The 66646-nt window shown below is 50.4% G+C and overlaps 18 protein-coding genes across 18 annotated transcripts; 9 read left to right on the forward strand and 9 right to left on the reverse strand.

The window, feature by feature from the left end:
- Window positions 1-219: 219 nt before the first annotated feature.
- LOC147597219 (uncharacterized) lies at window positions 220-945 on the forward strand. Its single transcript, XM_086768144.1, has one exon. The coding sequence runs from the start codon at window positions 220-222 to the stop codon at window positions 943-945; it is 726 nt and encodes a 241-aa protein (XP_086624270.1).
- A 2237-nt stretch (window positions 946-3182) lies between these two features.
- LOC147597220 (feather keratin 3-like) lies at window positions 3183-3548 on the reverse strand. Its single transcript, XM_086768156.1, has one exon. The coding sequence runs from the start codon at window positions 3546-3548 to the stop codon at window positions 3183-3185; it is 366 nt and encodes a 121-aa protein (XP_086624282.1).
- A 4128-nt stretch (window positions 3549-7676) lies between these two features.
- On the reverse strand, window positions 7677-8042 carry LOC104483276 (feather keratin 4). The gene has a single exon (XM_010125000.2). It carries the CDS (start codon window positions 8040-8042, stop codon window positions 7677-7679), a length of 366 nt encoding a protein of 121 aa, XP_010123302.1.
- Window positions 8043-9648: 1606 nt separating this feature from the next.
- On the forward strand, window positions 9649-10014 carry LOC147597221 (feather keratin 3-like). The gene has a single exon (XM_086768157.1). The coding sequence runs from the start codon at window positions 9649-9651 to the stop codon at window positions 10012-10014; it is 366 nt and encodes a 121-aa protein (XP_086624283.1).
- Window positions 10015-12401: 2387 nt separating this feature from the next.
- Window positions 12402-12767, reverse strand: LOC147597222 (feather keratin 3-like). Its single transcript, XM_086768160.1, has one exon. The coding sequence runs from the start codon at window positions 12765-12767 to the stop codon at window positions 12402-12404; it is 366 nt and encodes a 121-aa protein (XP_086624286.1).
- Window positions 12768-14373: 1606 nt separating this feature from the next.
- On the forward strand, window positions 14374-14739 carry LOC147597223 (feather keratin 3-like). The gene has a single exon (XM_086768161.1). It carries the CDS (start codon window positions 14374-14376, stop codon window positions 14737-14739), a length of 366 nt encoding a protein of 121 aa, XP_086624287.1.
- Window positions 14740-17125: 2386 nt separating this feature from the next.
- On the reverse strand, window positions 17126-17491 carry LOC147597224 (feather keratin 3-like). The gene has a single exon (XM_086768163.1). The coding sequence runs from the start codon at window positions 17489-17491 to the stop codon at window positions 17126-17128; it is 366 nt and encodes a 121-aa protein (XP_086624289.1).
- Window positions 17492-19097: 1606 nt separating this feature from the next.
- Window positions 19098-19463, forward strand: LOC147597225 (feather keratin 3-like). Its single transcript, XM_086768158.1, has one exon. The coding sequence runs from the start codon at window positions 19098-19100 to the stop codon at window positions 19461-19463; it is 366 nt and encodes a 121-aa protein (XP_086624284.1).
- Window positions 19464-21850: 2387 nt separating this feature from the next.
- Window positions 21851-22216, reverse strand: LOC147597226 (feather keratin 3-like). Its single transcript, XM_086768164.1, has one exon. The coding sequence runs from the start codon at window positions 22214-22216 to the stop codon at window positions 21851-21853; it is 366 nt and encodes a 121-aa protein (XP_086624290.1).
- Window positions 22217-23822: 1606 nt separating this feature from the next.
- LOC147597227 (feather keratin 3-like) lies at window positions 23823-24188 on the forward strand. Its single transcript, XM_086768159.1, has one exon. The coding sequence runs from the start codon at window positions 23823-23825 to the stop codon at window positions 24186-24188; it is 366 nt and encodes a 121-aa protein (XP_086624285.1).
- A 2387-nt stretch (window positions 24189-26575) lies between these two features.
- On the reverse strand, window positions 26576-26941 carry LOC147597228 (feather keratin 3-like). Its single transcript, XM_086768165.1, has one exon. The coding sequence runs from the start codon at window positions 26939-26941 to the stop codon at window positions 26576-26578; it is 366 nt and encodes a 121-aa protein (XP_086624291.1).
- A 1606-nt stretch (window positions 26942-28547) lies between these two features.
- LOC147597229 (feather keratin 3-like) lies at window positions 28548-28913 on the forward strand. The gene has a single exon (XM_086768166.1). It carries the CDS (start codon window positions 28548-28550, stop codon window positions 28911-28913), a length of 366 nt encoding a protein of 121 aa, XP_086624292.1.
- A 3384-nt stretch (window positions 28914-32297) lies between these two features.
- LOC104482339 (scale keratin) lies at window positions 32298-32756 on the reverse strand. Its single transcript, XM_086768149.1, has one exon. It carries the CDS (start codon window positions 32754-32756, stop codon window positions 32298-32300), a length of 459 nt encoding a protein of 152 aa, XP_086624275.1.
- Window positions 32757-36811: 4055 nt separating this feature from the next.
- On the forward strand, window positions 36812-37252 carry LOC104482336 (scale keratin). The gene has a single exon (XM_010123800.2). It carries the CDS (start codon window positions 36812-36814, stop codon window positions 37250-37252), a length of 441 nt encoding a protein of 146 aa, XP_010122102.2.
- Window positions 37253-39300: 2048 nt separating this feature from the next.
- On the reverse strand, window positions 39301-39702 carry LOC104482335 (scale keratin). The gene has a single exon (XM_010123799.1). The coding sequence runs from the start codon at window positions 39700-39702 to the stop codon at window positions 39301-39303; it is 402 nt and encodes a 133-aa protein (XP_010122101.1).
- Window positions 39703-44923: 5221 nt separating this feature from the next.
- On the forward strand, window positions 44924-45376 carry LOC104482334 (scale keratin-like). Its single transcript, XM_010123798.2, has one exon. The coding sequence runs from the start codon at window positions 44924-44926 to the stop codon at window positions 45374-45376; it is 453 nt and encodes a 150-aa protein (XP_010122100.2).
- A 6147-nt stretch (window positions 45377-51523) lies between these two features.
- Window positions 51524-51919, forward strand: LOC104482333 (uncharacterized). Its single transcript, XM_010123797.2, has one exon. It carries the CDS (start codon window positions 51524-51526, stop codon window positions 51917-51919), a length of 396 nt encoding a protein of 131 aa, XP_010122099.2.
- A 5058-nt stretch (window positions 51920-56977) lies between these two features.
- On the reverse strand, window positions 56978-57334 carry LOC104482332 (feather keratin 4-like). Its single transcript, XM_010123796.1, has one exon. It carries the CDS (start codon window positions 57332-57334, stop codon window positions 56978-56980), a length of 357 nt encoding a protein of 118 aa, XP_010122098.1.
- Between the last annotated feature and the right edge of the window lie 9312 nt (window positions 57335-66646).

Here is a 66646-nt window from a genome sequence, read left to right on the forward strand (position 1 = left end):
ATAAAAGAAAGGATAAATGTTGAGTTGATACAATAATGAGATTTACATTTTAGTATGTATAAATTTACCTTTTTCCCTGCTGACTTCTGATATTTCAGACACACAGTCATTACTTAAAAATCCTGGTTCATCTCCTCCCAGCCCAGCTCTGGTATTTGTTCCTTTACCTTAAACCTGCCTACTGCTGTGCATTGCAGACTCACAGCCAGCACAAGAAAGATGTCTTGCTACAGCGAGTCCTTCAGACCCTGCGGGGTGACCTGCCCTCAGCCGATTGCCGAGAGCTACAATGAGCCGTGTGTGCAGCAATGCCCCGACTCCAGAGCAGTGATCTTTCCCCCACCGGCTGTGGTGACACTCCCGGGCCCCGTGCTCAGCTCCTTTCCTCAGGAGAGCGTTGTGGGATCATCAGGCCCAGGCTGGGTGGGGAGTTCCTTCAGTTCCCGAAGCTCCTTGGGCTCTGGGGGTACCCGGGGCTACGGGAGTTCCTTTGGTTTTGGGGGCTCTGGGGGTTCCTGGGGCTATGGGAGCTCCTTTGGTCTGGGGGGCTATGGGGGCTCTTTGGGCTCTGGGGGTTCCCGGGGGTATGGGAGCTCCTTTGGTTTGGGGGGCTATGGGGGCTCCTTGGGCTCTGGGAGTTCCCAGGGCTATGGGAGCTCTTTTGGTCTGGGGGGCTCCTTGGGCTATGGGGGTTCCCAGGGCTACAGGAGCTCCTTTGGCTTGGGAGGCTACGGGGGCTCCCTGGGGTATGGCCGTTCCCTAGGTTATGGAAATGACATAGGCTACGGGGGCTCCTTGGGCTATGGGGGCCAATATGGGTCCAGCAGCTTTGGCAATTGTGGGAGATCCTACGGCTCTGGCTTCTCCTCCTGTGGCACTGGGTATTACCTCCCTGGAGCCCAGAGGTGGGGCAGGTCCCGCCGTGGGAGCTGTGGGGCTTTCTAAAGTCCCCAAGATGGTGCCCAGAACCACCAACAGCCCTGAAGCAAGGACCACAGCAGCAGGATGTGGAGCAGGAGCCATGGGGAGCAGCAGCGTGCATCAGCTGCCCTGACACCTGGGGACAGGAGGAGGCTGTGTGTGCCCAGCATCCCACTACCCTGTGCCACAGCATGACCTGGCTGCGTGGCTGTGCCTCAGTATCCCCTGCATCCCTCCATCACCTCAGCCGTTCCCTGGGTCCCGAGCAGGGCACTGGTACCAGAATACCTGCATCACGCATTTCCTCTTGTATTGCCTTGATTTTCTGTAGTTGGCTGCTCTGCTTCTTTTTCCCATTAAAACCCTTTGGTGCTGCACAAGAGCCTCTCTGGTTTTCTTTTGCCCTTTAGCCTCCTCTTGGAGCAACATTCACTCTTGTGAAGGGAGGAAGTGCCTGGAGTTCCTCAGCAGTCGAGTGTCATGACAAGAATTGAGGTTTATTTTTGCCCTTTGTACAGTTCTTAAGTGTGTCCGTTTAATTTTTTTCCTTTCTGCAGGGCTTTATTCTGTAAGTCGTCTGCAGAAGTTTTCTGTCAGTGCAAAGTGATCTAAAAATGGCTTGAACAGATTTTTCTGAACTTGTGCTGTTATGTTGAAACACATTGCTTGTACAGATGGCTTTCAGTTTAATTCTACAACTAAATTAAAAAATCAAAATACCTTATTATTGGAAAACAAAAGTTGTCCAGTGATGAGGAGAAATTTTTTTACTGAGAAGAGATACTTTGTGGTATTTGAAATTCATTCCTAGTTCTCAATGGCATGTTTTGTACATTTTCCTTTGAAGGACTTATTTCCTGAGCCATCATTCATAAATGCCATGATGGGATGTGAATTGAGCTTTTCTGCTCTTCTTGGCAGAAAGCTTGATTAAAAGATGAAGAAAACGTGGATTTTTCCTTAGCTTTAAATTGTTCTTGTCACAGTAAAACAACAGTAGCTAAGGGAACAAGGAGAAAACCCCAGGAAAGGTAGGAGTGGGATTTCTGCAGGGTTTATTAACTCCTTTTGTAAGCCGGGGATGTGAGCCTGATACCAAAAGCTGAACTTCACAACCTGTAAGACTGTTAACAAAGCCATGTTTGAGCAGGGTAGGGGGCGGGAAGCAGAAATCTGATTGTGTTACGCAGCAGAACCTTAATAAGAATGAAAGTTAGAGGAAAAGAGCACAAACCCCTCCTTCATTTACAGAGTTCAAAATTCCAACATTTCTTAAACTAGTCCGTGACAAACATCCTCAACCAACATAAAATGAGAACCATGATAGGAAGAATGTAAATGCAAAGAAAAAGATTAACATTTTTAGGAGATTAACCACAGCTGTTCCTGTTACCTATAGCATGGCCCACAGCTGCTGCAGAGGAACTGGCTGTACGGGTGTGAGGAGTATGGGCTGCAGTACGTGCTGCTGAGTGTGGAGAAGGTTGAAATCTCATAGCCAAGAGGGGCCCTGGAGTCATAAGGGTAGCTGAAGGGGCTTCCCAATCCAAGGTGTTGCCCTGAAGCAAAAGAGCAGGGGACATGGTGGAGCTGGTGCGGCTGCTGGGCTGAGAAGGCAAAGGAGCACTGCTAGCACCTGCCATATTCTTTGGCCTCTGCCCTTTCCCCAGCTCCTGCAAGACCCACCCAAAGGCGCTTTCTCCCCTGCTTGCTGCCTACATCCTCCCTCTCCCAGCACCACCCACCCTCACCTCACCTGCCCATCTCAGCACCAGCATCTGACCTCCCACAGCTGATGGGCACCCACACCCGGGCTCTTCCCGGCTTGGCACAAGGAGGGAGGGAGACAGCACTTGGATGCAGGAAACCTTTATTGTGCCCAGAGGGGCAGGAGACGTTGGCAGAGAGACGCTGGGCAAGAGCCAGGCAGGCTGGTGGCCACGTGTTGGAGGAGGCAGAAGGATCTTGAACAGAGCATGGCTTCTGGCTCAGGGTGCCTCCTTGGTGTAGCGTTCCAGATGCCCAAGACTTGGTCCAGGAGCCCCGCAGAGCCTTTTGGGTCCATCTCCTGTCCCGTCTCTGAGCTGGGAGGAGAGGGAAAGTGGGGAGAGCAGAGGGCAGGGAAGGGCCAAGGGTGTGTGGCAGTGGCAGCTGCCCAGGAGTTGGCTGGGGAGGCTCAGCACTCCTCAGGGCCTGGTGCGCGTCAGCTCAGCCGTGCAAGGGTGGTGGTGTTGGCATGGGGGCGGGGGGCTGGGCTGGGTCTAGCAGGGCCCGCAGGTGTCCCACAGCTTCCTGGTGTAGCGGGGCAAGATGCAGGGGCTGCAGGCAGGAGAAGCGTAGGGTCTGCCAAAGGTGCAGAGGCCCCCCGAGCCCTGCGTGGCCCCGGCTCCGTACAGGCCCCCCAGCCCCAGGGAGCCCCCAAAGGCGGGTGCTCCGGAGGAGCCCACCACGGCTTGCTGGGGGAAGGAGCTGAGGATGGGGCCGGGGAAGGTGACGACGACGGGTGGCGGCTGGATGAAGGCCGAGGAGTCGGGGCACTGGCGGGCGCACAGCTCGTTGCAGCTCTCGGCGATGGGCTGGGGCACGGCCACACTGGTTTTCGGTGGGCACAGGTCGTAGCAAGACATCTTACAGTGGTTAAGATCCGTTTGCGACAGATAGAGATGGAAAAGACTGAAAAAAAAAAGAAGGTTTATGAGGTGAATTTCAGAATGCTGATGTGAGTGAAATTACTATGTTGTGCTTTCCTGTGCTAGAGCGTATGCTTCATATGTGGCCTTGATCAACTTGATTTACACTCGCTAACCATCTGGATCCAAAGTTTCTGACTGTATAAAGTCCACCCTAGGAATGACCAGACCCTACAGATGCCTCTTTCTTTTAGCCTTTCATGGATGTGGCTTATACTTTCTGCAAACCCATATCCTGAAGAACAGTGTAAGAACCCCAGTCTCATCTTCCGGAGTTCTACCAACTGGGGAAACAGACCCAGGTTAGATGTGGCTTTGTTTGAAACAGGAGGGTTTAGTTATGTCTCCCAGAATGCCACTAAACACAGCTGAAAAGGCTGTGTTACACATTTGTCTTACATTTTACAAAACACTAAAATAATTATCTGAAATAACAGTATTTTCATGTGATTTCTAAGCTGCTGATTGGCTTAAAACACGCAAGGCAATTTCTCAGAGTTTCTGCACTGATATCCAGTCTCCCAAATTCCACATTTACCACTGCTTTAGCTAAGAGTTGTTACAGACAGAAACAACCTAGTGCTGCTCAAAATTAAGCTTAGCTAAAGGAATCTTCTACATCTACTCTGATATAGGTTCTGATTAAGTAAATAGAAAGAAATAAAAAAAATTATACTCACTAAACTCAGCCGGGCGAATGAGCCAGAAGTGTCTGGACGAGCTCAGGGGCTGGAGCTTATATAGAGCTTCTCAGCATTCCTGTGGGCTTTGAAACTTGCACGGTGCGGGGGGTTGTGTTTGGCTGCCTAACAGAAATTGTTTAACAAACAGCTTTGAGTGATGAAAGTTTTGCGTTTATCATGGTTATGATTTTATTCAAATGCTCACACGGTGTGATGTCCGTGTTCCACCATCATGATTTCTTTAATCGTGGGTCTTAATTGGCTGCTGTAATTCCTGATATCATTACAGTGACGTCACTGGAATTACCACGTGCTTTAAGCTGACTCCACACGTTGCTTCTTCCTTTGTAAAGTTGTCATAAGCTTGTCTGCTCAAAGATTTTGTAAGACTTGTCTTCAGCTGACTAGCACATTTTTCCTTAACAGCCTTTAGAATTTATCTGGTAAATTAATTGCAGACAGAGTGCAGCTTATCCTAGGAATACCCGGGAAATTGTCTTTTCCGTCCCTAACTTCATTGACCTGAGATGGATTTCAAGTGGTCATGAATATCAGCTGAGATCATACAATACACATGACAACTCACCACCAGCTTTCCATTGAGAGGAATAGTCTTTTGATTGGCAACTGAACCCTACATAAAAATCATTTTGTTTCACTAAAAAACTTTAGGTGGGAATTGAAATTCAGCTTTAAAGGGGCCCATGGTTCTGCTGACAGCGATTCAAGCTAGGAAGTCAAAGAAATCACCATCCAGAATGGTATGAAGTCCCACTCCTGCCTAGGATCCACCAAAGCAGGTACAATTTTAAGGAAAAATCAAAGCAACAGATAAAAGTTTTTGTTACATGTTGTGGGTGTTAACTCTTACCAAGTATGTTCTGGGGCTTCTGGAGAAAAAAGTACTTAGTAATGATTTCACAAACATTCATTAGTTGGTGTTCAACCCAGCTGATGTTTGATGTTGAGTTAATGTATGAAAATGTTTGAGTGATTTAGCCGCTTCAGTGTTACACAATCACTTTGCTTTAATGTACCGGAAACAAGGTGGTGCACGCCATTACTTTAATTACATCAAGAGTTGTGCCATTGGAAGTCATGGGTCAACATTAACGTAGCTCTTCTTTTCGTTCATTAAAAATAATCCTTTCAACATTCTTAATCAAATCCTTTGTTAGTATAAGATGTCACATTTGCTGTATACCCCGTGAAAATATGTTATTTCAAAATACACCTTCCAGAAAAAAAATTCTACATACAGTTGTAATTATTTACCATTTTTCTGTGCTTTTTCAGAGGACGGTCAGTATATTTTATTCTGACTTTTAGGTTTTTACCCTTGTCCAAAACATTTTACAGACGCTTCTCATTGTCATCCCTGAGAAGACCACCCAGAGCTGAAATATCTGGTCTTAATGCTACGCTGAATATTTCTTATTGTGATACAGCTTCACCCTGATATTTTCCTTTTCTCTTCAGGTGATAAAGGAATTGTGCTTAGATTTATGGATTTGTTTTTTTCTGACATGTATCGTTGCAGGCTGGGAGGAGTTGTGGCTGGGAAGGTAAGTGGAAACAACATCTGGCTAGTGTGACTGCCTCCTCAACAGAAACTGCCCCGCATTTATTGCAGGGGAAGACAAAAAACACTCTCCAGGCATAGAAAGTGAGTTACCGCAATCCACATCTCCCAGCTTGGGGGTGACTTCCTTGCCTAGATTTACATTTTACCACAAAGTCTGCAAGTCAGAGCAAGTTCTGCCTCATTACTCTGACTCAGGGCAACAAACCCTCTGCACATCAAAGTCCTTGATTTCCTCTCTCCGCTCGGTAGCATTACTTTGCATTTAATAACATTGTGATTTAAATGCTTTTCAAATTACAAAATGTCTTTTTGGGGGTTCCCATGGGAAAAAAAAAGTGCTTTTTGAAGATTTTCTCAAGCAACTCAGGAAAAAAAGATATCAAAGCACTTCAGAAACACTGACTAATGACTTATGCATGTTGTTTGGTTGTTACAATGTGACTTGTGTGTCCCAATGGCAAGTGATAGCATCAGTCTAAACAAGGAGACACTGCCAGTCATGTCAATCCCCTAATCAGATGGTGGTTCACAGTTGCGGGGGCTGGCCAGTTCTGTCCCTGCCCTACTTTCCCTTTTATGTCATCCAGGGTAGACTGCTCCTCTTGCAGACGTCTGCAACGTTCTTCAGCAGGAGCCTGGTGGCCTGGGAATAAAAACTTCCTGTTCTTTCCAGTGCCTCTCTAGAGGTTAGAACAACCAGAAAGGCTGAAGTTGAAAAGCTGGATGTTAAAGACAGGAGCTTAAGAGATTTGAAAAGTGATGTTTCCGAAACTAATCATAATTTCTGCATTTTAAATGAGAGATAGGATTATTTCACTGGTCTGGAGATCTATTAGTGTCTCAAAGTACATCTTAAGAATACGGAAGTGTGACAAAATTTATCATAGGAGAGAATTTAGAATCTCTTTTTATGGAACATAAAGAAAGCGAAAGTTTTACACCCTAATAGTAACAGCATCGATCAGAGAAAAATAATTATGTATCTTAAAATGTATTGATAAACATATGATAATGAAGATCAACTAAGATAAACAGAAAAGAAAAAAGCTTGCAGGAGTAAGGTGCAGGAGATAATTTTTGAAGTTAAAGAAAAAGAATTAAGATGAAGAAAATATATGTAGGATTGAAACAGCTATTTTAAATCTTTAACTCCCTTGCTCTCTCCACTAAATATTTACTAAATTGGTGTCGTAAAGTATTACTGAAAACAATAAATAGTAGGGAATATAGAAAAAGAAGGAGTGTATGACATCACTTGAAGGAAACAGTGAATATGGACTATGGCAGTGGAGAAGAATATCACCTGCGCTATGAACAGGTGGAAAGTAAGGCAAGCCCTCAAAAATGTTTGGAATAAAAAAGAACTAAAATAACACCACAAGTTTGATGCATAAAAGATTTATTGAGAAAAACAAGTTCAAGACATCAGACAGAGCACAAAAAACAAAACATAAGACGACAAGAGGAACAACAAATAATTAAAAAGCCAAAAGATAATATTTCTGCTATTACTGTTGTCAGGATTAAACACGAAATATAGGAAAAAATATAAAATATTCTACATCAGGTTCATGACAAAAAAGGAAGATAAATGCAGAGTGAAAGAATACTGAAAATGTAAGGTATGAAAAAAAATTAAGAACACAATATTAGGAAAGAGATCTGAGAGAGCGGAATGAAATTAAAAGATGGAGAAAAGAAAAATAAAAGACTTCAAAAAAATGTCAATGGTTACAACATTAAGGATGACTAGCCTTTTCTAAATTTCTCCATTCCTGATAAAAGTGAAGCCTCTATCTAGCAGGGCCCGCAGGTGTCCCACAGCTTCCTGGTGTAGCGGGGCAAGGCGCAGGGGCTGCAGGCGGGAGAAGCGTAGGGTCTGGCGAAGGTGCAGAGGCCCCCCGAGCCCTGCGTGGCCCCGGCTCCGTACAGGCCCCCCAGCCCCAGGGAGCCCCCAAAGGCGGGTGCTCCGGAGGAGCCCACCACGGCTTGCTGGGGGAAGGAGCTGAGGATGGGGCCGGGGAAGGTGACGACGACGGGGGGCGGCTGGATGAAGGCCGAGGAGTCGGGGCACTGGCGGGCGCACAGCTCGTTGCAGCTCTCGGCGATGGGCTGGGGCACGGCCACGCTGGTTTTCGGTGGGCACAGGTCGTAGCAAGACATCCTGGTGTGAGAGAGCTGAGCCTGGAACACAGGAGCCAGGGACAAGCGTCAGAAGCGAGGAGGAGATCCCCGCGCCGAGCAGTGCCCTGTTCCCAGGGCTGCCCGGCAGCTGGAGGGGCCAGGGCCACCAGCTTGGCCACACTGCCCGCCGCGTCCGCTGTGCCCAGCCAGCCCCCCTGAGCGTCCTGCTCCGCGCAGCGCCCGCCTGGCCCTCGCTCTGCACGCAGAGGGCACAGCACAAGTCCTCCCCAAGAGCCTGAGCAGGGCCTGGCTCTGGTGTCCTGGTCACAGGACTCCTTACTCCTCCCGCTTTGGCTCCGAGAAGCCTGGCCGCCCAAGCCTGCTGCCAGCTCGCCCGCTGCTCTCAGAGCCCTCCTGGCCAGGAAGGCCCCGCGCCGGCCTCTGCCACAGGAGGCACAGACCCGCAGGCACCCACCTACCCTTTTCCTGAGCAGAGCGAGGCAGGAGCAGTGGATGGCAGTGCCGGGCGAGGGCAGCGCTTTTATGGCGGGCAGGCGAGTGCGGGGAGGATGTGGCCGCGCTGGGGGCACGTGGCCCGCGGCGGCCGAGCCCCTGCCTCCTCCCTGCGTGGCACGGGGCTGTTTTGCTGACACCGGTTTCTCCCCAGCCCCAACCCGCTCTATCAGCTCTGCAATTCCCCTGCTGGGACACTTGCCAGCTGCCACCTCAGGGCCAAATGGGCCCCGCTCGCTTCTCATTATCGCGCTGCGTAAGAGGGCACGCAGTGTGACAAAGGCTGACTGCAAGCGCCCCGCATGCCAGAGCTCTTTGCCAAGGGCTTGGTCTCTGGGCAGCCCCGTGCCTTCTTTGCAGAGCAACAGGGAAGAGCAGGCTGCTGGCGCAGGCCAAGAAGGAGGCCTTGCAGAGGCCGCCCGCACGCCAGCCACTGCATGACGTACGCCGTGTGGCTACTATCTCGAGAGGCGCGAGGTTACGAAAGCACAAATCAAAGGCACTCCTCTTGGGCACTGCCTGCTCAGCACCATGCATCACTCGCCGGCCCAACGGCTCCGGCTCCCATCCGCCTGCGGGCATTGGCCATGGGCCTCTGCAGGGCTGGGGGAGAAAGACCCCGCGAGCTCTTCCTCCGCGTGCAAGGAGCACAGATCCCCAGCTGGGCCCACGGGGCACAGGCTGCTGCCAGCGCTGGCCGAGCCGCACTGGCCCCTGGACAGTGTCCCTGGAGCTTTGTTGCCGGGGAAGGTGGTTGCTGTCGGGCTGCCCACAGAGGAGGAAGGGGAGGAAAGGCTCGCCAGTGGCATGTGCTGGGGTGGCGAGGGGATGCTGACTCAGGGAGGGGCAGCAGCCAAACAGCCCCATCTTCCTCAGCAGGAGGGAGTGCCGCCTCTGCCAGTTGGCCCAGGTGGTGCTGAGCAGTGGTGGGGCCGGTATAAAAGCTCTGCCTCTGTCAGGCTCTGCCAACCACTGCTCTGGCCACCTTCTCCTCAGGGAACAGGGTAAGTCTGCGAGCGCTTCTCCTCCCGGCTCCCTGCTCTGGCCCCGGCCCCTCTGCTTGAGGCGCTTCCCTCTGCTGCTCATTGCACCCTCTGCCCTCTTGCAGAGCACCAGCACATCCCGTGCCGAGATGTCTTGCTACGACCTGTGCCCACCGAAAACCAGTGTGGCCGTGCCCCAGCCCATCGCCGAGAGCTGCAACGAGCTGTGCGCCCGCCAGTGCCCCGACTCCTCGGCCTTCATCCAGCCGCCACCCGTCGTCGTCACCTTCCCCGGCCCCATCCTCAGCTCCTTCCCCCAGCAAGCCGTGGTGGGCTCCTCCGGAGCACCCGCCTTTGGGGGCTCCCTGGGGCTGGGGGGCCTGTACGGAGCCGGGGCCACGCAGGGCTCGGGGGGCCTCTGCACCTTTGGCAGACCCTACGCTTCTCCTGCCTGCAGCCCCTGCGCCTTGCCCCGCTACACCAAGAAGCTGTGGGACACCTGCGGGCCCTGCTAGACCCAGCCCAGCCCCCCGCCCCCATGCCAACACCACCACCCTTGCACGGCTGAGCTGGCGCACACCAGGCCCTGAGGAGCGCTGAGCCTCCCCAGCCAACTCCTGGGCAGCTGCCACTGCCACACACCCTTGGCCCTTCCCTGCCCTCTGCTCTCCCCACTTTCCCTCTCCTCCCAGCTCAGAGACGGGACAGGAGATGGACCCAAAAGGCTCTGCGGGGCTCCTGGACCAAGTCTTGGGCATCTGGAATGCTGCACCAAGGAGGCACCCTGAGCCAGAAGCCATGCTCTGTTCAAGATCCTTCTGCCTCCTCCAACACGTGGCCACCAGCCTGCCTGGCTCTTGCCCAGCGTCTCTCTGCCAACGTCTCCTGCCCCTCTGGGCACAATAAAGGTTTCCTGCATCCAAGTGCTGTCTCCCTCCCTCCTTGTGCCAAGCCGGGAAGAGCCCGGGTGTGGGTGCCCATCAGCCGTGGGAGGTCAGGTGCTGGTGCTGACTGAGATGGGCAGGTGAGGTGAGGGTGGGTGGTGTTGGGAGAGGGAGGATGCAGGTATGCCTGAGAGGAAGGCATCAAGAAGATGGAGCCAGGCTCTTCTTGGAGGTGTCCAGTGCAGGAGAAGAGGCAGTGGCAGCAGCTGGAGCACAGAAGGCTGCGCCTCAACATCCCAAAGCTCTTTCTTATTTTCACTGGGCACTGTCCACGTTGGCCCGGGAGGCTGCGGAGTCTGCGTCCTTGGAGCCGCGCAAAGCCGTCTGGACAGGGTGCTGAGCAGCCGGCTCTGGGCGAGCCTGCTGAAGGGGCCAGCGTGAGCAGCTGCCCTGCAAAGGCTCCTGGCAGAGGAATGAGGCTGCGGCTTCTGTGACTGAAGGTCTGCGGCGCAGAGGCGAGGAGCAGCGAGTGTGTTGGTCTGTGCTGAGAGGGAGAAGGGGAAGGGGAGAGGGAAATGGGAAGGGGCAAGGGGCTGGGGAAGGAGAGGAAAGAGAAGGGGAAGGCGAATAAGAAGGGGGAGATGAAGGAGAGAAAGGGGAAAAAGAAGGGGAAAGAACAGGGGAGGTGAAGGGGACAGGGAAGAGGGAGGGGAAGCCTCCACTTTGCTCTCTCCCCCAGGGCCTGAAGTAGAGCCATGGAGGCACAAAGGGCTGGATGCCAGCCCCTGCAGCAAGCGCCCTCACAGAATCATAGGATGTTTTGGGCTGGAAGGGACCTTTCAAGGTCATCTAGTCCAACCCCCCTGCAAAGAGCAGGGACATCTTCAATCACACCAGGTTGCTCAGAGCCCCGTCCAACATGACCTGCAATGTTTCCCGGGACGGGGCATCCACGACCTCTCTTGGCAAGCTGGGCCAGTGTTCTGTCACCCGCAGTGTAAAAAATCTTTTCTTAATGTCTAGTCTAAATCTACCCCCGCTCTGTTTTGCAATCATTACCCCTTGTCCTGTCCCAACAGGCACTACTGGAGAGTTCCTCCTCATCTTTCCTGTGTTTGTCCCCTTGAGGTACTGGAAGACGGCTACAAGGTTTCCCCGGAGCCTCCTCTTCTCCAGCCTGAGCAGCCCCAGCTCTCTCAGCCTGGCCTCACAGCAGAGCTGCTCCAGCCCTCTCATCCTCTCAGGGGCCCTCCTCTGGACCCTCTCCAACTGGTCCGTGTCCTTCTTATGTTGGGGGCTCCAGAGCTGGACGCAGTGCTGCAGGAGAGGTCTCACCAGAGCAGAGTAGAGGGAGAGAATCACCTCCCTTGACCTGCTGGCCACGCTCCTCTTGGTGCAGCCCAGGATGCCGTTGGCCTTTTGGGCTGCAAGGGCGCATTGCCGGCTCATGTTGAGCTTCTCGTCCACCGTCACTCCCAAGTCCTTCTGCTCAGGGCTGCCCTCCATCCATTCTCCGCCCAGCCTGGATTTGTGCCTGGGATTGCCCCGACCCACGCGCAGGACCGTGCCCTTGGCATGGTTGGACTTGATGGGGGTTGCGTCATGCGCAAGGGGGCTGGAGGTGTGCAAAGGCCCCAGGGCTCCATGTGCCACTGGCAGGGGAGCAGCCTGTGTTGAGGGCGAGTGAAGCCTAGAGCCCAGGCTGGGCTCTGGAAGGAGAAACGCAGAGGCACGTGTGACATGCAGGCTGGTTTTATTGCAATGTAGAAAAAGGCACGAGGCAAAGGCAGGCAGGTTGTCCCCATGGGCTTCAAGAGAGGTGTTCCTTCAGGCTTCTCCCAGTTGGTGGCTGTTGCAGAGACAAGCAAGTGGCCTGTGGGCCGAGGGTGGAGTGGTGCATGTGGGCAGGGGCAGGAGCAAGGAGGAGGAGAGGCGGTACGGAGAGAGAGGAAGGAGAGAAGAAAGGAGAGAGGTGAGGCTGAAGGGGCCCAGGGGCTGTGGGGTTTTTGGGTGTGGGTCTAGCAGGGCCCGCAGGTGTCCCACAGCTTCTTGGTGTAGCGGGGCAAGACGCAGGGGCTGCAGGCAGGAGAAGCGTAGGGTCTGCCAAAGGTGCAGAGGCCCCCCGAGCCCTGCGTGGCCCCGGCGCCGTACAGGCCCCCCAGCCCCAGGGAGCCCCCAAAGGCGGGTGCTCCGGAGGAGCCCACCACGGCTTGCTGGGGGAAGGAGCTGAGGATGGGGCCGGGGAAGGTGACGACGACGGGTGGCGGCTGGATGAAGGCCGAGGAGTCGGGGCACTGGCGGGCGCACAGCTCGTTGCAGCTCTCGGCGATGGGCTGGGGCACGGCCACGCTGGTTTTCGGTGGGCACAGGTCGTAGCAAGACATCCTGGTGTGAGAGAGCTGAGCCTGGAACACAGGAGCCAGGGACAAGCGTCAGAAGCGAGGAGGAGATCCCCGCGCCGAGCAGTGCCCTGTTCCCAGGGCTGCCCGGCAGCTGGAGGGGCCAGGGCCACCAGCTTGGCCACACTGCCCGCCGCGTCCGCTGTGCCCAGCCAGCCCCCCTGAGCGTCCTGCTTCGCGCAGCGCCCGCCTGGCCCTCGCTCTGCACGCAGAGGGCACAGCACAAGTCCTCCCCAAGAGCCTGAGCAGGGCCTGGCTCTGGTGTCCTGGTCACAGGACTCCTTACTCCTCCCGCTTTGGCTCCGAGAAGCCTGGCCGCCCAAGCCTGCTGCCAGCTCGCCCGCTGCTCTCAGAGCCCTCCTGGCCAGGAAGGCCCCGCGCCGGCCTCTGCCACAGGAGGCACAGACCCGCAGGCACCCACCTACCCTTTTCCTGAGCAGAGCGAGGCAGGAGCAGTGGATGGCAGTGCCGGGCGAGGGCAGCGCTTTTATGGCGGGCAGGCGAGTGCGGGGAGGATGTGGCCGCGCTGGGGGCACGTGGCCTGCGGCGGCCGAGCCCCTGCCTCCTCCCTGCGTGGCACGGGGCTGTTTTGCTGACACCGGTTTCTCCCCAGCCCCAACCCGCTCTATCAGCTCTGCAATTCCCCTGCTGGGACACTTGCCAGCTGCCACCTCAGGGCCAAATGGGCCCCGCTCGCTTCTCATTATCGCGCTGCGTAAGAGGGCACGCAGTGTGACAAAGGCTGACTGCAAGCGCCCCGCATGCCAGAGCTCTTTGCCAAGGGCTTGGTCTCTGGGCAGCCCCGTGCCTTCTTTGCAGAGCAACAGGGAAGAGCAGGCTGCTGGCGCAGGCCAAGAAGGAGGCCTTGCAGAGGCCGCCCGCACGCCAGCCACTGCATGACGTACGCCGTGTGGCTACTATCTCGAGAGGCGCGAGGTTACGAAAGCACAAATCAAAGGCACTCCTCTTGGGCACTGCCTGCTCAGCACCATGCATCACTCGCCGGCCCAACGGCTCCGGCTCCCATCCGCCTGCGGGCATTGGCCATGGGCCTCTGCAGGGCTGGGGGAGAAAGACCCCGCGAGCTCTTCCTCCGCGTGCAAGGAGCACAGATCCCCAGCTGGGCCCACGGGGCACAGGCTGCTGCCAGCGCTGGCCGAGCCGCACTGGCCCCTGGACAGTGTCCCTGGAGCTCTGTTGCCGGGGGAGGTGGTTGCTGTCGGGCTGCCCACAGAGGAGGAAGGGGAGGAAAGGCTCGCCAGTGGCATGTGCTGGGGTGGCGAGGGGATGCTGACTCAGGGAGGGGCAGCAGCCAAACAGCCCCATCTTCCTCAGCAGGAGGGAGTGCCGCCTCTGCCAGTTGGCCCAGGTGGTGCTGAGCAGTGGTGGGGCCGGTATAAAAGCTCTGCCTCTGTCAGGCTCTGCCAACCACTGCTCTGGCCACCTTCTCCTCAGGGAACAGGGTAAGTCTGCGAGCGCTTCTCCTCCCGGCTCCCTGCTCTGGCCCCGGCCCCTCTGCTTGAGGCGCTTCCCTCTGCTGCTCATTGCACCCTCTGCCCTCTTGCAGAGCACCAGCACATCCCGTGCCGAGATGTCTTGCTACGACCTGTGCCCACCGAAAACCAGTGTGGCCGTGCCCCAGCCCATCGCCGAGAGCTGCAACGAGCTGTGCGCCCGCCAGTGCCCCGACTCCTCGGCCTTCATCCAGCCGCCACCCGTCGTCGTCACCTTCCCCGGCCCCATCCTCAGCTCCTTCCCCCAGCAAGCCGTGGTGGGCTCCTCCGGAGCACCCGCCTTTGGGGGCTCCCTGGGGCTGGGGGGCCTGTACGGCGCCGGGGCCACGCAGGGCTCGGGGGGCCTCTGCACCTTTGGCAGACCCTACGCTTCTCCTGCCTGCAGCCCCTGCGTCTTGCCCCGCTACACCAAGAAGCTGTGGGACACCTGCGGGCCCTGCTAGACCCAGCCCAGCCCCCCGCCCCCATGCCAACACCGCCACCCTTGCACGGCTGAGCTGGCGCACACCAGGCCCTGAGGAGCGCTGAGCCTCCCCAGCCAACTCCTGGGCAGCTGCCACTGCCACACACCCTTGGCCCTTCCCTGCCCTCTGCTCTCCCCACTTTCCCTCTCCTCCCAGCTCGGAGACGGGACAGGAGATGGACCCAAAAGGCTCTGCGGGGCTCCTGGACCAAGTCTTGGGCATCTGGAATGCTGCACCAAGGAGGCACCCTGAGCCAGAAGCCATGCTCTGTTCAAGATCCTTCTGCCTCCTCCAACACGTGGCCACCAGCCTGCCTGGCTCTTGCCCAGCGTCTCTCTGCCAACGTCTCCTGCCCCTCTGGGCACAATAAAGGTTTCCTGCATCCAAGTGCTGTCTCCCTCCCTCCTTGTGCCAAGCCGGGAAGAGCCCGGGTGTGGGTGCCCATCAGCCGTGGGAGGTCAGGTGCTGGTGCTGACTGAGATGGGCAGGTGAGGTGAGGGTGGGTGGTGTTGGGAGAGGGAGGATGCAGGTATGCCTGAGAGGAAGGCATCAAGAAGATGGAGCCAGGCTCTTCTTGGAGGTGTCCAGTGCAGGAGAAGAGGCAGTGGCAGCAGCTGGAGCACAGAAGGCTGCGCCTCAACATCCCAAAGCTCTTTCTTATTTTCACTGGGCACTGTCCACGTTGGCCCGGGAGGCTGCGGAGTCTGCGTCCTTGGAGCCGCGCAAAGCCGTCTGGACAGGGTGCTGAGCAGCCGGCTCTGGGCGAGCCTGCTGAAGGGGCCAGCGTGAGCAGCTGCCCTGCAAAGGCTCCTGGCAGAGGAATGAGGCTGCGGCTTCTGTGACTGAAGGTCTGCGGCGCAGAGGCGAGGAGCAGCGAGTGTGTTGGTCTGTGCTGAGAGGGAGAAGGGGAAGGGGAGAGGGAAATGGGAAGGGGCAAGGGGCTGGGGAAGGAGAGGAAAGAGAAGGGGAAGGCGAATAAGAAGGGGGAGATGAAGGAGAGAAAGGGGAAAAAGAAGGGGAAAGAACAGGGGAGGTGAAGGGGACAGGGAAGAGGGAGGGGAAGCCTCCACTTTGCTCTCTCCCCCAGGGCCTGAAGTAGAGCCATGGAGGCACAAAGGGCTGGATGCCAGCCCCTGCAGCAAGCGCCCTCACAGAATCATAGATGTTTTGGGCTGGAAGGGACCTTTCAAGGTCATCTAGTCCAACCCCCCTGCAAAGAGCAGGGACATCTTCAATCACACCAGGTTGCTCAGAGCCCCGTCCAACATGACCTGCAATGTTTCCCGGGACGGGGCATCCACGACCTCTCTTGGCAAGCTGGGCCAGTGTTCTGTCACCCGCAGTGTAAAAAATCTTTTCTTAATGTCTAGTCTAAATCTACCCCCGCTCTGTTTTGCAATCATTACCCCTTGTCCTGTCCCAACAGGCACTACTGGAGAGTTCCTCCTCATCTTTCCTGTGTTTGTCCCCTTGAGGTACTGGAAGACGGCTACAAGGTTTCCCCGGAGCCTCCTCTTCTCCAGCCTGAGCAGCCCCAGCTCTCTCAGCCTGGCCTCACAGCAGAGCTGCTCCAGCCCTCTCATCCTCTCAGGGGCCCTCCTCTGGACCCTCTCCAACTGGTCCGTGTCCTTCTTATGTTGGGGGCTCCAGAGCTGGACGCAGTGCTGCAGGAGAGGTCTCACCAGAGCAGAGTAGAGGGAGAGAATCACCTCCCTTGACCTGCTGGCCACGCTCCTCTTGGTGCAGCCCAGGATGCCGTTGGCCTTTTGGGCTGCAAGGGCGCATTGCCGGCTCATGTTGAGCTTCTCGTCCACCGTCACTCCCAAGTCCTTCTGCTCAGGGCTGCCCTCCATCCATTCTCCGCCCAGCCTGGATTTGTGCCTGGGATTGCCCCGACCCACGCGCAGGACCGTGCCCTTGGCATGGTTGGACTTGATGGGGGTTGCGTCATGCGCAAGGGGGCTGGAGGTGTGCAAAGGCCCCAGGGCTCCATGTGCCACTGGCAGGGGAGCAGCCTGTGTTGAGGGCGAGTGAAGCCTAGAGCCCAGGCTGGGCTCTGGAAGGAGAAACGCAGAGGCACGTGTGACATGCAGGCTGGTTTTATTGCAATGTAGAAAAAGGCACGAGGCAAAGGCAGGCAGGTTGTCCCCATGGGCTTCAAGAGAGGTGTTCCTTCAGGCTTCTCCCGGTTGGTGGCTGTTGCAGAGACAAGCAAGTGGCCTGTGGGCCGAGGGTGGAGTGGTGCATGTGGGCAGGGGCAGGAGCAAGGAGGAGGAGAGGCGGTACGGAGAGAGAGGAAGGAGAAAAGAAGGGAGAGAGGTGAGGCTGAAGGGGCCCAGGGGCTGTGGGGTTTTTGGGTGTGGGTCTAGCAGGGCCCGCAGGTGTCCCACAGCTTCTTGGTGTAGCGGGGCAAGACACAGGGGCTGCAGGCAGGAGAAGCGTAGGGTCTGCCAAAGGTGCAGAGGCCCCCCGAGCCCTGCGTGGCCCCGGCGCCGTACAGGCCCCCCAGCCCCAGGGAGCCCCCAAAGGCGGGTGCTCCGGAGGAGCCCACCACGGCTTGCTGGGGGAAGGAGCTGAGGATGGGGCCGGGGAAGGTGACGACGACGGGTGGCGGCTGGATGAAGGCCGAGGAGTCGGGGCACTGGCGGGCGCACAGCTCGTTGCAGCTCTCGGCGATGGGCTGGGGCACAGCCACGCTGGTTTTCGGTGGGCACAGGTCGTAGCAAGACATCCTGGTGTGAGAGAGCTGAGCCTGGAACACAGGAGCCAGGGACAAGCGTCAGAAGCGAGGAGGAGATCCCCGCGCCGAGCAGTGCCCTGTTCCCAGGGCTGCCCGGCAGCTGGAGGGGCCAGGGCCACCAGCTTGGCCACACTGCCCGCCGCGTCCGCTGTGCCCAGCCAGCCCCCCTGAGCGTCCTGCTTCGCGCAGCGCCCGCCTGGCCCTCGCTCTGCACGCAGAGGGCACAGCACAAGTCCTCCCCAAGAGCCTGAGCAGGGCCTGGCTCTGGTGTCCTGGTCACAGGACTCCTTACTCCTCCCGCTTTGGCTCCGAGAAGCCTGGCCGCCCAAGCCTGCTGCCAGCTCGCCCGCTGCTCTCAGAGCCCTCCTGGCCAGGAAGGCCCCGCGCCGGCCTCTGCCACAGGAGGCACAGACCCGCAGGCACCCACCTACCCTTTTCCTGAGCAGAGCGAGGCAGGAGCAGTGGATGGCAGTGCCGGGCGAGGGCAGCGCTTTTATGGCGGGCAGGCGAGTGCGGGGAGGATGTGGCCACGCTGGGGGCACGTGGCCCGCGGCGGCCGAGCCCCTGCCTCCTCCCTGCGTGGCACGGGGCTGTTTTGCTGACACCGGTTTCTCCCCAGCCCCAACCCGCTCTATCAGCTCTGCAATTCCCCTGCTGGGACACTTGCCAGCTGCCACCTCAGGGCCAAATGGGCCCCGCTCGCTTCTCATTATCGCGCTGCGTAAGAGGGCACGCAGTGTGACAAAGGCTGACTGCAAGCGCCCCGCATGCCAGAGCTCTTTGCCAAGGGCTTGGTCTCTGGGCAGCCCCGTGCCTTCTTTGCAGAGCAACAGGGAAGAGCAGGCTGCTGGCGCAGGCCAAGAAGGAGGCCTTGCAGAGGCCGCCCGCACGCCAGCCACTGCATGACGTACGCCGTGTGGCTACTATCTCGAGAGGCGCGAGGTTACGAAAGCACAAATCAAAGGCACTCCTCTTGGGCACTGCCTGCTCAGCACCATGCATCACTCGCCGGCCCAACGGCTCCGGCTCCCATCCGCCTGCGGGCATTGGCCATGGGCCTCTGCAGGGCTGGGGGAGAAAGACCCCGCGAGCTCTTCCTCCGCGTGCAAGGAGCACAGATCCCCAGCTGGGCCCACGGGGCACAGGCTGCTGCCAGCGCTGGCCGAGCCGCACTGGCCCCTGGACAGTGTCCCTGGAGCTTTGTTGCCGGGGAAGGTGGTTGCTGTCGGGCTGCCCACAGAGGAGGAAGGGGAGGAAAGGCTCGCCAGTGGCATGTGCTGGGGTGGCGAGGGGATGCTGACTCAGGGAGGGGCAGCAGCCAAACAGCCCCATCTTCCTCAGCAGGAGGGAGTGCCGCCTCTGCCAGTTGGCCCAGGTGGTGCTGAGCAGTGGTGGGGCCGGTATAAAAGCTCTGCCTCTGTCAGGCTCTGCCAACCACTGCTCTGGCCACCTTCTCCTCAGGGAACAGGGTAAGTCTGCGAGCGCTTCTCCTCCCGGCTCCCTGCTCTGGCCCCGGCCCCTCTGCTTGAGGCGCTTCCCTCTGCTGCTCATTGCACCCTCTGCCCTCTTGCAGAGCACCAGCACATCCCGTGCCGAGATGTCTTGCTACGACCTGTGCCCACCGAAAACCAGTGTGGCCGTGCCCCAGCCCATCGCCGAGAGCTGCAACGAGCTGTGCGCCCGCCAGTGCCCCGACTCCTCGGCCTTCATCCAGCCGCCACCCGTCGTCGTCACCTTCCCCGGCCCCATCCTCAGCTCCTTCCCCCAGCAAGCCGTGGTGGGCTCCTCCGGAGCACCCGCCTTTGGGGGCTCCCTGGGGCTGGGGGGCCTGTACGGAGCCGGGGCCACGCAGGGCTCGGGGGGCCTCTGCACCTTTGGCAGACCCTACGCTTCTCCTGCCTGCAGCCCCTGCGCCTTGCCCCGCTACACCAAGAAGCTGTGGGACACCTGCGGGCCCTGCTAGACCCAGCCCAGCCCCCCGCCCCCATGCCAACACCGCCACCCTTGCACGGCTGAGCTGGCGCACACCAGGCCCTGAGGAGCGCTGAGCCTCCCCAGCCAACTCCTGGGCAGCTGCCACTGCCACACACCCTTGGCCCTTCCCTGCCCTCTGCTCTCCCCACTTTCCCTCTCCTCCCAGCTCAGAGACGGGACAGGAGATGGACCCAAAAGGCTCTGCGGGGCTCCTGGACCAAGTCTTGGGCATCTGGAATGCTGCACCAAGGAGGCACCCTGAGCCAGAAGCCATGCTCTGTTCAAGATCCTTCTGCCTCCTCCAACACGTGGCCACCAGCCTGCCTGGCTCTTGCCCAGCGTCTCTCTGCCAACGTCTCCTGCCCCTCTGGGCACAATAAAGGTTTCCTGCATCCAAGTGCTGTCTCCCTCCCTCCTTGTGCCAAGTCGGGAAGAGCCCGGGTGTGGGTGCCCATCAGCCGTGGGAGGTCAGGTGCTGGTGCTGACTGAGATGGGCAGGTGAGGTGAGGGTGGGTGGTGTTGGGAGAGGGAGGATGCAGGTATGCCTGAGAGGAAGGCATCAAGAAGATGGAGCCAGGCTCTTCTTGGAGGTGTCCAGTGCAGGAGAAGAGGCAGTGGCAGCAGCTGGAGCACAGAAGGCTGCGCCTCAACATCCCAAAGCTCTTTCTTATTTTCACTGGGCACTGTCCACGTTGGCCCGGGAGGCTGCGGAGTCTGCGTCCTTGGAGCCGCGCAAAGCCGTCTGGACAGGGTGCTGAGCAGCCGGCTCTGGGCGAGCCTGCTGAAGGGGCCAGCGTGAGCAGCTGCCCTGCAAAGGCTCCTGGCAGAGGAATGAGGCTGCGGCTTCTGTGACTGAAGGTCTGCGGCGCAGAGGCGAGGAGCAGCGAGTGTGTTGGTCTGTGCTGAGAGGGAGAAGGGGAAGGGGAGAGGGAAATGGGAAGGGGCAAGGGGCTGGGGAAGGAGAGGAAAGAGAAGGGGAAGGCGAATAAGAAGGGTGAGATGAAGGAGAGAAAGGGGAAAAAGAAGGGGAAAGAACAAGGGAGGTGAAGGGGACAGGGAAGAGGGAGGGGAAGCCTCCACTTTGCTCTCTCCCCCAGGGCCTGAAGTAGAGCCATGGAGGCACAAAGGGCTGGATGCCAGCCCCTGCAGCAAGCGCCCTCACAGAATCATAGGATGTTTTGGGCTGGAAGGGACCTTTCAAGGTCATCTAGTCCAACCCCCCTGCAAAGAGCAGGGACATCTTCAATCACACCAGGTTGCTCAGAGCCCCGTCCAACATGACCTGCAATGTTTCCCGGGACGGGGCATCCACGACCTCTCTTGGCAAGCTGGGCCAGTGTTCTGTCACCCGCAGTGTAAAAAATCTTTTCTTAATGTCTAGTCTAAATCTACCCCCGCTCTGTTTTGCAATCATTACCCCTTGTCCTGTCCCAACAGGCACTACTGGAGAGTTCCTCCTCATCTTTCCTGTGTTTGTCCCCTTGAGGTACTGGAAGACGGCTACAAGGTTTCCCCGGAGCCTCCTCTTCTCCAGCCTGAGCAGCCCCAGCTCTCTCAGCCTGGCCTCACAGCAGAGCTGCTCCAGCCCTCTCATCCTCTCAGGGGCCCTCCTCTGGACCCTCTCCAACTGGTCCGTGTCCTTCTTATGTTGGGGGCTCCAGAGCTGGACGCAGTGCTGCAGGAGAGGTCTCACCAGAGCAGAGTAGAGGGAGAGAATCACCTCCCTTGACCTGCTGGCCACGCTCCTCTTGGTGCAGCCCAGGATGCCGTTGGCCTTTTGGGCTGCAAGGGCGCATTGCCGGCTCATGTTGAGCTTCTCGTCCACCGTCACTCCCAAGTCCTTCTGCTCAGGGCTGCCCTCCATCCATTCTCCGCCCAGCCTGGATTTGTGCCTGGGATTGCCCCGACCCACGCGCAGGACCGTGCCCTTGGCATGGTTGGACTTGATGGGGGTTGCGTCATGCGCAAGGGGGCTGGAGGTGTGCAAAGGCCCCAGGGCTCCATGTGCCACTGGCAGGGGAGCAGCCTGTGTTGAGGGCGAGTGAAGCCTAGAGCCCAGGCTGGGCTCTGGAAGGAGAAACGCAGAGGCACGTGTGACATGCAGGCTGGTTTTATTGCAATGTAGAAAAAGGCACGAGGCAAAGGCAGGCAGGTTGTCCCCATGGGCTTCAAGAGAGGTGTTCCTTCAGGCTTCTCCCGGTTGGTGGCTGTTGCAGAGACAAGCAAGTGGCCTGTGGGCCGAGGGTGGAGTGGTGCATGTGGGCAGGGGCAGGAGCAAGGAGGAGGAGAGGCGGTACGGAGAGAGAGGAAGGAGAAAAGAAAGGAGAGAGGTGAGGCTGAAGGGGCCCAGGGGCTGTGGGGTTTTTGGGTGTGGGTCTAGCAGGGCCCGCAGGTGTCCCACAGCTTCTTGGTGTAGCGGGGCAAGACGCAGGGGCTGCAGGCAGGAGAAGCGTAGGGTCTGCCAAAGGTGCAGAGGCCCCCCGAGCCCTGCGTGGCCCCGGCGCCGTACAGGCCCCCCAGCCCCAGGGAGCCCCCAAAGGCGGGTGCTCCGGAGGAGCCCACCACGGCTTGCTGGGGGAAGGAGCTGAGGATGGGGCCGGGGAAGGTGACGACGACGGGTGGCGGCTGGATGAAGGCCGAGGAGTCGGGGCACTGGCGGGCGCACAGCTCGTTGCAGCTCTCGGCGATGGGCTGGGGCACGGCCACGCTGGTTTTCGGTGGGCACAGGTCGTAGCAAGACATCCTGGTGTGAGAGAGCTGAGCCTGGAACACAGGAGCCAGGGACAAGCGTCAGAAGCGAGGAGGAGATCCCCGCGCCGAGCAGTGCCCTGTTCCCAGGGCTGCCCGGCAGCTGGAGGGGCCAGGGCCACCAGCTTGGCCACACTGCCCGCCGCGTCCGCTGTGCCCAGCCAGCCCCCCTGAGCGTCCTGCTCCGCGCAGCGCCCGCCTGGCCCTCGCTCTGCACGCAGAGGGCACAGCACAAGTCCTCCCCAAGAGCCTGAGCAGGGCCTGGCTCTGGTGTCCTGGTCACAGGACTCCTTACTCCTCCCGCTTTGGCTCCGAGCAGCCTGGCCGCCCAAGCCTGCTGCCAGCTCGCCCGCTGCTCTCAGAGCCCTCCTGGCCAGGAAGGCCCCGCGCCGGCCTCTGCCACAGGAGGCACAGACCCGCAGGCACCCACCTACCCTTTTCCTGAGCAGAGCGAGGCAGGAGCAGTGGATGGCAGTGCCGGGCGAGGGCAGCGCTTTTATGGCGGGCAGGCGAGTGCGGGGAGGATGTGGCCGCGCTGGGGGCACGTGGCCTGCGGCGGCCGAGCCCCTGCCTCTTCCCTGCGTGGCACGGGGCTGTTTTGCTGACACCGGTTTCTCCCCAGCCCCAACCCGCTCTATCAGCTCTGCAATTCCCCTGCTGGGACACTTGCCAGCTGCCACCTCAGGGCCAAATGGGCCCCGCTCGCTTCTCATTATCGCGCTGCGTAAGAGGGCACGCAGTGTGACAAAGGCTGACTGCAAGCGCCCCGCATGCCAGAGCTCTTTGCCAAGGGCTTGGTCTCTGGGCAGCCCCGTGCCTTCTTTGCAGAGCAACAGGGAAGAGCAGGCTGCTGGCGCAGGCCAAGAAGGAGGCCTTGCAGAGGCCGCCCGCACGCCAGCCACTGCATGACGTACGCCGTGTGGCTACTATCTCGAGAGGCGCGAGGTTACGAAAGCACAAATCAAAGGCACTCCTCTTGGGCACTGCCTGCTCAGCACCATGCATCACTCGCCGGCCCAACGGCTCCGGCTCCCATCCGCCTGCGGGCATTGGCCATGGGCCTCTGCAGGGCTGGGGGAGAAAGACCCCGCGAGCTCTTCCTCCGCGTGCAAGGAGCACAGATCCCCAGCTGGGCCCACGGGGCACAGGCTGCTGCCAGCGCTGGCCGAGCCGCACTGGCCCCTGGACAGTGTCCCTGGAGCTTTGTTGCCGGGGAAGGTGGTTGCTGTCGGGCTGCCCACAGAGGAGGAAGGGGAGGAAAGGCTCGCCAGTGGCATGTGCTGGGGTGGCGAGGGGATGCTGACTCAGGGAGGGGCAGCAGCCAAACAGCCCCATCTTCCTCAGCAGGAGGGAGTGCCGCCTCTGCCAGTTGGCCCAGGTGGTGCTGAGCAGTGGTGGGGCCGGTATAAAAGCTCTGCCTCTGTCAGGCTCTGCCAACCACTGCTCTGGCCACCTTCTCCTCAGGGAACAGGGTAAGTCTGCGAGCGCTTCTCCTCCCGGCTCCCTGCTCTGGCCCTGGCCCCTCTGCTTGAGGCGCTTCCCTCTGCTGCTCATTGCACCCTCTGCCCTCTTGCAGAGCACCAGCACATCCCGTGCCGAGATGTCTTGCTACGACCTGTGCCCACCGAAAACCAGTGTGGCCGTGCCCCAGCCCATCGCCGAGAGCTGCAACGAGCTGTGCGCCCGCCAGTGCCCCGACTCCTCGGCCTTCATCCAGCCGCCACCCGTCGTCGTCACCTTCCCCGGCCCCATCCTCAGCTCCTTCCCCCAGCAAGCCGTGGTGGGCTCCTCCGGAGCACCCGCCTTTGGGGGCTCCCTGGGGCTGGGGGGCCTGTACGGCGCCGGGGCCACGCAGGGCTCGGGGGGCCTCTGCACCTTTGGCAGACCCTACGCTTCTCCTGCCTGCAGCCCCTGCGCCTTGCCCCGCTACACCAAGAAGCTGTGGGACACCTGCGGGCCCTGCTAGACCCAGCCCAGCCCCCCGCCCCCATGCCAACACCGCCACCCTTGCACGGCTGAGCTGGCGCACACCAGGCCCTGAGGAGCGCTGAGCCTCCCCAGCCAACTCCTGGGCAGCTGCCACTGCCACACACCCTTGGCCCTTCCCTGCCCTCTGCTCTCCCCACTTTCCCTCTCCTCCCAGCTCAGAGACGGGACAGGAGATGGACCCAAAAGGCTCTGCGGGGCTCCTGGACCAAGTCTTGGGCATCTGGAATGCTGCACCAAGGAGGCACCCTGAGCCAGAAGCCATGCTCTGTTCAAGATCCTTCTGCCTCCTCCAACACGTGGCCACCAGCCTGCCTGGCTCTTGCCCAGCGTCTCTCTGCCAACGTCTCCTGCCCCTCTGGGCACAATAAAGGTTTCCTGCATCCAAGTGCTGTCTCCCTCCCTCCTTGTGCCAAGCCGGGAAGAGCCCGGGTGTGGGTGCCCATCAGCCGTGGGAGGTCAGGTGCTGGTGCTGACTGAGATGGGCAGGTGAGGTGAGGGTGGGTGGTGTTGGGAGAGGGAGGATGCAGGTATGCCTGAGAGGAAGGCATCAAGAAGATGGAGCCAGGCTCTTCTTGGAGGTGTCCAGTGCAGGAGAAGAGGCAGTGGCAGCAGCTGGAGCACAGAAGGCTGCGCCTCAACATCCCAAAGCTCTTTCTTATTTTCACTGGGCACTGTCCACGTTGGCCCGGGAGGCTGCGGAGTCTGCGTCCTTGGAGCCGCGCAAAGCCGTCTGGACAGGGTGCTGAGCAGCCGGCTCTGGGCGAGCCTGCTGAAGGGGCCAGCGTGAGCAGCTGCCCTGCAAAGGCTCCTGGCAGAGGAATGAGGCTGCGGCTTCTGTGACTGAAGGTCTGCGGCGCAGAGGCGAGGAGCAGCGAGTGTGTTGGTCTGTGCTGAGAGGGAGAAGGGGAAGGGGAGAGGGAAATGGGAAGGGGCAAGGGGCTGGGGAAGGAGAGGAAAGAGAAGGGGAAGGCGAATAAGAAGGGGGAGATGAAGGAGAGAAAGGGGAAAAAGAAGGGGAAAGAACAGGGGAGGTGAAGGGGACAGGGAAGAGGGAGGGGAAGCCTCCACTTTGCTCTCTCCCCCAGGGCCTGAAGTAGAGCCATGGAGGCACAAAGGGCTGGATGCCAGCCCCTGCAGCAAGCGCCCTCACAGAATCATAGGATGTTTTGGGCTGGAAGGGACCTTTCAAGGTCATCTAGTCCAACCCCCCTGCAAAGAGCAGGGACATCTTCAATCACACCAGGTTGCTCAGAGCCCCGTCCAACATGACCTGCAATGTTTCCCGGGACGGGGCATCCACGACCTCTCTTGGCAAGCTGGGCCAGTGTTCTGTCACCCGCAGTGTAAAAAATCTTTTCTTAATGTCTAGTCTAAATCTACCCCCGCTCTGTTTTGCAATCATTACCCCTTGTCCTGTCCCAACAGGCACTACTGGAGAGTTCCTCCTCATCTTTCCTGTGTTTGTCCCCTTGAGGTACTGGAAGACGGCTACAAGGTTTCCCCGGAGCCTCCTCTTCTCCAGCCTGAGCAGCCCCAGCTCTCTCAGCCTGGCCTCACAGCAGAGCTGCTCCAGCCCTCTCATCCTCTCAGGGGCCCTCCTCTGGACCCTCTCCAACTGGTCCGTGTCCTTCTTATGTTGGGGGCTCCAGAGCTGGACGCAGTGCTGCAGGAGAGGTCTCACCAGAGCAGAGTAGAGGGAGAGAATCACCTCCCTTGACCTGCTGGCCACGCTCCTCTTGGTGCAGCCCAGGATGCCGTTGGCCTTTTGGGCTGCAAGGGCGCATTGCCGGCTCATGTTGAGCTTCTCGTCCACCGTCACTCCCAAGTCCTTCTGCTCAGGGCTGCCCTCCATCCATTCTCCGCCCAGCCTGGATTTGTGCCTGGGATTGCCCCGACCCACGCGCAGGACCGTGCCCTTGGCATGGTTGGACTTGATGGGGGTTGCGTCATGCGCAAGGGGGCTGGAGGTGTGCAAAGGCCCCAGGGCTCCATGTGCCACTGGCAGGGGAGCAGCCTGTGTTGAGGGCGAGTGAAGCCTAGAGCCCAGGCTGGGCTCTGGAAGGAGAAACGCAGAGGCACGTGTGACATGCAGGCTGGTTTTATTGCAATGTAGAAAAAGGCACGAGGCAAAGGCAGGCAGGTTGTCCCCATGGGCTTCAAGAGAGGTGTTCCTTCAGGCTTCTCCCGGTTGGTGGCTGTTGCAGAGACAAGCAAGTGGCCTGTGGGCCGAGGGTGGAGTGGTGCATGTGGGCAGGGGCAGGAGCAAGGAGGAGGAGAGGCGGTACGGAGAGAGAGGAAGGAGAAAAGAAGGGAGAGAGGTGAGGCTGAAGGGGCCCAGGGGCTGTGGGGTTTTTGGGTGTGGGTCTAGCAGGGCCCGCAGGTGTCCCACAGCTTCTTGGTGTAGCGGGGCAAGACACAGGGGCTGCAGGCAGGAGAAGCGTAGGGTCTGCCAAAGGTGCAGAGGCCCCCCGAGCCCTGCGTGGCCCCGGCGCCGTACAGGCCCCCCAGCCCCAGGGAGCCCCCAAAGGCGGGTGCTCCGGAGGAGCCCACCACGGCTTGCTGGGGGAAGGAGCTGAGGATGGGGCCGGGGAAGGTGACGACGACGGGTGGCGGCTGGATGAAGGCCGAGGAGTCGGGGCACTGGCGGGCGCACAGCTCGTTGCAGCTCTCGGCGATGGGCTGGGGCACGGCCACGCTGGTTTTCGGTGGGCACAGGTCGTAGCAAGACATCCTGGTGTGAGAGAGCTGAGCCTGGAACACAGGAGCCAGGGACAAGCGTCAGAAGCGAGGAGGAGATCCCCGCGCCGAGCAGTGCCCTGTTCCCAGGGCTGCCCGGCAGCTGGAGGGGCCAGGGCCACCAGCTTGGCCACACTGCCCGCCGCGTCCGCTGTGCCCAGCCAGCCCCCCTGAGCGTCCTGCTCCGCGCAGCGCCCGCCTGGCCCTCGCTCTGCACGCAGAGGGCACAGCACAAGTCCTCCCCAAGAGCCTGAGCAGGGCCTGGCTCTGGTGTCCTGGTCACAGGACTCCTTACTCCTCCCGCTTTGGCTCCGAGCAGCCTGGCCGCCCAAGCCTGCTGCCAGCTCGCCCGCTGCTCTCAGAGCCCTCCTGGCCAGGAAGGCCCCGCGCCGGCCTCTGCCACAGGAGGCACAGACCCGCAGGCACCCACCTACCCTTTTCCTGAGCAGAGCGAGGCAGGAGCAGTGGATGGCAGTGCCGGGCGAGGGCAGCGCTTTTATGGCGGGCAGGCGAGTGCGGGGAGGATGTGGCCGCGCTGGGGGCACGTGGCCCGCGGCGGCCGAGCGCCTGCCTCCTCCCTGCGTGGCACGGGGCTGTTTTGCTGACACCGGTTTCTCCCCAGCCCCAACCCGCTCTATCAGCTCTGCAATTCCCCTGCTGGGACACTTGCCAGCTGCCACCTCAGGGCCAAATGGGCCCCGCTCGCTTCTCATTATCGTGCTGCGTAAGAGGGCACGCAGTGTGACAAAGGCTGACTGCAAGCGCCCCGCATGCCAGAGCTCTTTGCCAAGGGCTTGGTCTCTGGGCAGCCCCGTGCCTTCTTTGCAGAGCAACAGGGAAGAGCAGGCTGCTGGCGCAGGCCAAGAAGGAGGCCTTGCAGAGGCCGCCCGCACGCCAGCCACTGCATGACGTACGCCGTGTGGCTACTATCTCGAGAGGCGCGAGGTTACGAAAGCACAAATCAAAGGCACTCCTCTTGGGCACTGCCTGCTCAGCACCATGCATCACTCGCCGGCCCAACGGCTCCGGCTCCCATCCGCCTGCGGGCATTGGCCATGGGCCTCTGCAGGGCTGGGGGAGAAAGACCCCGCGAGCTCTTCCTCCGCGTGCAAGGAGCACAGATCCCCAGCTGGGCCCACGGGGCACAGGCTGCTGCCAGCGCTGGCCGAGCCGCACTGGCCCCTGGACAGTGTCCCTGGAGCTTTGTTGCCGGGGAAGGTGGTTGCTGTCGGGCTGCCCACAGAGGAGGAAGGGGAGGAAAGGCTCGCCAGTGGCATGTGCTGGGGTGGCGAGGGGATGCTGACTCAGGGAGGGGCAGCAGCCAAACAGCCCCATCTTCCTCAGCAGGAGGGAGTGCCGCCTCTGCCAGTTGGCCCAGGTGGTGCTGAGCAGTGGTGGGGCCGGTATAAAAGCTCTGCCTCTGTCAGGCTCTGCCAACCACTGCTCTGGCCACCTTCTCCTCAGGGAACAGGGTAAGTCTGCGAGCGCTTCTCCTCCCGGCTCCCTGCTCTGGCCCCGGCCCCTCTGCTTGAGGCGCTTCCCTCTGCTGCTCATTGCACCCTCTGCCCTCTTGCAGAGCACCAGCACATCCCGTGCCGAGATGTCTTGCTACGACCTGTGCCCACCGAAAACCAGTGTGGCCGTGCCCCAGCCCATCGCCGAGAGCTGCAACGAGCTGTGCGCCCGCCAGTGCCCCGACTCCTCGGCCTTCATCCAGCCGCCACCCGTCGTCGTCACCTTCCCCGGCCCCATCCTCAGCTCCTTCCCCCAGCAAGCCGTGGTGGGCTCCTCCGGAGCACCCGCCTTTGGGGGCTCCCTGGGGCTGGGGGGCCTGTACGGAGCCGGGGCCACGCAGGGCTCGGGGGGCCTCTGCACCTTTGGCAGACCCTACGCTTCTCCTGCCTGCAGCCCCTGTGTCTTGCCCCGCTACACCAAGAAGCTGTGGGACACCTGCGGGCCCTGCTAGACCCAGCCCAGCCCCCCGCCCCCATGCCAACACCGCCACCCTTGCACGGCTGAGCTGGCGCACACCAGGCCCTGAGGAGCGCTGAGCCTCCCCAGCCAACTCCTGGGCAGCTGCCACTGCCACACACCCTTGGCCCTTCCCTGCCCTCTGCTCTCCCCACTTTCCCTCTCCTCCCAGCTCAGAGACGGGACAGGAGATGGACCCAAAAGGCTCTGCGGGGCTCCTGGACCAAGTCTTGGGCATCTGGAATGCTGCACCAAGGAGGCACCCTGAGCCAGAAGCCATGCTCTGTTCAAGATCCTTCTGCCTCCTCCAACACGTGGCCACCAGCCTGCCTGGCTCTTGCCCAGCGTCTCTCTGCCAACGTCTCCTGCCCCTCTGGGCACAATAAAGGTTTCCTGCATCCAAGTGCTGTCTCCCTCCCTCCTTGTGCCAAGTCGGGAAGAGCCCGGGGGTGGATGCCTATCAGTCATGGGATGTCAAATTCTCCATGTTTCAACAGTGGGTGTCATGCATCTTATCATTCTTAGGAGAGAAGAGGCGATTCCTTGTTTCTCTTCTCCAGGTCCACATGAGTGGGTCTGACCTCTGGGAATGTCTTTTCCTTAATATTGGCAAGTAATTACACAATTATTGATATGTAGCAATTAATTGGGAACAGTTGTTTCAACTACAGAATCCTCTTAAAAATATGCTTCCATACTTATATGTACATGTACGTGTCTATATTTGTGCCATAATATACATAAATTATAGGGTTCAATCTTAGCTAGTATTTATATTTGGCCTTCTTATAGAAGGCCAAATTTCTTGGATTGACTCTGTCTTTTGGAGAAGTAGTGAAACGTTGGCAGTAAAAGGGAAATTGGCTGTACTCTTCTCCTTGTTTTTACTGGTTTTCCTTGTATTACCACTACTCTCTGGTATTCTGGAGTTACAATGGAGTCACTCGAGAGGATGCAATCTCTTTCTACCTTATCGTCACCTATTTGGGGCTACTCAGATAGTTTTTCCTCTTCTGTCACTTCTTTCTGATTATAGTCTCTGCAACACCAGATCTTTTCTCCATAGTCAGCAGGTCTGGCTTTGAGCTCTATTACTGAAGATCATACCGTTACTGTTACTCCCATCAGTTAAGCCGCCTTGTTTTTCCAGTCTTAAACCTTGATCCCCTCCTTTTTAATGCCACTCAGCACATAAAACAGAGTGCTCCCGAATTATGTGCCAATGCCATCAATGCAAACAAATAATTAGAGGTTTTCTGAGACTGATCCTTGAGTAACGAATGCAGTAAGCTCCCTCCGTTCCTATAACTCCCATAAAGCACTAGACACTGACAGCAAGGCTGTCTCTGTGTACTATTTCGCAATCAGACATGAGCTCACCCTGAACAGGCATCCAGCCCATGTAGAAGCTATGTAAACGTGTTAGCTGGGTGCTAATAGCTCTCACCAATCTTGTTATCTTGGGCTAGGCATTTGCTGTCTGACACACTACGCATCTAATTGGCTGCTGGCTGCCTGGCAATGCCAGAATTGGTGGAAAAATTGGCAGTGGGAGCTCAGGTGTTCAGCTGTGATCGTGTCTGATTTAATCTGAAGTACCTCTTAGAGGCTGTACGTGAGAGCAAGGATCCTGTGTTGAGCAGAAGAGAAATGGAGAGGAAACCAGGCCATCTATGTTTTGTAAAGCTGTCCCAGGAGCTGCCCTGGGCTGAACTAGCTGGGAGGAAAGAGAGCTTTCCTCAGCAAAAGAGAGGAATTTGAGCCAAGGAGATGCAGGACTGGTGTGGTACAAGCCAGGAGGTTGGCTGCTGAGCTCCTGGGAACTCATGGCAGCAGTGTCCTTGCCTCAAGCCATGTGAGCTTGGAGATCAGCAGCATGGACAGAGAGCTCCTTGTGCCCTAAAGGCAGGAGCCTTTCTTCTCCATCTCAGCTCTCTGGGCTCTTCACAAATCCCAGGCACTCATGGGGCAGGGCTCTCAAGCTGGGCCCTGCAAGCTTCAGTCCCTTCCCCGACCTTTCCCAAAAAGGGCCACGAGACCAGGCAGTGTTGGGAGAGGGAGGATTAAACAGGCAGAAGGAGGAGAACCTTTCAGTGAAAGGCTTTTCTTGGACAAAACATTCTCAGTAAATACTAGCCAATCAGTAAAAATAAAATAGTACTTTCTTAAAATAAAGTGAGATTCAAGAGTACCATAGACTAATTTTCATCTCAACTTGTTATTACTTTCAGCACACAGCCATTGGATATATCCAATATATTCCCCAGGGAAGGAGAACACGGAAATTACCTGTTAAAATCAGACTTGCTATTCCATGGCACTGAGATAGAGTCGGGATAAAGAAGTTGTACATTCATGCATGGCACTTTTCTATGAGTCTCAGTGAAGTAATAGCTAATCCTCTGTAAAACATCAGTTCATATTCTTTTTACTTCACCCAGCTGACTTACAGACTCAGCCAAAACTTCCCTGAGGCAACTGTTATCACAGCAGTGATTAACAAAAAAAGAAGGTAGTGCTTGATCTTTGTTCATCAGATACCTATCTTAAAAATTGTTTTCCATTGTTTACCTTCCTTCTATTGCTTCTCTTCAGAATACGCTTTGGCAGAACTTCAGGCCATATTTTTTTACTTTGTCTTTGAACACAGTTTGCTGATTTCTAGTACATCACCTGGGAAGACGTAAAATTAAAAGGAATTCCAGCACTAAATCAACTAGCCAAAAAAACCAAATGGACTAACTACCAGAAGTCTGACTGCTAGAATAATTGGTGTAAAGGAGACTATAATTTCAGCTCAGCAGGAATGAAAGACTGAGCAGATAGGTTTCTTCATAGCAGGACTGTGTACAGCCAGGGCTGTGGGGTCCCCCCAAAGGCAGCTCTGCCTGGCTCTGCTGGGGTTGAGGCAATGTTCTGGCCTGGCTGCAGGGCTGACATGCAGCACAAGGGAACCCTGCAGCCCACGCATGGCTTTGAAGGCAAAAACAGAGATGCAGGTGTTGGATGCAGCATTGGTTTATTGCTAGGGCAAGAAAACACCCGATGGAGAAAGACACACAAGGCAGAGGCAGGCAGCTTGTCCCCAGTAGGCTTCAAGAGAGGTGTTCCTTCAGGCTTCTCACAGGTGGCGGCAGTTTCACGGAGAAGCAAGTGTCCTCTGGGATGATGGTGGAGTTGGACTTTTGGCCACAGGCAGCAACAAGGAAGAGGAGATGAAATAAACAAAGAAATGAAGAAATCTATGGAGCTATTCTGACTCCACTGTATTTAGTGGAAGTCTTGGATGCTCTGCATATTACTTAGGAGCTCGGTTGAAGATCAAGATTCTGTAATGTATTTGCCAGTCATTCTTTAGTCAAGGAATTTTCTGTAGGACTTAGCAGGGCCCACAGCTGCCATGGCTGTACCTGTTGTACCGGTAGGAATATGGGCTGCAAGAGCCAGAACCATAGGATCTACCATAGCCGTACAGACCCCTGCAACCCAGGGAAGAACCCCCATATCCATACAGACCCCCGTAGCCCAGGGAAGAGCCTCCATAGCCGTACAGACCCCCGTAGCCTAGGGAAGAGCCCCCATAGCCGTACAGACCCCCATAGCCCAGGGAAGAGCCCCCAAAACCCCCAAGGACGGGTGCTCCAGAGGATCCCACAACTGAATCCTGGGGGAAGGAGCTGAGGATGGGGCCAGGGAAGGTGACGACGACCGGGGGAGGCTGGATCACAGTTGTGGAGTCAGGGCACTGACGGACGCATGGTTCATTCCCACTGTTAGCAAGGGGCTGTGGGCGGGTGATGCCACCAACAGCAGTGGAGCACAGGTCATAACAAGACATCTTGCACGGATGGAGGTCAATCTACAAGAGTCAATTTTAACAAGTACAAGTCATTATTTACAGATATTGAAGTGCTGTAGCGTTCACTGCCTTTCCTCAGACAAGAGTGCTCTGAAGTACACCGATTTACCCATGTCTATTAACAATGAAAATTGAAGAACAGCAAAATTATTTGCTCAGATGCTTTGGTGAGTCAGTGGATCAACAAGGACTGGGACTCCAAGAACGGAGTGCATTGTTATGCACTATTTCATGACTCTAACTCTTCATTCCCGCTGATCTCCTTTCTGCTGAGCCTTGTGTGAGCAGGGATTATAAGTCATTGTCTATTCAGATTCGCTCAGTAACTTGTTTGATGAGACCAGTACAAGGGAATTGCAAATAGTATTGTCCCCAATTTCCAAACACTGAATCAGGGCACTGAGATATTTACAACTAGGTTAACACCACAGTGTTTTAATTCACGGCTCTGAACTCTTGAAAAATCTCACCACAAACAACTTGCCCCCACTAACACAAAAAACCCTGTGCTTCACCTGTCAGCTCCTTAAATTCCCTCCATGATCCCTCTTTCTCTTAATTAAACAAATTTCTTACAGATATTTTCAACAGCTCTCAATTCCTCTCTGTTTCCTACTCTAAGCCAGTGCCTGTAGTATTCATGCCTGTTTATCTTGAATTAATGTAAAAGCACTTTGAATGATCTGTAATAGAATGAACTGAAGATAATGGAAGGTCTGCTTCTAAGCTCAGCATTTCCCTGTGAACTATGAAGATTTAAAATCTTTCAAATAATTTCCACTTACCCATAGAAACACACAGAGAAGAGAAATGCATATTGAACTAGTCACATCATTTCTTCGGCTGTTGGAAATGAACTAATAATGAACTGAATTTTCTGCCGTATCAAGAAACTTTCAGTTTGCTTGGAAATTAAATGTTAACCCTGAATGCAGAGAACAGCTGTTCATAACACTTTAAGCCATTTTTGTAAGCTTTATCTTCTCACCTAAAATTTTACCCACTAGTTCTTAATGGAAGAGATCATCCTAGACTAAATTGCATAGCAAAGAGCTGTTCCAACTGTTGTAAAGAGAAGATTCAGACTTACCCGATTTGCTGAGAAGAACGAGCGAAAAGAAGAGGTTGGAAGAACTCTGAACGTAGAGAGCTTTTATACAGTTTAGACTGCCTGGGGGATGAGAGGCTCGTTAAATGAATGTGAGTCTAATTAGTTGACATGGCACATTTTTTGTATTGATAGCTCTGCAAAGTTATGAAATTGTTTCGCATTCTGTTTTTGTTTATTACTTGATTTCAATTATCACGTAACACAACACATGCATTACATCACACAGGGTTCTTTCATCTAAAAGAGTGATGGGTGAAATTAATGCATCTTTCATCCTAAAACATGATTCATGAAATTAATATCAGTTTTCTATTCTCTTTGGAGTTGCACCATGAAGTAAGCTGCTTATACACAGATATTCTTCTTTTACTGTCATATATGACAGTGGTGCTCAGACCTTTCTTTAGTTTTCTCTCTTTTAAAAAATAAAATACAGTCTATCACTAAATGCTCAGGAAGGCAGGCAATATTTTTTGTGTGCTTAACTTTATTTCTGAGATGTGATACAATTCATATTGGAATCTTGGAATCCGTGGAGGATTCTCAGTATTCCCTGAATCCAATTGTATTGTGAGCATTCCAAAATAGTGACAGATGTCCAAAACAACCTTAGGTATTATCTGACCCTCAAACTACAGCTTAAAAGTTAATTTAGTTCTGAAAGGAGAGATATTTATATTTTTAATGCTCAGAATGGAAAGCTCAAAAATAATCAAAGTGCACATTGAATTAATATCTGAATTTGTGATTTACTGAGGTAGCTGTGTGGTTTTGTGGAAGACATAGGAGAAATCACAAATTTAACTGTATTAGGGAAAAAAAAAAAGGATCTTGCCGTCATTGATGGCATCTTTCAGCAGAGAGCAACTGTTAAGTGGGAATCCACAGGGAAAAGCAAATACTGGCTTTTGCTGAGGTTTCTTTCTTTGTTTATGCCATTATTGTAATACTGTATCATTATCATGGTTATCATAATCATCAACATAGTTATCTTCAGACCACATATTATTTCTAAATTATGAGCTTTTCCAAATCTGGAGATGCATATGGAGATTTCCTGAGCTGTAGAACTGAAAAGAAAAAAAAAAAAAAAAAAGCCATCTCAGAGTTTTACAAGAACATTCCAATGAACTTTCAAATACCTTGTGAACACCCATTACTAGCTTGCACATACTGTGTCATAATTATATAAAAAGTCTGCCGGGATGCATACACCCCACTATTAAGAGAGATTATCACAACAGAATAGGTACATTAAGGTCACTTGGGTCTCTCCTGTAATCAATTAATGGTTTATAACACTGTTTGGACCTTCTTTTCTTTGACTTTAAAAAAAAAAAAAATTACTTTTTTTTTATTAAAGTGCACATTTCTCCAGAAACAAAAATCCACTTGTGTTAACTGAACGATTAGCCAAAAATAATAATTAATAAAAACCCCACCAGAGTACAATGGGATCTGTCCTTATTTTTTCAGGGCTACAATTCCTTTCAGTAGTCATGTCTTATTGCCTGATTTACTTACTTCTCTGAGTCCTATGTTCCTAGGCACATCTCTCTAACATGTAACAATAGGAGAAGGAAACACAATAAAATATAAAGGAAAGCAAAGCTCGATGAAACAACCCATAAAAATCAGTTTCCATAGACTTGTGACTGCCAGCTGAAATATTTCCCTGTTCCCAGGACTGAAAGACAACTAGTAGAGAATCATGCAAGAGCCATTAAAAGGTGCTCCTGATTATTGTGTTCGCGTTGTATTGAGTAGCTGGAGGTAGAAGTGCTAAGCTTGCAGAAGGAATGCTTCTACTTTGTTATTTGTCTCCAGTCTTCATTTGAGATCCTAAAAGAAATTCCATGTTGTCTCCAGGTATGCTGTTGATTACCCTAAAAGACCTGTAGCTGGACAAAAGAAATGACTGTTCTCCTGTCACCCTAATTATGCAGGACTCTTAAATAAATCAAGTCAGCTTACTTCCTCCTTTAAGGCTAAAGAGAGAAATGGAATAATAAAAAATAATTCCACACACAAAGTTGGAGATAATTGAGAGGTCTGTGGTGGAGTGTCCGTGTCACGCTATGTGTGGGTTTGAAGCGCCTGCAGTGCACAAACAATAAGCACAAACAATTTCAGCACTTTGGGGAACTACGTGTCCTACTATTTGGGGTTGGTACCTAATTATGAGCTCATGCGTAGGATGCCTGATGTCCTCCAGGCAACCAACGGAGCTGTATAAAAGCTCTCTGCATCAAGCCTTTCCATCCACTTCTCTCATCTTATTCACCTTCGTGACTTGGGTAAGTCAGATTTCTCTCAAACTTTGCTAAACCTAACTTGATGTCAAGAACCCTTGATTTTAACTTAGGCCCAAGTGCTCTTCAGTTACTGCCAGGCTGCTGGTGATCTGTAGATTATTTGCTGCGGGAAACAATATTTGGTTTCTCATTCTCACCAGGTTCTGTAAAGACAGGCTCCAGAACAGGGGTATATCAAGCAGTTCTGAATCCCAAACTTGTAACATTTTAGTGCTTCAGATAATTCCTTGACTATTTTAAGAGATAAAGAACAGTTCGTAGACATGGTTGTATATGGTGGCATTTAGCGGATTTGTGCTTAGTGTATAACAGGAAAGATCAAACTTATTAAGTAGAAACCATCAACTAATAGTAACGTAATACTACCAAAATTAGCTCCTCCGGAAATACCAAAGATACAATTGAAAAGTACATGGCTTTGCCATACGGAAGTCAAAATTAGCCTTCAGATTACAGTGCTAGGAAAAATAGTAACAGAAAATATGTTTACTTCCCAGATTTATTCCTGATACTCTGTTGGACTGCTTCATTGTAACCTAATGTTTGATATTCCTTTAATGTTAGCATAAATGACCGTGTTTTACAGACTGCCTTCCATCCCTTCCAAGATGTCTTGCTATGACCTGGCCTCCACCTCTGCCTGTGGCGTCTACCGCCCACAGCCCATCGCTGACAGCGGGAATGAGCCATGCGTCCGTCAGTGCCCTGACTCCACAACTGTGATCCAGCCTCCCCCGGTCGTCATCACCTTCCCTGGCCCCATCCTCAGCTCCTTCCCCCAGGATTCAGTTGTGGGATCCTCTGGAGCACCCGTCCTTGGGGGTTTTGGGGGCTCTTCCCTGGGCTATGGGGGTCTGTACGGCTATGGGGGCTCTTCCCTAGGCTACAGGGGTCTGTATGGCTATGGGGGCTCTTCCCTGGGCTATGGGGGCTCTTCCCTGGGCTACGGGGGCCTGTACGGCTATGGTAGGTCCTATGGTTCTGGCTCTTGCAGCCCGTATTCCTACCGGTACAACAGGTACAGCCGTGGCAGCTGTGGGCCCTGCTAAATCCTACAGAAATATCCCGAGTGAGGTACAACCAACAAATGAGATGTGTTGGTTTCACAGCTAAAGAGGTCCGAACCTCCACTGCTCCATTCCAAGACCATGGAGCTGTACCCCTTCAGCTCCTTTTGAATTTCTTCTCTTAAATTCGACTTTCAGTTTCTGCCCTAATGCTTCTGTCACATTTCCGTATTGCCTGGGATAAACATGTAACAAAGCTGCTCTAAACAGCTCCTGTTTGATCAAACCAACAGCTCAGACCCGGGGAAAAAGGAAAAAAAAAAAAAAACAAAAAACAAAAAACTATCATATGTGAATGTATTCCTGACTGGAGAACATTGTCGTACTTCTTGGTAACGCTGAAAGTGTATTCCTTTTCTCACTAGCATTAAAAGTTAACTGCATCAAAGTTGCCATGTTCTGGTATTCTTTTCTCATGTTTTTAATCTTCTTGTTTGTCTTGGGAGAGGTCTAACCCGTGCAGCTGTCAGTAGCAGTCTAAACTATGCAGATTAATGTCCTGCCCCTCAAGATTATGGATTTCAAATGTATAAAAGCAGTTCAAAGCCCTCAGCAAAGGAGGAACTACTATTCTGCCCTCCTCATTTTTCAGATAAAAATTCTTGACATTTTTGAAGAATTTGGCTTCTTGGTTGCAGATTAGTAGTGGCAGAGAAATGAAACAGTAGATTACCAATTTTAAACTCTTTCTTAAATACATTATACTTCAGTAAGAATTTCTTCCAGGCGAGTCTTTGATTCATCTTTTTGAACTTCAGATTCTTGCTCCAATACTTATCTCTGTCCTCAGTAACAGTCTCTGCAGAAAGCTGAATTAATTTTCTGTCAAATCCTTAAAGAAAGAAAATTTACTTGGCCATACAATGGATTTTTTTTTAATCTGAAGTGTGGGTAGGAGTCTTTCTGAATAATCATAAAATCTAAGATGCTGGATGTTTTTTGATGGAAAAACAGCTACTCCATACAGCTACCCCAAGGGCTGACTCACCTATGCCAACAAGAACAGCTGGAACAAATACAACAGAGTTATGGTGCCTGGAAAGCTTTAAAGGTGGAAAAAAATAATAACCCTGTATACATCTCCTCAACACTGTTGTTATGTTTCCCAGTTCCTTCTGCCTGGGAAGTCTTCACAACAGGAACCCCAGTTTTCAGCCTCTTTTCATCTGAAAAGTTCATTAGATAATCTACCCACCTCTGAAGAGCTCTTTTCCTTGGTGCAGGTCCTCCAGCCCTCTCCCTCTCAGCAGCTCCACACCAACACCCTTTGCTACTCTTTCCGCACGCGCCTAAATCTCTTCTGACTCAGCAGCATCCCTCCCACCTGAAAGCCTCATCTGCCACCCTTTTCTCCATAAGCTACTTTGAATCCAGCCTCAGCTGAGCCACCAGCTCTGCTGCTGCTATGATCAGCAAAGACGTTCAAGTGGCTCATTAAGGAATGGATGTTTAGTGTGGGAAGGAGGATTCCTGCTCCAAAATGTGTGCACTAGTGCAACAAAAGGTGACTGACTTCACTGATAGCTGGGTCGTTTCAGCAGTGTTTTTGAAGTCTGAGCATCATCCTATGTAAGGATGTGAGTTTTCCCCATTTACAGAGACGAGATGATTGTATGTTCATAGCAGAAGAAATTAAAACAAAAGGTCTATTTGTTTGATGCAGAGTAGAAGCACTTTAATAAGAAATAAACATTCACAGAAAAGCATTGTAGAATGTCAAGAATATTCATCAGAGTGCAAGCAATTCCTTCCATAATTGTTCTTCTTCGGTTAGACAGTGAAGTGCCATGTTATAAGAATACATAGTACTTGTTTCATCCTGCCCATGATACACATAGATGGAAAAAAGCTCAAAAGACCACGAGGAGAGGCTAAAGAAATTAAGGACATGTTGTGTGCTCTCAGCTCCACTGCAGTGGGGTGGCAGCGATCAGGACTTCACAACATCTCCTTTGGGATCACTGCTGTGGATCAAGATTGTAATTCTCAGTTGCTGGTTATTCCTTACTCAGGGGATATTTCTGCAGGATTTAGCAGGGCCCGCAGCTGCCACGGCTGTACCTGCTGTACCAGGAGTAAGGGTTGCAATAGCCAGCACCGTAGGGTCTACCATAGCCATACAGGCCCCTGTAACCCAGAGAGCCCCCATAGCCATACAAACTCCCGTAGCTCCCATAGCCATACAGACCCCCGTATCCCAGGGAAGAGCCCCCATAACCCCCAAGGATGGGTGCTCCAGAGGATCCTACAACTGCATCCTGGGGGAAGGAGCTGAGGATGGGGCCAGGGAAGGTAACGACGACTGGGGGAGGCTGGATCACAGTTGTGGAGTCAGGGCACTGACGGACACACGGCTCGTTGCAGGTGTCAGCGATGGGCTGTGGGCGGTAGACGCCGCAGGCAGAGGTGGAGGCCAGGTCGTAGCAAGACATCTTGGAAGGATGGAGGTAAGCTGCAACACGCACTGTTTAGTCTAAGTAGAAGACAAAGACTTTGAAATTCAACAGTTTACATTAAAATTATGAGTCAAGTACAGGATTTTGAGTAAATAAATTTATTTCCCACTTTGCAGTCATAATCCTCTTTTTTTTCAAAAAGCAGATTTTTGAAAATTTTTTAAAAGATATCTACACATACAAAAGCATATGGGAAATGTTATGCCTAGCTGTGAAAGTATTGTCCCTCATGAATATCCTCCAATAAACTTAGATATATTTCTACATATTGAACTGAAAACTGAGAAGCAAAAACAGAGACAGCAAAGTGACTTTGTCAAGGTCATCTGATGAGTCAGTCGGAAAACTTGGATTTGGGTTCAGCAGGTTTACGTGAGACGTAGTTTATATACAATTTAATTACAGTAGCTTCTTCTTCCCACTCATCCCAATTTTGCTGAGAGTTGTAGGAACAACAGATTACAGGATTGTCACTGCCTGGATTGCTCAGAACGCCATTTGACAAGACAATAAAGGACAGATGGTAGCATTGTTATCCCAATTCCCACCTATGCAGCTACTGTATGAATACAGCCTGGACAATTTCTATATAAATAGTGTTTTAATCTCTAATGTCTTTCAAAAATCTCATTTCAAATTATTATTCCCAGAACAAACCAAGACTCCTTGGTAAACCCACGAATTCAGCCTATATTATCCCCTCTAAACTTCGTTATTTTCTCCAAGGGTGATTTACTCTTCTCCACTCACTATATCCTGCAAGTCCTTAGCAGTGTTCTGAGGAATATGAAAGCAAGAAAGTAAAGGACATCCAGAAGATTTGCTGTACCAGGGCAACACACAACAACTTTCTTAGATGCGTTGCTCACTCATCTCAGGTTGCATGAAGAGTTGCAGTGGTGATGCCCTTATTAAAAGCTGAACCTCAAAAGCAAACTTTGGAACAGGTTAAGTGCATTGAAGAAAGAATCATAGAATCACAGTATCTCAAGTGGGAAGGGACACACTGAACAGTTTGGATGGTGGACATCAACTGAAGTTGAAATCAGCAATAAAAAGATACACTGATAGCAATAGAGAATAATCAGACTTACCCAAGTCACCAAGAAGTCAAGGGAAGCGTTTGGAAGAGTGATGAGAGAGAAGAGCTTTTATATCGGAGCAGCTGGAGATACCAAGATCAACATTGGTTGTCCGCCCTGATTTCAAACACGTGTAACTCATTGAGATTATGAAATTGCTGTGTTTGTTACTGGAGTTTATGAGTCCTTTCAAATTTGTTTGTCATAAGGACCTAAACATTACCTTCGATTATAGAGAATTCTTTCATCTAGTGACAACTTGGGGAAAATCAATACCTGGCATTGTTCCAGTCGCTTCCTTGAAATTACAACAGAAATTATTAAGCCAGCTCCTATTATATTAACACCTGGACAGTGTCTCATGGGTTTATCAGAATTACAAACTGCTGTCATGGACAAGATTTTTGTTTAAGTACATATAATTCACATGACAACCTGCCAGGACAGAAGTTAAAGACTGTCCATGTGATATGCAGGAAGGTCGTGGCTGGGTTCCACATGTTTAGCTTCCCCATCTGCTGTTGGGGGACACAGCACCCTTGGGAGTCGACGATGTTTTTTCCAGTAGTATTTGACATTGGCTGCAGCGGTGACAATTCAGCTCGAAAGAGCAACAGCAACTCCAGGGACCTGCAACACGTGCTTCAGTCTCTACACACGGCTTATGTGGAAATTTAAACTTAACCTTGAGCAGAAAAGTGGTGAAATCCTTCATTTTGGAGTGCTAGGAACTCTTTTCATGCAGATATGAGCTGAATCAGTTTCTTCATGCATCAGTCATTCAAACAGTTGTATTCTCGTACAAAAACGTGTATGGCGAAGTTTGCAGAATCTCACCCAGGAGATGGAGAGGAAGCCTTTATGTTCCTGGGGCTTGCTTTTGTTTTTTAAGAGATAAACAAGGAATGAGTTTCTGAAGTTAACTAAAGCTACAAAAAGATTGGAGATCCCAAAGAGACTTTTTCCAGGTGTTCTTGGTTTGATGTAGCCACTGCAACTGGTACTTTAGAACTTTTAATAAGCCTGAGGAAACCTAAGCTTTTTCAGTAAAAATTCGTCCTCTGGTGTGAAAATTGAAATACGACAGAAGTGCTTTGAAGTACTGACTTTGATTTGCAGAAATTCATGACCTCCTGTAACACACAATTTTTGCTGCAAGTCATAAGTCCAGGGCTGACCTGGCAGTTTCTCCGAACAGGGAACAATTACAAACTTGAAATGCACCACGCAAAACAAAAGCTGGTTCTTCCCTTGTTTACAGATGTATTATTGTAATACTGCAGACTCTATGCCATAAATTATCTCTAAATTATGAGGTGGGTTTCTCAGCCTTTGAGGTGGCTAGAAGTTTTTTTGGACAATAATATTTTCAAGCTTCCAGGGAGCAAGTCTTTTCAAATGCCACAAACTATCCACTAATGGTTTGAGAATGCGTTCCTACAATTAGATTAAAAGCATGTACCTGGATTTAGGTGCCTAGCAATTACGGAATGACATCACATTAAAATATGTAAGTCAAGGTATTTGTGTCCTTGGTATAATCAGTTCATGACTGAATATTGGGGATTTGTGGGTCTTCAGCTTTTTTTCAATCTAGAGGTATAGAAGGAAATATAAACTTTTAAATAAAATACAGCATTTCATAGGCTGTATAATCAGCGTATCTTTACCATTTTCAGTTGCACATCAGACTACAGAAACAGAATATTTAATTATTTTCTTGAGGTGTTACAATTCTATCAATGATCAGCCTTCATCCGTGTAAATGATTTCTCTGTCTCTATCATATCATGTCTCCAGATAGCTTTAGCAAGTTGCCACTAGTCATGTTTCATTTAATTTCATTTCACCGTGGCTTTCAATATCTGAAGGTGGACCTAAAAATGGATCAGGAAGGCTTTGTGTCAGGAAATGGAAAACTGGAAAATGTGGGTGACAGATGCTTCACAAAGAAAGTGCCTTGCAATCTTGAGAACAGAAAGGGTAAAAGCTAGTTTGCCTCTAGACTCCAATCTGGATTGAAATACACTGATAGAGACTTGCTAGAAAAATCTGAGTAGTTAAAAACTATGTTCTATCTCTGCCTTCTGCTTAAATCGATCCAAAGGACTTGCCAGTGTTTGTGAAAAGGACAGGGAGAGTAAATCATGGACGAATGCACAAGCAAAGCAAGAACTGTTTGACCAATCCCTCCTTCATTAGATAACGTCAGCATTGTGTTCAGGAGCAAAATCCAAACAACAGAAAAACATTTAAGGACCACAAGATGGTTTCTGTGACTTTCTTTGGGTTCAGCGTTGATCTCATCTTAAGTAACTGAGACTGCAAATTATGAAGATGAAAATGCCGGCCCCAAAGTTGCTCTAATGAACTCCATTTTATCTCCAGGTATCTAATAGCCTGGATTTAATGGAAAAATCAGTGCACGTCAGGTGACACAGCCACGCAGTGAGCAGCTGGCTTTTGCCATTAATAATGGAGAAGCTAAGGAAGAGCGTTAGTATAATTCTTCTTGTAACGCCAAGGATGTGAATGGAATGATAACAGGAGTGAATATGACATGTAATCATTTGAGATGAAAGAGGTTTCTGTGATGAAACACGCATATCACATTTCACGGGACTTCGAACCAACAAATAAACAAACAGTCAGCAAAACTTTGAGGACGTACGTGTCATATTAGTTTTGGGTTTGCCCCGATTATGCACATGCACAAATTGCACCTCAGGAGATCCCCATGACCTAGGGAACTGTATAAAAGCTCTTCCAACTCGAGGCTCTTCATTCCACCTTGCTGGTTTCGTTCACCTCCTTGAAAAGGGTAAGTATCATTCTAAGTAATCTACTTCCTAAAATTTGAGTATCTCTTTTCTGCCAATTTTAATTAAGAATGGAGTCATCCATAAGTATTCTAAGATTCTTAATAATGTTGGATTATTTTGCCATGAAATTATTTTTCTTATTTGCTTTTGGACATCCATATATTTGGGTTTAAAATGTTAAACTAGATTTTTCAAAAATGGTTGGTTCCTATTCATACAAATTTGAGCTACTACAGCAGCTTCCAAAACATTGGTAGAAGGCTTGTTCAATCACTAGGCATTTTTTAAAGGCTTTTGCATGGGAGTTTTTGATATGTTTGAGGGGACAAGCTGAATCAGAAAGAATATAGAAGCATTTTCTAAAGAAGTATTGGAAAACAGAGATGAAACCAGGAAATCCCAGCTTACCCTTTACCTTGTCCTTGCTTTGAGGACTAGATGACATCCAGAAGTCTCTTCTAAGCTAATATTTTATTGGTTCTAGTGGGGATAAAAATTGTTCACATGTGGTATTCCTAATCCTTTGATGGGTTTTCTTTAAGATTGGATCAGATCCTATGGCGAAGAAGAGTTCAGATCCCAACATACTTATCTGCAGTAGAAACCTAGCCCTAGTTATCTGAGTATACCAGTTTCCCATCTGGGAAATGAGACAAATAATCTTTTCACCCACCGTGTGACACTCAAGCTACTTTGCAAGCACTTCAGGGCAGGGAATGTCTGATTTAATCCATGTTTACAGCAGGTTCAGCGTACCAGCAGCATGATTTTAGCTATTGCTTCTGGAAGAACATTACAAGTCAAGATGCCAGAGTTGTTCTTCCAGCTACCCATTAATTTACCACATCAGCTTTGCAGGTTGTCAGGTTATGCTGCTTTAGTTTTGCTAGTATAAACCAAACATGAACCCACCCTTCAGACATAGGTATTTTAAGAGTTCCTGCAAAGTATATTGGAAGTAATTTGCAAAGTAAAGTGCTGGATAACATTTTTTGCAGTGTTTGGCAATGGGGTAGAACAAAGAACTACTTCTTAAAAGGAACCAAGTATCAGAAGTTAGGAATAAGACCACAGAAGAGATGGCTGCTCAGCATGCAGTCTGGGCAATGCTGATTTACAAGAGGAAAAGACGTCTTAGGAAAAATACTGAAGAGAAGGAAAGACAATCAAGACCTGAAAGATAAAGCCATTGTTCTAGTCCATGCGTCCAACTTTCAAACTCTTTTTCCCATTTAATTTATGTCTTTCATTTACTCGTCAGTGTGTGTTGCAGCTTACCTCCATCCTTCCAAGATGTCTTGCTACGACCTGGCCTCCACCTCTGCCTGCGGCGTCTACCGCCCACAGCCCATCGCTGACACCTGCAACGAGCCATGTGTCCGTCAATGCCCTGACTCCACAACTGTGATCCAGCCTCCCCCAGTCGTCGTTACCTTCCCTGGCCCCATCCTCAGCTCCTTCCCCCAGGATGCAGTTGTGGGATCCTCTGGAGCACCCATCCTTGGGGGTTATGGGGGCTACGGCTCCCTGGGCTATGGGGGTCTGTATGGCTATGGGGGCTCTTCCCTAGGCTACGGGGGTCTGTATGGCTATGGGGGCCTTGGGGGCTATGGCTCCCTGTATGGCTATGGGGGCTCTCTGGGTTACAGGGGCCTGTATGGCTATGGTAGACCCTACGGTGCTGGCTATTGCAACCCTTACTCCTGGTACAACCGGTACAGCCGTGGCAGCTGCGGGCCCTGCTAAACACAACAGGAAAATCCACCGAATAACGTACAAGTGAAAAACAAAATGCAGATTCACCAGTGAGTAGATGAGTGACAGCACCCACAAATTCTGTTCAGTGTAGTGCCTTCTGCATACTCTACACTTCTCCTTTTTTTTTTTCCTTTGAATTCTTTCCTGACATCTTCATGGGTTCAATTCCTTTTTATTGTCTGCTTTACCATACCGAATGCAGTGAGACATTTAACAGCATCTTTCAAAATGCATTTAACTCTGATGTCCTGGATATGCATTCTTGATACTGCAATCCATTTTTGTTCTTTTCATTCTCATTAAAATTCTGTTGCATCATTTAAAATACATGTGTCATGGTTTTGCATTCTCATCCATTCTGAATTTGCCAGCTTTTCTGGATAATGCTGCCTGTTGTACACATGGCTGCAACAGTATTGTGCAAACCCTGCCCACGTAGTGAAAGTCTCCACGAGGAGCCCTTGCTCGGCTTGTTTCACCACTGAATTACAACAACATGGTCACAACATGCTAGCCATAGATGAACAGCTGCCTTCTCTACACATGACTTTATTAGATTCCCCACTCAGGAGTTTCTCAGAGAATTCTTTGAATACACGCTCTGAAAGTTAAGTTCTTGCTTATTCCACTGCAGACTTCTGATCCAATGTTGTACAAGCAGCTACACCCCACAGCTCTTAATGACAGATTGGTAAATGATCTTGAATGAATTTCAGATTCTGTGTTTCTCTAGCACAGACCAGCCTAGATCCACATTATTAAATTGTCTTACTCTCCAAAATTCTGGCTATATGTAGATGATGTTCCTTCAAATCCACAATAAGAACCGTTTGCAGAATTTCACAGTGTAACTGATCTAGTTCCTGGGTTTGAGACGTCTTTGGTTCTGTTTAAGTTATGTATATATTAAATATAAGTAGAATTTGTGTAAATTTTATACAGGTAGCTGAAAACTGGACAAAAATACTGCACCACACATGCCATATCTTTTTAGGTTATCGGTAAAGCATGTAACCATCTCCTGATTTAAGCAGATGCTTATCTCACAAGACAATTTTCTTCACGTGGTTCAGCTGCCAAAAGATCTTAGGCTACATATTTTATTACAGTAAGAAGTATGGCTAAACATAATGTAACAATGTTCAGAGAACATTCAACCAGGAGCTGAAAACAGAATACGAAGAAAAGCAAGAGCTGCTGCATGTGCCCAGCTTGGCTCTCGTAACTGGACAGTGCATACAGCACAGATCTCAGCACCCGTTACCTGAAAAGTCAGCTGTGAATCTGCCTTTATTTGTTTTTATTTAGTTGTCTCTGGTAAATTGAATCGCGCTTCCAGCAAGACCCACAGCTTCCACAGTGGTGCCCAGTATCAAAACAACGGCCAGGAGGGATGTTCTACTCCTTGCCAGGACTTGAAAATCTGTCGAGGTAAAGACTCCCATAACAAAAGCTCCCATAACAAAAGGAGCCCTTAAGTATGGGTGCTGACAAAGATCCCGCTATGCTGTCCTGAAGGAAGGAACTAAGCGTCTGGGCTGGCAAGGCAACGACAACAGACGGTGGCTGAGCCACTGCCCTCAGGTCAGGGCAGTCAGCTCCTTGTAGCCACTGGCACTGGTGCTGGACGTGAATTGGCCAACAGAAAACATGACTAAGTGTAAGCAGAACACAGCACAAATTCCCCTCGAACAAGAAGTAAAGCTTAAATCTCGTAGAAATGGGGAAGACACAGTAGACTGGATCCTCTGCAATGCTGGTTTAATTCCACATCCACCCTACCTAATTGTAGCTCCCCTGCCAATATCTATTTGCTATTGTGGATGTAATTCCTAAAATTTGTAAGAAAAATGGTTTTTAAGTGATGGTTAATCATTGTTTAGTGAAAACACAGGAATACAGAAGGTCACGTGCTTCCTCAGACAAAGGGTTACTCTTCTCCTGTGCCTTGTTTATGACAAAAGTGAACTCCACGTAGTCTGAAGTTCAGTAAAAATCCTGTTGCTATCCACTATTTAACGACCTGTCCAAAGGCTCGCCTGACTCCTGACACCCTGCAGCCCCCTTTTGCTGTGAGCACGGAAGCTTTGCTTACATCCCTTTCAAGCTTTGGCTTTCTTCCATACAAACTGATTTGAAAAAGCAGATAGAAGACCAAGTAATTAGCTACCAAGAGGACATATTCTCTGTTAAACACAACTGCCACTGAGGCTTTTGTGGTACAGGGGTACGGAGCAGTTTGTAGGACTGCAGGCTGGGGGCTTGGAATCTGTTCAGCGGATTAAAACTCTGAGATTTGCATGACAGCCCCTATACAATCCATTGTGGAAAATACCAACTTAGTCCTTAAAACCTGCATATAGCATTGCCTTCTTGGAAATGACAAAAGAGGATTGATTTAAATTTACAGAAAAATAACAGTTTGATACCTAGAAAACAGCTGGCTCTGTGAAGAAGAAGGCAAAAGAAGTAAATAGAAGGCTGTTTTCAGGAGGGACTTTTTATACATTTCCTCAAGCTGCCTGAAGAACCTGAGACTCCCATCAACACCAGCCCACATTCATCACACATGGTTCACCTCAAAATGACGAAAGAGTTTTGCTCAATATTTATGTTTATTAGTTCATTCAAATTCTCACACTGCGTTAAATGCAAATTACAAAACAAGTATTTCTTTCATCTTAGCACTTAATTGGCAAGATTCATTCCTGGTAATGTTCCATTAAATACATTGGAACGATGGGAGGAATTATGCTGGCTTCACTTATGTACCTCTTTTATTGGTTGACATAATGACGGTGGCTCAAATGTTAATCATAATTGCCATCTGCTTTCGTATGCAGGTTTTCTTTCCATCCTTCCTTACCCATGCTAGATAAAGTATAATTGATACAAAAAAAAAATGATGTCTTTCTTGTGAAATCAGCAACCTTCACATGAAGTTGGAATTAAGATCTGGACAAGACCATCCTGCACTTTTCAGGGGAAAATATCAAAAGCACTTTTTAAAATCGTCCAGACCCACACCTTGTCTCCCAGACTACCCAGTTTCTTCACATTTTAGAGGTGAATTCATTGGTCACAACAAAGGTAAACAGTTTCTTAGCCAGATTGCAGGCAATTTGTTAAATATATCATTTTTTTTAGGGAGCTGAGCATTTGTTTGAGACACAGAAGAAAGGTAGACCGCTCACAGTTAGACCAGGACAGTCCTGGGAGAAGATTTCAAAACATGAAGACAGAGTCAGATGCTGCAGATCTTTGTGCTACAGACATGGAATGGGATGTCAATTAATGCATCATCAGCACTGAAGGAGCTTATACACAAACTTAAATAAATGAAAATCTAAATTATAAAAGAAAATAAATGGAAATTATAAAGTTGAAAATCATGAGCTGGTAAAGGAAGAGCGCCCTTGACCAGTACAACTTAATAAATGTATTTCAAAACGCTGGGCTGCTTGAATCCAACCACATACTTACATTACAATAATGACGCACCACTTCATACGTAAACTACTAAGGAGGGTTTGGGAAGTGCTTAAAAACAAATACGAAAAATATTTGAACAACCTTTGTGAGTATTATTGCTTTTGCAATCTCCTAGGGCCATCTCGAAGTCTGAAAAAAAGAATCTCATCATTGAAGTATAACTTCTGGTGTAAGAGTTGTGGTGTTTATTTGACAAACAACTGATCCGTAGGCAAATGAGGATTTTCTGAGGCTGGACCGGGCGCTGTTAATTACACAGAATTTCAGAATATGGGAATATGGGTGGGACACGTCTCATCAAACCTTCCCTACTTGAAAGCTGGGTGTTTCAGCTGAGCTTGTTGTCTGTCTCCACAGTCAATGAAAGCGAAATTGTTATGTTTTGAGGGTGATGCCGATTCTGGTAAGGTAAGCGTCTGGGATGGGATGATGTCTTGCAGAAATTCTTGTCCCTCCCCACTAAGTACTGGGGAAGCCTGAGTAATTTCAAGTGACAAATCACTCGAAATCTTGGCAGTCAGAATTGGGTTCTGCAACAATAGGCACTCTGCAGGTGATGTCCTGCTAGTCAGGAAAGAAAGAAGAGAAAAAAAAATTCCATTGTTGCAATAACTGTTCCTTGGATAATTCCATTGATTTTCCTCCCACTAACCCAGTAGTTCTGGGAAGTAAGCACTCAAAAACTGTTTCTGTGTCATCCTCCAGCAAAGCTTTTGTTCAACTGCTTTGTAAGGTGAAGGAGTATATCTGAGGGCAAACTACACTCCATCTCCAAGTGCCTTTGCAGATTCCAGGTGAAAAATAAGGAAAAAAATACTGTTATCCCTTCAGAGAAAGCTTTAGCCTTTGGTGCAGACACTGTTTCAGGTATTGAAATATTGTGTTTACTGCTACTCTTGCCAAGTAGCCAGGAAAATTCAGAATTTCTAAATCAAAGACCATAGGACAATGTCCATGACTACCGTAGGTACAAGACCTCTCTCATGTTTTGTGGCTGTGGGTGGGAAAAGGATCAGAAGGTGCCTTCCACCTCCCTGAACATTTCATTGCAAAACGTGTGAGTAGATTAGATTACAGCCTAGATCTGAAGCGCTGACACACAAACATGTGTACGACAGCAAGTTATGGCTGTGATGAAAATCATTACGGGACGCTAATGAAGGAAGCGCTAAATGAAGAGAACCAGTTTAATTCCTCCTGCAACACCAGTGAGCAGGGCGGAATGATACCAGCGACGAAGCTGGTCAATTAGGCTTCAAGATGAAAGAGAACCGGGAGCTGGAATGTGCATATCATGCTATTCGGAGATTTACGATGATTTTGCAAACAGCAAGCGAAAACAGTTTCATCACTTTGGGAAGTTATATGTGCTTCAAATTTGGGCTGGTTGGCGATTATGATGTCATCTGCACAGTGTGCCTCAGACCCCCCAGGCGATCCGGAGCACAGTATAAAAGGAGCAGGCAGGCAGACCTACTCCATCTCCCTCTCTTGCACACTCTCCTCCACATCAGGTAAGTGTGATGCCCTTTCATTTCTTTCTAAATGCCAGAACACTCTTCACTACTATTACATTATAGTTTTTAGGACTATTTCTTTTATTCTTTTCTTTTTTTTTTTTTTTCCTCTTCTTTTCTGGTATGTTGGAATTGTGGTTTTGTTTTGGTTTGGCAAGTTGTGTTACTGGTAGGCTGTAGGATTCAAGACCAGAGTTTGAGGCATGTATTTCACTGCAATTCATATCTGAGCATTCCTGTACTGTCAGCAAATTGAAAACGTAGGATGGCATAAGCTCTATAATGCGGAATTTTTCCGTACAATTTCAGTTAACGACTGAATCAGAGAGACATGGCCATATCCTAAGCTGTTTAGTGACCCAGCTGAAGAAAGAACATTATCTACAGGAGAATTTTATTGCAGAATAATCCTAGCTTGTATTTAGTTTTTACGGAGAAGTAAAAACTAAATCCTGCTTCTTTTAAACCCCAGTTATTTTCACCAGATAGAATCATAGAATAGCTCAAATGCTTTGGGGGTTTTTACTAGAGGGATTACAGAGATGAAGAGAAAGTAGAACTGAAAGGTAACAACTGAAAGTATATTTCCCCAAAGAGCTTGAAAGGAAACAAGGACCAGGAAAGGACAAGGAAATGCGTGGTTAAAGCTGTGCTGAGTTCTTAACTCCATCCCATCTCTCCCAAAACAAAACCTGCTTCTGTCCCATTCAATGTAACGAGGAGCTCAGCTCTGGCGTAGCTCCTGCAGCTCCTGGCTTTCAGTCGTTTTTCACATTCACCAGGGAGGAGTGCTGGTCTTTCAGTAAAAAAAGTGCTGTCGACACTCTGTTCTGCTGGGAGTGAATGTGAATCTAAAAAAAAAAAAATAAAGCAGGAGTGATTTCAGAAGGCTTGGTGGATGTGACAAGTGCAGGGATTACTGGATGGGGAAGATCAGAGCAATGCTGATGGACAGGAAAGTTTGTGAACAGCATCATCAATTTTGCTTATGCAACTGGTGATCGTTTTGCCTGTTCCCCAACAACCCATCACCAAAACTTGACCTGTTGTTCCAGCAGATCTTGTGCTGTGGTTTTAAGCAGCTCTGTGCTCTGTGTTTCAGGATCGCCTTCATCCCTGCAAAGAAATGTCTTGCTACGACCTGTGCCCCACCACCAGCAGCATCGCCTGCCCCCAGCCCATCGCTAACAGCTGTAATGAGCCGTGTGTCCGGCAGTGCCCTGACTCCACCGCCCTGATCCAGCCACCCCCCGTCGTCGTCACCTTCCCTGGCCCCATCCTCAGCTCCTTCCCCCAGCAAGCCGTGGTGGGCTCCTCCGGTGCACCCACCTTTGGGGGCTCCCCAGGGCTGGGGGGCCTCTACGGCTCTGGGAGCCTCTATGGGTACGGGGGCTCTCTGGGATATGGGGCTCAGTATGGCTATGGGAGTTCAGCCCTCTCCACGCTGGGCAGCGGGTACTGCAGCCCGTACTCCTCCCGTCGGTACAGCCGGTTCCTCCGCAGCAGCTGTGGGCCATGCTGAAGGCACCAGCAAGGTCTCGAAGAGCCACACGTGAGGGCCCAGATGCAGAGCAATGGGGACGGGCATTCAGCGTTCCTGCGGCCCTGCAATGGAGCTACCGCCACTTCGCATTTCTGATCTTTCTTTTACTTTTTGTCTACACTTCAGTTTGTTGTTTGCTGGTGGTGCCTGTTCCAGCTTTCACATTTTTTTTTAACCATCGTGGGGCAGCCTATTCCGTGTGGACACCACTCATAATGACGAGCATCTTCATCAGCAGTTGCACAACAGACAGAAGAAAGCCAGCTGAGGACAGCAATATTTCTGAGCAGGACATTCGTTGAACATTGTCTGAAATTGTCTGGAAATGTATTTCTTTTCTTATTCTATGATATTTCGCTTTGCTTTTAATAGGCATTAAAATTTTGTTGCATCACACAGCAACCTTCTGGTTTCCCTTCTTCCTTCCACCCGCAGCCTGCCCTGGGTGATGCCTTCCCACAGGCAGGACCGAGCTGTTAACGAGGCAGGAGTACTGCAGAACATTTCAGCACAGGCTGAATTTACACTGTGTCACAAATTTTTCTGTAATGACCCTCCCGAGCAGCATCTTTCTGTCCTTTGAAGATATGAAAAGTTTAAAATAACACAGTATCTTAACTCCTGTTATTTCAACATGGTTTCAGTGGGGCTTTTCCATCCAGAGTTACTGGTTTCCCTGTTGAGCTCAGCATGACCACAAATGCCTCAAAGCTGGTGCCCAGCAGAGTACTTTCCAAACGTAAATTTGCACCTATAAATTCAGAAATACAGTGATCCAGCTACAGGATGGACGTTGCTCAGCAGTACTTAGACTCCAGGCACCCCAAGCAGCTCATACATAGAATCACAGAATGGTTTGGGTGGGAAGGCACCTTCAAAGGTCATCCAGTCCAACCCCCTGCAAGGAGCAGAGACACCAACCAGATCAGGTTACTCAGAACCCCGTCCAGCCTGGTCTGGAATGTTTCCAGGGATGGGGCATCCACCCTGGAATACATCACTCTTATTCCTCCTTGCACTCATCAGCCTTTCTGTCCCGCTAAGGAAGAGGAATAACCCCCGTTCCCGCTGGGAAATAACTGTAGTGCGGCGTCAGGAGCAGCAGAGACTCTAAGCTCCTGCTAATACAGCCGGTTCAAACTGTAACAAAGCTGCAAATGAGGTGTGTTCAGGGCTGTGCAAACAAAGAGTGCAGCCCATCCCTGCCCTCAGGTGCTGTCAGACCTGCAAAGCACGAACATCATTGCTCTTTTCCCTTTTTTCCAGATAGGCATCTTCTATACAGAGATGAAAGGCCGTGTTTTCCACACCGATAAAAACGTCAGTAAATATTTTCCTCAGGTGACAAAGAATCACTTGGCAAAGCCCAGAACTGGTTTCCTCTCTCCAGTATCCCCATCTAACAACTGACATATGGTCTCTTTCTCCAGTTTTCTGTTCCACTGGTTAGCTTCAGGTCCACTTTTCCTTGTCATCTGATCTCCTTTAGGAAAAGAGGAAAATAGCAGCAGATAAGGAGCACACTGTGGAATATTCCTGTCTGCGTCCTTGCTTTGGTGTCAGGAACACTGGCATATACTGGGGTGGGGAGAATTTCAGTAATGCTAACTGCCATGTTAATATTCAAATTTGCCTGTAATCTGGATCAGTACTCTGACTGCTACGTGTGAGTCAGTCATGATGGTCTTTAAAATTGAAAACATCCCCCTTCTTTTTTTCTTCAGAAAGAACTCTGAAAATGAGAAAAATCAGTCAAACCAACATGTTTACATGGACTTCTGATTATTTTATCTGAAAGACTGTACATGGCATGGCCAGTAGTGTACAGGACATAGAAAATGTAACAGATCACAGAATCATGAAATCATGGAATGACTTGGGTTGGAAAGAACTTTTAAAGATGATCAAGTCCAATACCCCTGCCATGGGGGTCTGTTGCTAGATCAGGTTGAGCCCCATCCAACCTGACCTCGAACATTTCCAAAAAACAATGATCTAAGGATTCAAGACGTGCCTTATTATAATTTGTTTTCTAATTAAAAGTGGAGAATGAGCTAAAAAAAAAGAAAAAGAAAAAGATTCTTTTCCTCAGGATTCTCTGAAACATTCAAGTTCAGATCCTTCAATTGCAAGACTGATGAAAGGCAGATTGCAAGCAGTCCCTTTGCTAATTCCTCCAGAACCAAACCCTGGAAGGAAGCTGGCATTCGGCAGGGCATATTCCTGGTTCTGTCACCAGCCATGCTGCCTGCAGGCTGTTTACCGACGGCGTGAGTCTGAACCACACAAAAACCATTAGCCTGAACTGTAGTTCAGTGCGTGGGGAGGACGGATACTTCAGGCTGTGTTTACAACATCCTTATGAATCAACTTCTGATTGCATCTCATTCACCAGTAGCGTCACCTTGTACTGGGATATAAACACATGCTCAGAGCACGTTTAGGCAGGAAGGAGGGGAGTGTAGTGACCTCTATAGTTCAGGATGAGACAGTGTGATTCTGTTTCTTGTTGCTTTCTCTTCTTGGTAATGACTCGTTTCGTTGAGAGGAGGAACAGGAGTCTGAGTTGCTGGTGCTAACTGTCAACAGCCTGGACTTCTCAAGGCTGACCAAGAACTACGGGAGACCTTACAGTTGGATGTGGTCCCCATGTTGCAGTGGCCAGAACACTGTCAAGATCTCAGCACCGCTGAGATAAACAGCGGTTGGTGTTCCTCCCATCTTATATCTGAATGTGGTGTGACCTGAGATGTGCTGGGTCTGCCAGTGAAATTCTCTTATCTTCTGCTGTGTTCGTCTGTGATTACCCTTACATGAAAGCATCATCCAAGTTCAGCTTGCTGTGCCTTTGGGAAGCAGCAGATTACTGATGATCTGGAGCAGTACAGAGCAACGGGAGGCAGTTGAAGAACTGTCCGTTGGTGTTTGCTCTGGTCTATGGTCAAAACATGCAAATGCAGGCTGGCAGGTGAGAATCAGCAATGCCAGTTCTGCAGCTCCTGCTCTCCAAGGGACAGTCTCTGCAGGTCATCGTGGTGTGGAGTGCTATGTCTTAAAGCTCCATTCAAAGCCAGAAGAGTCTGTAGGTCAATTAATACATGCTACAGTGATCTATTCATAGTCCGGGCTCTAACTTCTGGCTCCCACGTGTGCCCTTTCTGTGGCGTAACAAGTTCGTAGGCAGAGTAGCTTCATCCAGTATGCTGACAGCATCCACACTGAAGGATGCCTGACTGCACCCTTTCACCACAGCACAAGAAACTGGCAGCTATTGCAAATCCCGTGCAGAGGTGCAGCAAGATGGGCTGAGAAGAGGATTGGTGTAATTCTGCTGTTCTGTGTGGGATGAAAACCAAAATCTCGAAAGGGGGACTTCTGTAGTGATCAGCATCGCAGTAATGTGTCTTGAAAATAGCTGATCTGGTTGTGTTAGTACCTGCACAAGTAAGCACTGGTGTTTTTTACAGCATCCTGGTGACTCTGAGAATAATCATGCAGTGCACTGGAGACAGAGGAAGCATGGAAACAGGACAAAGCCTTCAGACACATCCTAACAAGAAAGAGGTGTTGCCTGGCTGCCTCATTGCAGCCTCATCTCATTTCAGCTACTTTTACAAGTTAAGTCACACCTCCAAACTGTTTGAAGTTATTACCACATCCCTGATCCTGTCCAAACAAATTTCTGCAGCGTGAGACTGCAGTTCGCCTGGAATGAGCCAGCCCAAGTATTTGAAGTTTGTCTGCGCGTTGCTGGTGTTCCTAGGAACGGCGGCTTCACACGGCGAAGAGTGGAACTGCTGAGCAGGGTCTAATGTCTGGTCCATCAGAGTCCTGGCTGGTGTTGCAAGCACAGGATGAGCTGAATGCCTTTTAATAAGCTCTACCAATTGTACACAAATTGCGTGACTAGAAAAGGACATACTGAGCAGCCTGGAACCATGTCCTGTTGGGCAATGGGAAGTGCTGAACATGCCCAGTATCCACCAGCCACCTATGAGTAGCCTGAAATTTGGATGTAAAGTTCCTGAGGTGGAAAATATTATTTGGCCTGAATGATATGTATTGCTCTGCAGAGAAGACTAAAGAATTATTCTTTTATTTTTTTTTAACTGGAGTTGCCAAGAATGTAGAGGTATTAACGGGAAAGTTCAAAGAACTCACAGAGTTTCAACAAAGATTTGCCATTCAGTTAAAAATTCCTGTTGGCTATTCAAATAAGAGTTCTACCCACAGATGATTACACGCTATTTTTAAACAATGAAAAATATCATTAAAACAATGTATGGGGATGTAATTAAATTGTCACCTCGGGCATGTGGTGAGAAACAGGGAAGATCTTCAAAGTTACTTGTGTGTTTAACTTTCTTTGCTCGCATGCAGCAGTAACCACACCTATCCTGGAGGAAATTTCAAACTTAGTTGTAAGGGTTACAAAACATGTTTATCCAGCACGAAATCACTTCTGTGCAGAAGGGAGTCATTGTGCTTAATGCTGCTTAAAGGGCCTGGTCACCTTCCAACTTTGGGTGATGAAAGAGAGCAAACACTGTCGTGTTTCACTACAGGGACTGATGCTCACACAGAATGGTACATAAACAAAAAATGGTGGACGAAAAAAAAGACAAGAAAGTTCTGAATTGTGATGCACAACAATTTAATGAGAAAATGAGAAGGAAAAGATCTTACTGAGAATGAAAAACACAGGGTCTCATTAAAGGCTGCGAGCAAAGAGTTGCTTCAGGGCTATGCATTCCATTACTCCTTTTTCATGGCATGGGAAGACTTACATAGTCTTGTCCCACTTTCATCCTGCCAGAGATCATTGATATAAATAATTTGAGGCCATTATCATCAGGAGCCACTGGAAAGAATAGTCAGAAAACTAAATTAAATGATTAGCTTGAGAATTACATGGAAGGGTGATTTTCAGAGATGCACAGTTCACCCTCCAGGAAAGCAATGACAGTAATGGGGTTTGTGGAGGCACATCTTCCTCCATGCTGGGTGATTACTGCTTGCACCTTATTCACTGGACATTTAACATGGTCTGCAGCTCCCAAAACCGTAACCACTGGATCCATAGGAAGAATATGACCTCCCATAACTGTACAAGCTCCTAGAGCTGTAGGAGCCACTGGGACCCAGAGAGCTCACGGATCCAGAGAAGCTCCCAATGCTGGATGGTGCTGAGCTGCCCACTACGCTCTCCTGAGGGCAGGAGCTGAGAATGGGTCCTGGGAAGGTCATGACCACAGGTGGTGGGTAGATCACAGCTCTTGAATCACTGCAGGATGTCACACAGGGCTGGCTCCAGGCATTTGCAATTGGCTGCGGGCAGGTCACTTCGCAGGGTGCAAGGCAGCGGGAGCTGATCATCTGTCTGTAGGAAGACATCTTCTGGGAATGGAGGTAAACCTGAAACACACAATACCGAGGCAACACAAGGCTGAAAGCTCAGACACCAATATTATACAGATTGGGCTTCGAAGAGAAAGAGTAAGAAACAGCAAGAAGCCCAGAAGTCCGAAAGAGGATGAAACTTTTAGTTTTGTTCCAACAGCCATGTCCCTTTCGCCATCTTCTTATGCCCCCATTCTTTCCCTTGGAACAATTTGCATGTCTTTTGTCCCCTAATTATGGACTCAATTTTATACATAAAAGCATCATTAAAAATCTAAGAAACTGTGTATTTGAATTTGAGCTATCCCTCTCTCCTTTACCATTTCTCCTTTCCTCTACTCATTTTTTAATCTGATGTACTATGACACTTGATCATTTCTTTTATAAATAACTGCAGAAAAGAACAGAAACACTGGCTCGTGCTTATACAGTAACATCCTGTGCTGGTTCTGCACCGCCTGTCATCATTACAGCAGCAGGAAGAAAGGCATTGTTATTTTAGCTTTAAGGAAGAGGTAACTGAGGCTGAGAGGTGAATGCATTGCCCAGAGGCATTCGGTGAAGTAATAGGAGAGAATTCAAATTCAGGCAAGCCTGCTTGTGTTCCTCAACCTGTCAGATGCTACAGCTGGCACCAGGGCTCTCCTACATGTTCAGTACAAAGATAAAATAAGCAGCAGCCACATCCCTGAGGAGCCCATAAAGAGTTTGTTTGGCAGAATGTCCCATGTTTGGGTGGGAATGCAGCATCAGTGAGGTTTCCAGTATAACCAGGACTCCTGTGACTGTGGTCCCGGCTGAACTGCTAAAGATGACCAAGGTGACAGGGGACTGGCAGAACTAGGAACTGCATGTAATTTTGTGGAGTCCTTTTCTTTAATCATAAAATCCATTGATCACTCATAAAATTGATTTGCAGCTCCTCTTGATCTCTGTCCTGCCTTACTAAAACCCGTAAATTAAAGGCTGGGAATAAAGAAAAGGATTAAAGTCCTGACCATAACAAGTACATAATGTAATGCATGACAGGCTTCAAATTAATTCAGAAATAATTGCAAAGAACAGGACACAACATCATTGCTACTGCTGGCTTCCCAGTTTGGTCTGACACTCAAAGTTTACTTTTCTTGGCAGTCACCATTACAAGTCAATGCAAAGCAAGGCAGATTCAGAAAGGCGGGATAGGCAGGCTGGAGGAAACAGGAATTCACTACATCTCACTGTAAATAAGTTTACATATCCCAAACTTTCGACTGCTTTGAAAGCCCTTTTCCTGCCTTTTTACAGCTTGCCACTGAATAAGTAGGAAACAACTCTTTCTGAAAGAAAGCTTCAGACATTTCACACATTTCTAAGAGTCACAGACCTGTTTCAGTCAAAAACCTGCATTGTTACAGCAACATCATCACAGTAACAGTGTCTCAGACTTACCTCTTCACAGCCAAGAGCAAGCCAGGAGAAATGGTTAGAGCAGCCCAGAACTGTGAGCGCTTTTATGCCTTTTCTTAGGCAACCAGGAGGATATGAAGCATTCTTCATGCACGATGTCCTAATGCATTAGCAAACAAAAATTCACTCCGCCTGTAACTGCCCCAGATAATGAATTGTTTTGATGAGCGATGGTGATTACTACTGCATTCTCACCATTACTCCAGCAGAGTCATTTTTTTTCTTTTATTGCTTTTTCATATTTCTCTGATTGCCTCATGGAGTCAAGATTGCTCCATAAACACAATGTGCTGACCCACCTGAGATACTAGCCCACTTTTCCAAGTCATGCTCCAGTAAGGGGGCATTGTGCAATTTATCCCATCACACCCATACACATTAATTGCTATGACTCTGATATGAGGCACATCAGACTCCACAGACACCTTCCTACTGAGTCTGGAAATGGGAAGCATTTGTTCCTGTCCTCCTGGCCAAGAAAGAAGCACAAAGCACGTGTCCCACTTCAAGCTTTAGAAGTAGAGGTGGAAGAACCTACAAGCAGGGAACTGCTGTTATGCAGCCCCGGCATGAGGGTCAGGAGCCTCAAACAATGAGAAATTAATGTCCAGGTTTCATTGTCAGGGACTCCATGGGGTCATTGTTGAAGACCTCAGGGCTCCTAAGTGATGAACAATTCATGGTTTGGGATGAAACTAGTCATGGCGTGAAGCCATGCATCAGTTTCAGCTGATGCAGAAGATTGGCTGCTTACTTCAGCAGATTTCTTCCTCGGATCCCATACCCTTCTTCACTTCATCAGTGATTTCTTGATAAAACTATTTCCAATAGTGTCCATCCAGCTCAAGCTGATGTAGCTTACAAATGCCTTTTTTAACCTCAAGAAGATGAGTTCTTCTCCTCTAAAGAATTTAAAATTGAGTGCCTAATTTTGAGTAACCTCAAGACTTCTGTTCTAAAATGTTATTTTATTCCAGTTTGTCCATCAGCATTCCGTGACTGTTACCAGTACTGCAGTGTAATGCTGTACAGGTGACCCATGCAAGAATGCTGAGGAAGCCTCTTTTGCGGGGCCGCCTTGGCATTTCCCTCAGCGTTGCTTCCCAGCAATACCTGCAGAGACGTCCTTTAAAGCTACCAATGGTTTACAGTAGAGGATTCGCATCAACAAGAAACAGGAATAGAAACAAAGGGAAGAAGATGTTGTGGGGCCACAACCCACTGGGTCTGCTCCTCCTGCCCTGACCACGCCTGGTTTCACTTTGTCTGGAAGCACGTGGTGACAGCGATGACATATGCCTACAGATACCTGCAGGTGAATCACGTAATTCTTGGAGATGCATCCCTCCTCTAACCATCCTGCCCTCCTGACAGGTTGAAGGGAGCTGCACACTGCTACCAATAGTGCTGACACCCCAAACTGCCTCTTTTGATTCACGATGTTCAGGGTTACAGCCACAAACTTTTGTAATTTTACAGACCCACAAAGCGGCATCTGGATGCCATCTTAATGGTTTTTCCCCACATGGTGGAAGTTTCTTGTACTTTACTGACTTAAACTGTTCACAGCCAATTTTCCTGGTGCAAATACGGTATAGTGAAATATTCAGAGACAAATAGCTCTGTGAAAAGCAAAGTTCATGTGACATATGGACACTAAAGCATAGAGGTGATTCGTTTTGTGGATTCTTGCAGATCTTCTGTATTTCCTTTTGCGTCTGAACACAAAACCACAGCTACATGTTTCCTCCCATGTCCCCTTGATGCCTTTGCACTGATTCATGCAGACTAGCACATCCTTCTGGCTGTGGCAGTGCTATGACCTTGTGTCTGATGTGAGGAAAATCCTTCAATAACTATCAAAATTGTGAGGGTTTTTTTTTCACTTGGATGTGACCAGAATAAAGCAAGACAGTCCTTCAAAGCCAGACAGGGGAGCAGGATGCCTTACCCTGCGTTACGAGACACTTGAGGTTGCGGTCTAGCCCCATCTGCCTCCTTTTGTCCCCAGGGAGAGACCCTACTGCAAGAGCAGACCCCACGGGCTGAGCCTAAAAGCAGAGGGAGCTGAACAGGAAAATCCTGACTCCTACGGGAGACGGTTGCGATGCCGCACTCGCTGGGGCGTTTGCAGTGTCCTCAGTGGTCCGGTGTCCCAACACTGACCTGTGCCAGGACAGGAAAGGGACTACAAGTCTTGCGCATTCCTTGATATTCCCAGAGAAAGTGTCATAATGGTTCCCAAGAATGTAACAACATATATTGTGATAAACAGAAAGCACGAAAACAACTTCAGAAACTGAAGCTTCAGTATCTGTAAGAAAAAAATAATAAGCAGAAATACTGCAAACCTGGGGAAGTCAGCTGGGTGATTTCTAAGAAGGAAGAACTTGGGAGACACTGAGGAAAGCCTGGGCTGAGTAATACTTGCTAAGAGTGAGGAAACGATTTGAGGAGTGCTGTGCAATCTCTGTGTTTGGGAGCTCATTAAGATCTTGTTCACAAGGTGTCATAGACCAGTGGGCAGCCCAAGAAACAGTATAAAAAGGGCTCACGGCACAGAGAGCCCCAGACAGCAGCTCATTACCTCTCCTCTTTGGTGTCTTGAGTAAGTACGACCCAACTTCATCTTTCTGACTTTGTGCTTGAGTAGGTTTAACTGAATCTTTCAGAAATACGCTGCTTGTCTTGCTTACACATCTTTTCCCTTGACAACGCACTCCTTTCCCAACCTTTGGTAGATGTAGTGGGCTTTGCTGCAAAATCTGGTGATGGGGGACCTCCAGCTTGTTTGCCACAGGACAACTTGGGGATGGCCAGCTTGGGCAGCGCTCAACCGGCAGAGAGCCTGGGAGAGAGCAGAGGAGCTGCCTGGGAGGGAGGAGAGCAGGGAAGGGGGAAGGGGAAGAGAAAAAGGGAGAAAAAGCAGCTGAGCCTTAGCAGAGCAACTCAATGTGGCACATCCTGAGCCCTCCCTGCTGCTGGCCAGGCAGAGCAGAGTGATCTGCCTGGCAGTTCATGAGCAGTGGGTTGACTCAGGCTCCCTGGTGCCTTGCAGGTTCACCTCCCTCCCCGAAGGATGTCCTTCTCCAGCCAGCAGCTCAGCTCCCACTGCTCCTCACCCTGCGAGGTGACCTGCCCTCAGCCCATCGCCAACGCTTGGAGCCAGCCCTGCGTCACCTCCTGTGGGGACTCCCGTGCCGTGGTCTACCCACCACCTGTGGTCATCACCTTCCCAGGCCCCATCCTCAGCTCCTGCCCTCAGGAGAGCTTCGTGGGCAGCTCAGCCCCACTGGGACTGGGCCGCCCCAGGGGCTTGCAGGGCTCCCTCATCTACGGGGGCTTCTTGTCTTCCTCCTCTTCCTTCTCCAGCCAGCTCTGGAGCCAGCGCTACGGGGGCTGTGGGCCATGTTAAGCACAGCAGAAGGTGTGGGCGGCAAGAGAAACAGCAGAGGAACTGATGGCAAGACCTGGACATGCAGCTGAGCCATGGGAACTGCTCTTCTGCTTGCCCTTCTCATGCTCTACTTGCTTTTAATGTCATTTTTCTCGTAGTGTATCTTTTCCATTCTTAGAAACCAAATTACTGATTATGCCAAATCTGTTTCTCACTGTTAGCGCACTAAAGCATTAGTATCACTGGAAACTGGTCTTTGTATATTTTCAATTGTTTGCATTTTTTCCTTTGGTAGCTTTTTATTTCGATACCCACATGTCTAACAGGAAAGATCCACAGATGTCACCTTGCACTGTGATTTGCCCAGTCCACTTGAAACTCGAACCAAGAAAGAACAATGTGCACAAAATAAATGTGTTTGATGCAGACTATTAAGTTGGCCCTGCTTTACAACTCTGAAGTCCATCTTATGTTTTTCCTTTACTTTGCTTAAAATGTACACTTTTTGCTCCCAATAAACACTTATGATTGCATCCAAATAACATGCATCTGTTTGCTTTCCTCTCTGTTTTGGGGTAACACAACCTCTGCAAACCAGTTGAATGAGAGCATCCCCTTATCCTCAAGATCTGTAGATGAGTGTTACGCTCTCGCAGACAGTGTTTATACAATGCCTGTGGATCCATTCACCAGGAAACTCTGCTTACAACATGCAGAGCCTGCCTGTGTGCCTGATTTAATCTTTACAAAGAACCAGGTGTGAGAGAGAGAACTGCCCAACCCTTAGATAAAATTTTCAAGACCAGTGTGAAGCAATAAATAGCCACTCCAAAAGTATTCTAACAGCTCATCCCTACTTCCCCTGCCTTCCTGTGAGCTTTTACTACAGCTTTTGTAATTCCATACACCATAAAGAAGGGGAAAATTAATTATGCTATAATTCCACAAAACATAGAGAAGTAAAGATAGAATGTTAAGCAGCGTACAGCAGCAGAGGGAATTTCCCAGGGATATTCAAAGAAAATTAGTGATGAAATCTCAGTCTGAGATACAGGAAACTTGAATACGCTTCCCAACTCTGCACTTTTTCTATCTAGCTTTCCGAGACCAGAAAACTGCCTCAGCTGAGATGGCAAATGCCCAGGAGCAGGTGTCCTTCATGAGCTTAACTTCTCATTACTGTGTAAAGTCAAGGAGCCTCCTAGCAGAACTCTGAGAAACAGGGAAGCAGAAACTGCAGTCTAGAGAAGGTCGGCAGAGTCATGTTTCAAAGAGCAACTTAAATGACCAGAATAAACCTGCAGCAAAGAGAAATAGGCACAGCCAATTCTCAATAAATAGGGAGCAGCAAGGCAGCAGTGCTCAGGGACCGGCTGGAACCAATTAACCATTTCTGAGAGGCAAATAGAGCAATTAGCCCAGCAGCCCCTCAGCTGTTTCTCAGTTACCTCCCCCTTATTTAGTAGCACCTTGCTGTGACTCTAAATCTGGGCTGTTGTAGAGCATTTTCAATGCAAGTGAAAGAGGAGGATGGAATGTGCGATGAAGATACAACTACCTGTGTCTTTCTGTGGAGAGTTGGGTGTTACCTGTGCTGGGGCAGGGGTGCTCAGCTAGCTGCTGCTTCCTGGTGAGTGTTCTACCCTCTGTTGTTCATGTATGCATGTGTCTGGGGGTGAAAATAATGGTAAGCCTCCTTTCCATTCCCTGTATTGTTTTCTGTCTCCAGGAATTTTCTGTCAGTGTAAGGTCTAAAGCAGGTACACAACCTGGGAAAACTTATTGCTGAGCATAGGGCAGATGCGTTGGTTTTGATTAGTTAAGGGCTTCACTCCCTGTTTGTTACAGGGCTTAACTAGGATGGAAACACCAATACTCTGCAATGGAGATTCTCTCAGTCCCCTCATGTTTCATAAAAACAAACAGAAAGAAAAACTGGAATGCTAAAGCTATGATGCAGTGTGATTTTTTTAATGAATGATAAAGGAAGAAGGTTTACAAAAGTAAAACATGATAATACAGAAAATGAGGAATTTGAGGCTTTTACAAATGAGGTTTCTTGTTTCAGGAAGCTTCATTTCAAGCACAGTGTTCTCTTCTTCTTTTGTAGCTGTGAGTTTGATGATGCAGTCCAATTTTCCTCTGTTAACATAACTCTTGATTGACATCAGGCAGCATCAAGTAGGAGAAATCACAGTACACAAGCTTTTCTGTTATGCTTCTTATATGATGTTATTAGATTGAATGTAGAAGGAGTATTGATGCCTTTGAAAACTTGGACCATGAGAAGAATAGAAGAACACATTTATAGCTAAGAAAGGAGAAGTATGTAAGCAGGACAAGCAGCAATACAATGTGAAGTGTTAGCAAGAATCAGCCTTTTTGTGTCAGCATCTTAAAAACCCATCCTACTCTTGAGTTTGGATCTTGCATTCAGTATCCTGACTGCTCTTGGTGCAAGTATACTCCTGCTGGGTTTGGCAGGGCTCAGACCTTCTAAAGTGATAACTACTGAACCTCTGAGAGCTGTAAGGGTATGAGAACTTGCTCTCCTGTGGTCCCCCATAAGTAAAAGACCTTCTGTAGCCATAAGATCCCCCATAGCCAAGTGAGCTTCCAAAGGTAGCTGGTGCTGAGGATCCCACTACGCTTTCCTGAGGGCAGGAGCTGAGAATTGGCCCAGGAAAAGTGATGACAACAGGGGGTGGGTAGACCACTGCCCTGGAGTCACCGCAGGATGTGACACAGGGCTCATTCCAGGCGTTGGCGATGGGCTGCGGGCAGGCCACCTCGCAGGGTGTGAAGCACTGGTAGCTGCACAGCTGTCTGTAGGAGGCCATTGTAGTGGAGGTGGCTCTGAAACACAGAAGGACAGAAAACTGCATGTAAAGCAATTCAACGGTACATCAGAATCTTATGTCCAGGTACATTTGAGGAAGCCGCCCACTTGAGCAGCTACTCGAATAAAGATGGCATGGCTTCGTAGCTCCTGGGTCTTCCACCTTTTAGTCATGCTGTTTGAGTTACACTTATCTTCTGTCCTTGCCAAACTCTCGACATTTCCTAACCTTCCCATGGACATCAAACAACCTGCGCTTTTGAGGTGTCTACACATATCCCAAAGGGCTACACCGTAAGCTGTTCTTCCTTCAGTTGTGTTCTCTGGTGAAGGAGCACAAACAATTCTGTATCCCATGAGACCAATGGCCACCTCCTGCAGCCCCCTTTTCTTCGCAGTTAGCCTGTAGGACAAGATTTATGGGCACACCTGGATCGGTTGTTCCCTTGGTTTTATCCACACAATTCCAGCAGCCAGTATTTTAGGACTACCAGACTGTAAACCTCTGACAAAATTGTTGGTTGTATGGTAAGGGAAGTAGATTTCATATAGGAGTTGAATGCAGGAATGCTCAAAGGCATGACCTAGGTTTTGTTAGGATTGGATCCTTTTGTCAAGCTAATGAGGTAATTTCAAATTAAAAATAACCATTACAGCAATAAAAATTTAGGACCACCTGTTACACAGGGTTTCTTAACTGAGCTTCACCTTCTCCTAAAGCCAAGACAAGGCTGTAGCTCGTTTCTATACCAGCTTTAGGAGATAAAAGTCACAGATCCCTGGAGCACTTAGCAAGGACTGCAATATTCCCTCAAGAAGCTGGATAAAGCCAGCCCAAAGCTCTCCGCAAGGTCAGTGGAGCTGCTTTTACAGCGAAGCTCGCCCTGATAGTGCCACGGCAGATGCTTAGGCAGGGTTGGGTTAGAGTTATCATTAAAAGAGCATACGAAAAAAGCAAAAAGAATAAAAAACTTACTCGGGTCCCAGAGGAGAGGTCAGGAGAAGCTGTTGGGAGAGATGTGAGCAGTGCGTGCTTTTATACTGCTGCCCAGCTAGCCTGGAGGATCTGAGACACCCTTTGCGCGTGATGTTTGATGAGATCCAAACCAGAAGCGATTACGCGTAATGCTCCCAGCATATAATCATTTTGCTCACTGTTTGCAGTTATTAGGCAATTCCCAGCTTCCCTTTACCTTACTACATCATCCCTCCCTAAACTTTTTGGTCATGTTCAGATTCATCAGATTTCAGGCTCTCTGAAACGATCTCCAGGCTTCACCCTTCTCTAGTAATGAGAGGCAGTTCTGTTAAAACCATCTACTTGACAACTATATTATATTTTACATCTTTTATATCTTAAAATCCACTCAGAGATGAGGGACAGGCTGTAAATATTCACCTTGAAGCTCCAGAGTGCAAGTCTACTTATTTTGCCTCCTTCACACCCCAGCTTCAGCTGCTCGGTCGGGGTCTGACGTGCTGGCACCGACAAGCCAGCAAATCTGTGCCATTCACTGTAAGGCAGAAAATTAGCGTTCAGTCGATGTATAGTAGAGATGCTGCTGACTCTAAACCACATGCCAGACTTGTATGCACGTCTTTTACAGATCTTGTCACCCCG

Source organism: Chlamydotis macqueenii, chromosome 28 (assembly GCF_036417535.1).
Source record: "Chlamydotis macqueenii isolate bChlMac1 chromosome 28, bChlMac1.mat, whole genome shotgun sequence".
NCBI lineage: Eukaryota > Metazoa > Chordata > Aves > Otidiformes > Otididae > Chlamydotis > Chlamydotis macqueenii.

Excerpts from the sequence above, each read along its gene's own strand:
- LOC104482339 (XM_086768149.1), bottom strand. The coding sequence starts at position 32,756 with ATGTCTTGTTATGACCTGTGCTCCACTGCTGTTGGTGGCATCACCCGC.
- LOC104482335 (XM_010123799.1), bottom strand. The coding sequence starts at position 39,702 with ATGTCTTGCTACGACCTGGCCTCCACCTCTGCCTGCGGCGTCTACCGC.
- LOC147597229 (XM_086768166.1), top strand. The coding sequence starts at position 28,548 with ATGTCTTGCTACGACCTGTGCCCACCGAAAACCAGTGTGGCCGTGCCC.
- LOC104482336 (XM_010123800.2), top strand. The coding sequence starts at position 36,812 with ATGTCTTGCTATGACCTGGCCTCCACCTCTGCCTGTGGCGTCTACCGC.
- LOC147597225 (XM_086768158.1), top strand. The coding sequence starts at position 19,098 with ATGTCTTGCTACGACCTGTGCCCACCGAAAACCAGTGTGGCCGTGCCC.
- LOC104483276 (XM_010125000.2), bottom strand. The coding sequence starts at position 8,042 with ATGTCTTGCTACGACCTGTGCCCACCGAAAACCAGCGTGGCCGTGCCC.
- LOC147597223 (XM_086768161.1), top strand. The coding sequence starts at position 14,374 with ATGTCTTGCTACGACCTGTGCCCACCGAAAACCAGTGTGGCCGTGCCC.
- LOC147597224 (XM_086768163.1), bottom strand. The coding sequence starts at position 17,491 with ATGTCTTGCTACGACCTGTGCCCACCGAAAACCAGCGTGGCTGTGCCC.
- LOC147597221 (XM_086768157.1), top strand. The coding sequence starts at position 9,649 with ATGTCTTGCTACGACCTGTGCCCACCGAAAACCAGTGTGGCCGTGCCC.
- LOC104482334 (XM_010123798.2), top strand. The coding sequence starts at position 44,924 with ATGTCTTGCTACGACCTGGCCTCCACCTCTGCCTGCGGCGTCTACCGC.
- LOC147597220 (XM_086768156.1), bottom strand. The coding sequence starts at position 3,548 with ATGTCTTGCTACGACCTGTGCCCACCGAAAACCAGTGTGGCCGTGCCC.
- LOC147597228 (XM_086768165.1), bottom strand. The coding sequence starts at position 26,941 with ATGTCTTGCTACGACCTGTGCCCACCGAAAACCAGCGTGGCCGTGCCC.
- LOC147597227 (XM_086768159.1), top strand. The coding sequence starts at position 23,823 with ATGTCTTGCTACGACCTGTGCCCACCGAAAACCAGTGTGGCCGTGCCC.
- LOC104482333 (XM_010123797.2), top strand. The coding sequence starts at position 51,524 with ATGTCTTGCTACGACCTGTGCCCCACCACCAGCAGCATCGCCTGCCCC.
- LOC147597219 (XM_086768144.1), top strand. The coding sequence starts at position 220 with ATGTCTTGCTACAGCGAGTCCTTCAGACCCTGCGGGGTGACCTGCCCT.
- LOC104482332 (XM_010123796.1), bottom strand. The coding sequence starts at position 57,334 with ATGTCTTCCTACAGACAGATGATCAGCTCCCGCTGCCTTGCACCCTGC.
- LOC147597222 (XM_086768160.1), bottom strand. The coding sequence starts at position 12,767 with ATGTCTTGCTACGACCTGTGCCCACCGAAAACCAGCGTGGCCGTGCCC.
- LOC147597226 (XM_086768164.1), bottom strand. The coding sequence starts at position 22,216 with ATGTCTTGCTACGACCTGTGCCCACCGAAAACCAGCGTGGCCGTGCCC.